The 72,089-nt window shown below is 30.8% G+C and overlaps 5 protein-coding genes and 1 pseudogene across 6 annotated transcripts in view; 2 read left to right on the top strand and 4 right to left on the bottom strand.

The window, feature by feature from the left end:
* Nucleotides 1–7,239: 7,239 nt before the first annotated feature.
* Nucleotides 7,240–10,381, top strand: LOC137835557 (probable WRKY transcription factor 31). Of its 2 annotated transcripts, none has more exons than XM_068644116.1 (5): nt 7,240–7,817; nt 7,962–8,060; nt 8,176–8,727; nt 8,993–9,106; nt 9,354–10,381. In XM_068644116.1, exons 1-5 carry the CDS (start codon nt 7,392–7,394, stop codon nt 10,014–10,016), a joined length of 1,854 nt encoding a protein of 617 aa, XP_068500217.1. In that variant the 5' UTR covers nt 7,240–7,391; the 3' UTR covers nt 10,017–10,381. The 2 variants fall into 2 exon arrangements, with proteins under 2 accessions (XP_068500217.1, XP_068500218.1); XM_068644117.1 differs by having other exon boundaries at nt 7,243–7,707.
* Nucleotides 10,382–28,523: 18,142 nt separating this feature from the next.
* LOC137835555 (mitogen-activated protein kinase kinase kinase 18-like) lies at nt 28,524–29,798 on the top strand. The gene has a single exon (XM_068644114.1). The coding sequence runs from the start codon at nt 28,568–28,570 to the stop codon at nt 29,765–29,767; it is 1,200 nt and encodes a 399-aa protein (XP_068500215.1). The 5' UTR covers nt 28,524–28,567; the 3' UTR covers nt 29,768–29,798.
* Nucleotides 29,799–31,911: 2,113 nt separating this feature from the next.
* On the bottom strand, nt 31,912–34,192 carry LOC137835556 (uncharacterized). Its single transcript, XM_068644115.1, has 2 exons — nt 33,610–34,192; nt 31,912–32,598 (listed from the first exon to the last, which is right to left on the bottom strand). The coding sequence occupies exons 1-2, from the start codon at nt 33,890–33,892 to the stop codon at nt 32,216–32,218; spliced, it is 666 nt and encodes a 221-aa protein (XP_068500216.1). The 5' UTR covers nt 33,893–34,192; the 3' UTR covers nt 31,912–32,215.
* A 1,447-nt stretch (nt 34,193–35,639) lies between these two features.
* LOC137835554 (DNA repair protein RAD16) lies at nt 35,640–42,801 on the bottom strand. The gene is made up of 16 exons (XM_068644113.1): nt 42,185–42,801; nt 41,735–41,878; nt 40,243–41,393; nt 39,840–39,962; nt 39,678–39,751; nt 39,300–39,360; nt 39,013–39,159; nt 38,848–38,933; nt 38,442–38,511; nt 37,908–38,036; nt 37,535–37,765; nt 36,900–37,004; nt 36,674–36,826; nt 36,349–36,437; nt 36,156–36,236; nt 35,640–36,075 (listed from the first exon to the last, which is right to left on the bottom strand). The coding sequence occupies exons 1-16, from the start codon at nt 42,249–42,251 to the stop codon at nt 36,003–36,005; spliced, it is 2,784 nt and encodes a 927-aa protein (XP_068500214.1). The 5' UTR covers nt 42,252–42,801; the 3' UTR covers nt 35,640–36,002.
* A 19,420-nt stretch (nt 42,802–62,221) lies between these two features.
* Nucleotides 62,222–65,033, bottom strand: LOC137835553 (uncharacterized; annotated as a pseudogene).
* A 4,945-nt stretch (nt 65,034–69,978) lies between these two features.
* LOC137835552 (arogenate dehydratase/prephenate dehydratase 1, chloroplastic-like) overlaps nt 69,979–72,089 on the bottom strand; it is a 6,142-nt gene continuing 4,031 nt past the window's right edge. The window contains exons 7-11 of the mRNA XM_068644112.1: nt 72,037–72,089; nt 71,865–71,954; nt 71,710–71,777; nt 71,327–71,408; nt 69,979–70,378 (exon numbers count right to left, since the gene is read on the bottom strand). The exon at nt 72,037–72,089 is cut by the window's right edge and continues 25 nt beyond it. Coding sequence (XP_068500213.1) covers nt 70,319–70,378; nt 71,327–71,408; nt 71,710–71,777; nt 71,865–71,954; nt 72,037–72,089 — 353 coding nt within the window. The 3' untranslated portion in view covers nt 69,979–70,318. The remainder of the gene's footprint in view (nt 70,379–71,326; nt 71,409–71,709; nt 71,778–71,864; nt 71,955–72,036) is intronic.

Raw genomic sequence — 72,089 nt, 5'->3', positions numbered from 1 at the left:
TTTAATTATGGAGTTGTTAAAGTATCATTTTTTTTTTCCAAAAGAAAATCACTGGAAAGCAGAGTGAGCAAAAAACAAAGCAGCAGAGAGCAGTTAAGCCCTATGTCTAAATGAGAGAAACACTAATTTGTTCTTGGATAAGGTTGTTGGAGTTGAAAGTAATAACGTTGCAAGGAATCTGTTGGTGTTCACATTGGAGCATGAGTTTGAAAATCATAGGAAGATTCTAATCTCAGCCAAATTTGACCATGTGAAAGGATGGTAGAGTCTGGAATTGGCATTTTTAGTAGGTACATGATGGCTACATTTGTTCATGGGCAAGAGTGAACACACTGCCACAGTGTGAACTCTAATAACAAGAAAAGAATCATGTGACCAATTTGGAAAATGAAAATGTTGCTGCTACACTCTCACCAATCTCTTCAACCATTTCTTTTTCCATACCAACCTACCATAAATTCAATAATTGGACCAGACATTTCCATAGTTTTACCTGTTTAAGATTCACATCTCTCACGTTGCATTGTTTCAAATTTCTTCATCTCCATCACAAATATCACTCTGCATGCATTCAACTCCTTTCATCTTTTCCATGATCAGCATATATATATATATATATATATATATATATATATATATATAATAAATAATGGGAAATAATATATTATATTTAACTGTTTGGAGCAACTGTTAAGCCACTCATTGACTATGATTAATATATGTGTTAAATAAGGAAGTGGTACTCATAAAAAGAGAAGGTATAAACGACAAAAAGTGAGGACCCTGGGGTCTTGTATTGACTAGAAAGATAAAAGAACAATTGAATCACATTTTTCTTCTAAAACCTAAAACTTTCCATGCAAAAATCATATTCACATGGAACATCATCCATCACCTACTACTCCTTTTTCTTTGCCAAATATTGTTCTCAATGTGTAGACGCAACTTAATTCATTTCTAAATCATCATCATTTTCCAATATTACTTTAATTCACGTATAAGTCTTGCATGTGTTTTTTAAGCTTCTAAAATCTAAATATTCGTTTCAATTTTTGCCACAAAATAGTTTAGTGTTAATTTGCAGTACTTTTACTATTCTTGTAAAAATTTACCTCTTAATCGTTAAAATAAATAAAATTTTAAAAATTATTAAAATGACTAAGTCATCAAGATGATACAATGTAACATAACTTTAATATATTTAAAATGAATAGTCAAATTTTAATTAAAATCATGTGAATGTGACATGACTTATCTATATTAATAATTTTTTTAAATTATTTATTTTAGTAGTTAAAAATAAAATTTTATCGAATATATAATTTCTGTTTGTGCAATGAAAGGATTAATTTACATAATTTGATATGTTTTTTTTTTCTGAAAGAAACGGGACCCCAGACTAAAGGACATTTCTTTTTATTATTTTAGAGTGTCCTTTTGAAATAGACGAATGATTAGTGCATGTTTAAACCAGTTTATCCTAAAAACCATCATTCCTTTTGAAGTTTTATAAACTTTTAAAAATCGTTTGTTTCTTAAAATAAATACGTTAAAATGCTGAGAATCTTAATCTTAAATTCAATTTAATGATATTACTTCAACAAGAAAACGAAATGTGTACATATTAATATTTAATAAAATTTCTTCCCTTATATATATAAAAGTATTATTTTTACACTTTTTATCTTCATTTTCTCTCTCTTTCATTTTATTTATACTTATTTGTGTAAAATAAATATTGAAAATTGAATTTGATTACAATAACGTTATAAAATACATGTTTTTCGAAATCATTACTTGATTAAGAATTATTAAGTTTTGTAATAACTATTTTTGAAAATTATATTTATTGTTATTTTTAATTGATTGCTAATATATAAATATTACACGAATAACTCATCAAAATAAATTCGTCTAATGTAACCAACTAAATTTGATTTTCTCTTTTAAATAATGAAAAAAATAGTCTATTTTTAAAAAAATATATCCAGTTACTTCTATAATTAGAATTGTATGGACAAAGTAGTACTTGGAACTTATTGTACAATTGCTTATGTGTCGGTAGTCTATTTTCTTCTTCTTTCAAGTCTGCTCACTAGTGCAAAAAAAAACTTTTTATGATGGTTTTACAGAACTTTTTGTGACGGTTTTTTGTGGCGACATAGAATCAGGAGTTATAAAAATTATGCACCTTCTATGTTGGTTAAAAAACTGACATAGTAAGTTGACTTACTATGACTGTTGTCTATGAACTGTCATAAATGTACAAAATACTAGTCATAATATGTTCAGACAACTTTTTATGACTGATATTTCTACAACCGTCATAGAAAATACGACTTACTATGATGATTTTCATCAGAACCATCATGGTAAGTGATTTTCTATGACAAATATTCATACACCTATCATACTAAATAAGACTTTTTATGTCATCTATTGCAATAACCATCATAGTAAGTTTGTTGTTTTTAGAAAAACAATTGTTTTATCAATTTTTCAGCATTCATTAATAACAATCATCTGCATATAAATTTTAGACAAACTCATTCATTGATCGATTTTCCCGCCATTCATTAATAATACACCTGTATATCAATATTATCCAGAAAATTGCATACAATTTCTAGACAACCTCATCCATTGATCAATTTTCTTTCACTCATTAACAACAATCACCTACATATCAATGTTATCTATATAATTGCATACAATTTATAGAAAAACCCAATCCTTTATTACATTTTCCTCATTCATTAATAATAATCACTTGCATATCTATCTTATCCAGACATATCCTTCAGTGTCAAATTCAATGGCAAACTCAACGGACTCTTCCTCAGCAAGGCTTCGAAAATCTTCAAATTTGATCTGTGATTGATGAACGAAAAGATCCTCAGAACTGTCGTTGGGGGTTATGAACCCAAACCCCTTCTAATCGTTAAACCATTTCACCTTCCCAATCACTCTTCCACTCATTTTTTTTCCTTTGCAAACCCTCAACACACAAAGCCCTAAGAGAATGAAACGTAAGATATTTAGGGTTTATTTTAATCTATAAAATTTTTTACTATATTGGTTTTAAATTGAACACACATAATAAGTAACTTCTATGACACTTAAAATATGACCTATCATGATAATTAGTTATTATGACGATACAATCTACAACTCACATGATAAGTCATTTCAAAATTACAAGTATGCCATTATGACATTTATTATGATGAACAACCGTCATAAAAAGCTGTCATATATTCCTTATTTTGTATTAGTGTCTCCTTTTGTTATTGGTGCTTGGTCAGAACGAACATGAAAAAAAAGTAGTTCGACATTCAAGTAAATACTCTGTGTAAAAAGTGTATATTGTAAAACTGATTAAAACATACCTTACACCTCTGCAGAGAGTTTTATTTATAGTGTTGGTATGGGTCTTTGCCATGATGAGCCAAATATCAGTTATTAATTGATATGTTGATTAATAGGGAGATATATTATAATATATTGAGAATATTTGTAATATCTTTTAGTTAATCAGTATTTAGTTGATTTATTATTTATTGCTTGACTTGAGGTATTCTTTGACTCGTCGGTCGATCACCAGACTCAAAATTGACTCATCCAGTAATGACTAGTACAAGAACACTGTAACACTTAGTCAAACATGACCGTATTGCATAATATTATCTCTGTGTTGTGGGTATGCATTTTTTTCCACTGTATATTAGTTTAGATATGGTTTTAAAAGAAATTATAAAATATCATCATATACTATATTATATGATTACTGATAGGCAAAAAAAATCGTTTCTAATATTTATTATTATTATTATTAAATGAATAAGTTATTCTTCTATACATTGCTGCATGTAATCATTCATCGTTAAATTAAGTACCCATTTTAATTATATTCATTTATTTGAATAATTAATTTAATTTTACCATAAAATACTAGTTATATAAAAAATGAGCTCATTGGCATTCAATGTTTAACAAATTTAAAAATTATTTGTAATTTTAAAAAAAATCCTAAAAATTATATATTTATAATAATAATCGAATAAAACTTTCATAACTTACAATTTTTTTTATATAAATAATCACAAAGACAAAATGTAAAAGAAATATCGATTAAATTAAACCCAATAGGTACTACCATTAGTGGGGACGTGAAATTCTAAAATTGTTTTGAAAAAATTAAATTGAATTAGTTTAATTTAAACAAAATGATCAATTAATATATTTCAAATTAATATATTCTTTCAAAATATTTTAAATAAGTTGGACTCAAGTAGTTGAAGTCATTTAAAATTATTCAGTTGACTTATTTTGATAAAGATGTAGGTTGTTGTTTAAACTAATTGACAGTTAAATCATCAATAACTAATTAGATTTTAATTTAAAAATTATTTTATAATTTTTATTAATAATAAAAATTATTTTAAATATTAATAATTTTTTAGTTTATAAAATAATATTTAATTTAATTAATATAATAATTAATAATTATTTTTTAAAATTTATTTTTATTTAATGATTTTTTTAGTAAAATTTAAAAAATTAAGATTAAGATTTGTTTACTGAAACATTAAATATATATATATATATATATATATAAAGTGAGTTATTAAGCTTTTAAATATGGTCATTAACTTTAATAATTTTATCCTAATACCCTTAAAGTCGAAACATTAATGTACGTCTTTATAGATAAAAAATAAAATTTATATAACATATACCTTTTATTCATCCATTGATAAGTTGTTTAGATATGCAAATTTAAAGTAAAAATATTGATGTTAAAATTATAATATAGCATGTATTTTTAAGTTCTTAATATTTAAAATAATATAAAAATTAAAATAAAATAAATTATCATACTCGAAATTTTAAAAAAAATCATTAATATTTATTAATAATATAATAACTTTACATGTAAAATAAAAGAAATGAAAAATATTAAAAAAAAAGTCAACGGAGAAATAAATACAATCTACTATTCCATGTGAGAGTACATGGAACAGTTTCACCAACTAATCATACCTTTTAAAATACAGTCTAATAAATTTTATTTTTAATTACTAACAAATATCAAAATTTTCATAATTTGAATGATCACATCTTAAGCCTAACAATCACAATTACACAAAGTTGTCAAACTCAAGAGTCTAAGTAGATTCGTGAAAGTTCCATAAACTCAACTCGTAAGATCGATTCGTAGACTTATAAAAGTCTATTTTCAACTTGCAACTTGTGACCACCACAACCACCTGCAACCCGTGAACACTCCGCTCGATCGACCGCCTCACTCCACAAAAGAAGACGCAGTCCACAGAAGACACAAACTCAAAATAAAAGGCGAAACCCTAATTTCCCCATTCAGAACAACATCGTTTTGGGATTAAGAAAAAACTCAGTTGGACTCGCCAACTCAGACCAGAATCGCGAGTCCACTCCGATTTTTACAAGTCTATTACCGAATTAACTCGATAAGATCAAGTGGACACATAAACTCGGACGAGTCAACTGAGTTTGATAACCATACAAGTACATATTTTTAATTTTATAATATGCTCTTAAAAGATATTAAAAAAATATATTTAAATATTATTATTTATAGAAATGAGGTCTAATGGGTCATTAAGAAAATAAGTAGGATGAGTTTACTATTTCAACTCAGTGACCTATTTATTATCCCGTATAATTGGTGGACGATCTCTTAAATGAAATGAACAAATAAAATCAACTTGTATTTTTTATATGGACAAGAATAACTTGATCTACATTTTATAATGTCTTTTTTAATTATATATAAATAATTTTATCAAAGTTTAAATTTGTGTTAATAAATACGTCAATGATTTTATCCTCGTCACAACCTATGAGTTGAGTGTGACTAATAGTTTGAAGCTGGCTACGGTGAGATACTGGAAACTTTTCCTGATTAGTTATACTCTGTGTTTATATATCCTATCTCTCTAACAAAAAAAAATAAAAAAATATAACTAATATTCAAAGTTTATTCTATAAAATATCATGAAGTATTTAGTGGTTAAAAATGAATTAGTTTGTTGGAAAATTAAAAAAAAAATGGAAGAATAAAAGGGAAAAATATGTAACAAAATAAGAAAGAGATCCACTTGAGGAGGGTCGACTGAGTCAACTCATTCCTTTTCATCTGATTTTAACATTGCACCAACCAATTAGTTCCAACAACTCAGTCAAATGCGTTGACTCATTGCACTTTTTCACCACCATTATAACACTTTTTTGGGATCATAATATTTTTATTTCTTTCTGTAATTTTTTTTCTCAAATTATTTTCTTAATCATCACACATTGAATATAACAATTGCATAGAAATTCACACACTATTCCCCAGCAACTCCAATGAAATCAAAATAGATTGTTATTATTATTTGTTAACGCAAGATTTGATTAAATTCATAAATTTATTGCATAAAAAAAATAAGTTTTGAGTGACGCAGCACGCGCTTTCTGAGCGGCGCACGAAAGACTTCCCCGTTTGACATGTTAAACAAAACAATAGAATTTACCTTAACCATGTCTGCAGACCTAAGTTCATAAGTTTATGAAGTGAATATAAATAGAAATCTATAAATCGATTCTGCAAAAAGCACTTTACACAAGTTTCTTAAATGACAGAACAAAACAAAAATCTAATTTTGTTTTTGGGCATTTGATTTATCGTATAATGTTTGATTTCACTAACAGTAAGTAGTGGTGCTATATTTGTGGAATGTTTTCCACGAAATAACAGCTGCATTCTCTTGTTTGGTAACAAAAGTATAACACACAAAAAAGAATTTGACAAACACCAAGGACTTATTCAGTCCTAGTCATTATCTCAGAAACTGTTTCATGAGAATAGGTATTTACTTTTCTTTTTAGAGTCCTATTCTTATTTTTTCACCATTTTACTAAAAAATGCAATAATTAAGAACGTGCATACTGCAACCCCGGCACGAGTCAGAACCCAACAAAGACCAAACTCACTCTCATTAATAATAGCATCTCCATTTTCAAAGCCATGAAGTGTATAAAATGAAGAAAGAAAGATATAGTATTTATTATGATGATTCATAATTAATATGATAGCATAACAGGTGGTGAGATTGTATAGTATTTATCTATGTTTCTGCATTAAAAAAAAATGGAAATCCAATGGAATGCTGCAATATTCAAAGCAAATATAAAGGACACTTGTATTTCACTTTTGGTCTTGTTATGAAGGCTCAACTCCCCTCTTTTATTGCCGAGTCCAATTGCATCATTTACTATGACTTCTATCTCTCTCTTTCTCTTCTCTTCTCTCTCTCTCACTCCCTAGTCTCCATCTCTTTCTCTCTCTCTCATTTCCATTGAAATTTATGGCAAGAGGGGGTGGACTCTCCATTGATTCAGATCCAATTGGGAGCTTCTTCCCCCACAAACCAGTAGTTCTCAACTCTTTCCCTGAAGACAGCAATACCATCAACAACAGCAGTAGCCAACACAAGTGGAAACTTGGTCCCAACATGGATGTCACAGTTACCAGAAACAGGTCTCCATCATCTTCTCCAAACACAAACACCAACACCACCTCCACCATCCCCTTCCAAGTCAACCATACCTCTGATAACAAAAGGCCCCACATCGATGAGATGGACTTCTTCCCTAACAAAACCGATGATGATCATAACAAAGGTATAAACAACTTTGCCTCTGCCTCCACCTCCGCACCTCCCTCACTTGACCACCTTGTTCACACACATGATCATTCATCCACTCCTGCTATCTTGGAATTGAAAGTAAACGTGAGTAGTCACCCTTTATCCTACAACACATGTCTGGTCTCTTATGTTCCATCACCATTCCTTCTTTGTTCTGTATCTAAGTATGTATGTGTCATGATGATCTTGATCATGTGCTAATTAATGAATCTGATATTCTCTTAATAGACTGGTTTGAATCTTCTCACCACCAACACTGGTAGTGATCATTCCATGGTGGACGATGAGGCATCCACTAATTCAGAAGAAAAAAGAGCCAAGAGTGAGGTAAATAAATCTAACCCCAACAGAATTTTTATTTTCTTATTCTTTTGTTTTCTCGGTATAATTGGGGGGTGAATTCAAAAGTTATGTGTTTGATATGCCACATCTAATTTTTCAGATGGTTGTTCTTCAAGCTGAGCTTGAGAAAATGAAGGTGGAGAATCATAGGCTGAGGAACATGCTTGATCAGGTTAACACCAGCTACAATGCCTTGCAGATGCATTTGGTGAGTTTGATGCAAGAACAAAAGGAGGAGGAGGGTGAGCAAAAAGTGTTTGATGGAAAATTAGATGAGGAAAAACAAAGTGGGAATGGAGCCTTGGTGCCAAGACAATTTATGGATCTTGGGTTGGCTAGTAATGCTGATAATAATGAACCTTCCCATTCTTCCTCGGTGGGAAGAAGTCAGGATCTGTCAAAGTCGCCAATAAATAATGAGGTAGCATCCAAAGAATTTGACACCAAGAAGAATGGGAGTGTTAGTGATGAAGGACTTGATCAAGACAAGAAGGAATTTGTAAGGGGAATTGAAAGAGAAGACAGTCCTTCAGAAGGGATTGCCGCTAATAGCAATGTTCCAAAGTTTAGTCCTCCAAGGAACGTTGATCAAGCTGAAGCTACCATGAGAAAGGCAAGAGTTTCTGTTAGAGCTCGATCAGAGGCACCAATGGTCAGTTTCCTATGATACAATTTACATACAACTATTATTTAAGCTATTCTTCAATAAGGATTGAAATTCATTTTGGTAATCTGCATAATCCTTTCATTATATAGATTACTGAAATTCTGCCTCTAATGGAAGAGTATCACAGTCAACACTTAAGGAACTGTATATATGTTTTGTCTTTTTTCAATTTGCAAAGACGTATTTTATGTATCTTTATTTTTATTTTTATTTTCACTTTCAACTGATACAAAATTGTTTATTGTTTCAGATCACTGATGGGTGTCAATGGCGAAAGTATGGGCAGAAGATGGCCAAAGGAAACCCATGTCCTCGAGCATATTATAGATGTACCATGGCAGCAGGTTGCCCAGTGAGAAAACAGGTAGGTCATGTCCATCTCAATCTTAATTTATTGCAAATTAAGTAGCAAATCTCATATACTTCAACTAGAAACGAAGATGAGTTTGACATTAGTTTAGCAATTTATCTAAATAGTATGCAATAAATTTGAACTATGGCTCTTGGATCATTCTTCAACACTTCAACAGTAGGATAGAGTTAGCAGCTAGTAGTTTGTATTGTATGAAATTTGAAACTAAGGATCTGTTTCATTATTTATGTGTAAACAGGTGCAAAGGTGTGCTGAAGACCGAACGATACTGATCACAACATATGAAGGGAATCACAACCACCCTTTGCCTCCAGCAGCCATGGCAATGGCACAAACCACTTCCTCAGCAGCTAGAATGCTGCTTTCAGGATCCATGTCAAGTGCTGATGGCCTAATGAATGCAAACTTCCTCACAAGGACACTCCTCCCTTGCTCTTCTAGCATGGCCACTATCTCAGCATCAGCTCCATTCCCAACTGTTACATTGGATTTGACTCAGTCTCCAAATCCACTACAGTTCCCAAAGCCCCCAAACCAATTCCAAATCCCCTTTCCTGGTGTCCCTCAGAACTTTGCCAATTCCTCAGCCTCATTGCTGCCTCAGATATTCGGCCAGGCACTGTATAACCAGTCCAAGTTTTCTGGCCTCCAAATGTCTCAAGATGCAGACCCTTCCCCACTGAGTAATCAATCTCAACGGCCACCACCACACCTTGCTGACACGGTTAGTGCTGCCACTGCTGCCATTGCAGCTGACCCCAACTTCACAGCAGCTTTGGCAGCAGCAATCACTTCTATTATTGGGGGTGCACAGCCAAACAACAGTACCAGTACCAATAATAATGGCACCACATCCAACAACACCAACAATGCCAATGTTACATCAAACAACAACAAATAAAATCAACAATTCCAGTTTCCCAAGGAATTGAACAGTTGAACTAGTTATAGTTTTATAGTTCACAAATTACTCTCTTCAAAAATTTTGTTAGGTTAATTTGATTTTTTTCCCCTGTCAATTGGGCTCAAATTAACTTATGTTGAGCCAAATACTTTTTTTTTATCTTACATTTGTTTACTCAGGATATGTTGTTATAAGAAGGATAGTTGATATTCTTTTCTTTTTTGATATGTCTCAGTAATATGGTCAAAATTGTATGACATAAAGTAGGAAATAATGTGACATTTATATAGAAAAGAAAGCAGATCAGTTCCCCATTTTTGTATGGATATGGAGATGAATGGAAAAGGTTGGTTTTTGTAGCATCTTTCTGTTTGATGATGATATGGAAGAGATGTTTGGTGAACCAAATGGCAGTGGCTATAAGGAAGGGAAAAAGGGGTCAAGAAAACCGTCTGAGAGTGGTTGAAAGAGATGTGATTACTAGAACACGTGAAGAAGAAATTAAGATTGTATGAAAAAAAGATAAGAGACAAAGGGACATCTTCAAGTTCTCTTTTCCCATTCTTAGCCCACCTGGCACGTACCTTATCAGACCAAATGGATCATTTTTTCATTTCCATTTTACTTCTTTTGTTCATATGTCTCATACTTTCATCTCATTTCTCCTTTTCATTTTCCTTCTCTTTATAAAATCATCTCTTCATCCTTCATATTCTTTTCATTTTCATCCATTTTAATCTTCATATTTAGGCTAAATATATATTTCATTTTTATATTGCCAACTATAACAAATGAATCTTAAGAAAACACATTTGAAATTCCTTTATATAAAAAGGATAAAAATTTATAAATTCTAAAATTTAAAGTAAAGATAAAAACAATTTTACATAACATGAAAATCAAGTAAAAATACATACACGGAAAATTTATTTAAATATTTACCATATAATGATTATTTCCTGTTATTCATTCTTTCTATCTTTATTTTCATTTTTAAATTAAATTAGTTTTAATCTTTTTATAAAATATTAAATACCTTATCAGAATTTTTAGTATAATATTATTTAAAACATGATTCATGAAAATACAAAATTATACTTGTAAATTAGGCATTCTCTCTATCTGTGTATATTATTATTATTTCTTTATGTAAGTGTAAAAAAGTTAGACTTTGTTCGTAACTAATTTTTATTGGAAATATTATGGTTTGACTCTTTTATTAAATAAATATTACTTAACAAGTTTATTTTAATAATACAAAAATATATATTAGTAATTTAATTTAAAAAAATAGAAAATATAACTAAAATATCAATGTAATGTATTGTAAAATTGTTGTTTCTTTATTATAGATTGTTAATAATCCTCTTTTATTAAGCCATCCAGTGTGACTTTCAACCAATTTTAAAAAAATATTAGGTGTTAAGTTCAATTTTTTTGGATTTTTAAAATACGATTAAACAAAATAGAAAAATATATTTTCACTACAAGAAAATTACGAAATATAAACTAATTTTAGAGACAAAAAATAATTAATTGTTATAGTGACTAAATTAAAGACTTTATAGAGACTAAAATTTTTATTTTTTTTTAAATTAATTTCTATTATTTTTAAATAGTTTCTAAATTGGTATCTAATTAGCTACCAATTATTTAGATTCTAAATTTGGTAGAAAAATCTTGGTAACTAATTAGATAACAATTTAGAAACCATCAAACAATAATATAAACTCATTTAGAAATCAAAAATTTTATTTAGTTTCTAAAATGGTCTCTAATTTAGTTATTATAGTAACTAATTATTTTTTGAACTAAATATTTTTTGTCATTAAAATTTCTATTTAATGAATTTCTAGTGTTTATTTCAACTTCTCATTTTTATTTTTATTTCAACTTCTCATTTTTATTTTTAGAGAAAGATATAAAATTAAACTTTTGTTTATAATTTTACACAACAAATGGCAGATATATTAAAATTATTTTCTTACATTTCACTTCTTTTTACTTCATTTTATTTATTATTTCTAAAAAATAATCATAATATTGCCTATTTAGTTTGAGTACGCATTATTTATTTCCATTTCTCACTTTTACAAATTGTTGCATATATGTGCATTATTTTCTCTTTTAAAAAATTGTAAAAAAGCTATAAAAAAAATCATTTTACTATTTTATCAACTAATTTCTTAAAATATAAAACAGAACAAAAATAACATTTTGTCTAATTATTTTGTATTTTTTAAAAGTCAAATTTATTGCTATTTTCTAATATTCTGTTTAAATTGAGGAAAGAAAATAATATATAAAAGGACCACAGATTTAAGGTTTATATTTTTGAATTACAAAAGAAATGGAATATAATAAAAGCTCATTAAGTCCTTGGACTAACTCAAAACTGGAATTGGTCCAGTTACCAAATTTCTCTACTAAAATCTTATAAATTGATTTTTATTTATAAAAAGTTGAAAAAATGGGTATTTTAAATAATAGTGACACTTTCACATTATTAAAAGAAAAAAAACATTTACTTGTTGATTGTTAAATGGGTATAATTTTTTAGGATTGTCAAAGTATTTTTATTATATTTTAAATGTGTTTTAGTGCTATTTATTACTTTATGAAATTTGAAAAGTCAAATATTAACATAATAATAATTTCAGTTTTTGTGGCTGCTTGAATTAGCAAATTCAGATTCATCACTCTTAGGACACTTTTCTTATCCCCTCCAAAAGAACAGATTCATCATTCAGATTCATATCATTGTTCTAAATCATGTTTATCTTTTGAATTGTTACTTATACAAAAAAAAAATACAATTTAACCGAAAAAATAATGGAAATAATGAAGAAATTTAAATATGTATTACACACAAACAATATCATTTAATTTTAACAAATAATATGAAATCTAAAAATATATAATTTTTTATTATTAGATAATATATCTCTAAAAATTTAAATTATATACGTGAAATTTAATAAATATGATCATTAACATAGTATATCAAACTTCAATAAATAATGAAAAAAAAAATTGTTTTCATTTTTCATTTTTCATATATTAAGTGTGTCATATTTTGACTGATAAATAAGAAAAAAATAGTAAATTTAATTTTATAAAGAAAATACTACAAATTATCCCACATATTTACACCTTTTTATAGTAAAAATGTTGGTGTAAAAATAATTTAAAAAATTAATTAATTAAAGTTGCAAAAAATATAGTTTATTCTAAATTTTTTTGAAAATTTAAATATTGTATAAAAACGAAATATGTGATTTTTTTATGTTTGTGAAAGTACATATTAACATAGATAGGGTAAACCCTAATATGACAGTGATGTTAAATTACACAACATACTGACAAAGAGTGTCCAGTTGAATTATAAACTATGTGTAAATAAAGTTAAGATTATGTTGAGTTTGTTTCTAATTTTATATTTAAATTTTGGACGTCAAATTTAGATGTTTTTAATGTTATTTTAAATAATTTAATAGTAAAATTTCAATTATTAAAAAATATTTATTAAAATAAGATATCTTGTTTAAATATACTAATTGGTCAACATTTAGAATGAGATATTATTAGTTGATGTACTAACAAATGAATGAATTGCAAGTTGATTTTCATCTCAAAATATAAAGTCTTTTTCTATAGTTAAATAAATGTGGATTTTCTTGTATTCTTGGAATGTAGTGTATCTTAAAAAGGAGTTCAATTTATCAATTTAAATAAAACTTTAAAGAATTCAATGGGTAAAGAAAATTTTCACCAAACAAACAATAAAGGTAAAATTGAAAAATAAAACTGAATTAAGATGAGAAAATAAAAGTAATACACTTCCTTATTCTCACAAAAATTAAAAAAGAGAGTTGGTTCACACCTAAAATTCTCACCAATTCTAGTATTTAATTTTTACTTATGGAAAATACATGAGGGAAACTGTTTATTTATAAATAAATAAAATTTTAAAATTTATTTAAAGATTAAACTATGATAAAAAAAACAAAGTTATAGTAGATTTATATATAATTTTATTAAAAAAGTAATTCGATACATTAGACCTTTAATCTCCTTAATGAAAAGGTAATTTTGGTGCATGAACTTGGTTAAATTGTTTAATGATTAATAAGTAAACGAGTCCACCTATAAATCTACTTAACCTTCTAGAAATACTAAAATATTTTATAAATTTATATTAAGTTTACAAAAATATTTATTTTTTAATTTTTTTTCAAACTCTTTAAACTTTCGTAAGTTTTTTCAATTCTTCTGTATTTTCTTTTGTTTAATCTTCATATCTTGTTTTTTATTTAATATTTCCTAATGTTATTATAATATCGTCATGATCATAATCATCCTTATATATTTTTTAATGTTATTACACATATAATAAGAAAAGTCAATTACATCCATATAAGTAATTTTTAATATTTTATTTATTTAACAAATTTAGGTAATTTTTTATCAAAAAAATAATTTCTTTTATTTTGGAAAAACATATGAATAAGAGATAAACGTCTAAAAGAAAAGTATCCAAGAGTGTTTGCTAATTTAAGGGATTAAGATAGAGGAAGGAATTGTTTGAGTGAGAAAAATCAATGATGAAAGAAATGTTATAATTTGATTAAGGACCTTAATATTCAAACAAATAAATTGGGATGTGGAGGAGATGTATATTAGAAGTATTAGAAGGATATCCTGTGAAATATGCATATAAGATAATGCAATTAATTTATTTGTTAGAGGAGGAGTTATATATTAAATTGTGGAATATTAAAGACTTGTCTTTAGCAGTTTTCTTTGTTTGGAGGTTGTTTAAAAATAAAATAGCTACATTTGATAACTTAGTATATAGGAGATCTAAGTTGATATTCTTACATGTGTCACTAAAAAAATAGCTACATCTGATAACTTAGTATATAGGGGATCTAAGTTGATAGTTTTACATGTGTCACTACAAGAAAATCATTATCTTTGAAGATTGAATATGTTCAGGGCTATTAGATCAGTGTTGTCAAGATCGCGATCTAGATCGTTGATCTTATGATATTTTGAGAAGAAAACAAGTCGGATCGTGGGGTGGATCAGAGCGATCTGGTGATTTATGGGTCAGATCAGAGATCTCTAGACCTCCATGACTCGATCCATTAAAAAAAACCTGAAAACTCAATCCAAATAAAACCAGAAACTCTAACTTGAAAACCCTAATTTCAAAACTCTATTTCCAGAACCCTTCTGTTCTCGTCACTGTTCATGCCTTCGTTCGTGTCGTCGCTCGCACTGTCGCTCCACTGCTCGTGTTGTCACTCGCGCCTCCTTTCGTGCGTTGCCGCTCGCACCACTGCTCGTTATCCTATCGCGCCACTACTCAACTGCTCGCTATCCTATGATTAATATTTTTTACTGATAAAAAAAAGCATAAATAAAACTTAAAATTATTATAGTATAGGATAGATTAGGAGTATTTGTTAACTCATGCTATGAAATGCTATGAAATATACTTAGTTAGACTCTATAATAAAAAGAAATTGTAATTATCTTATTTCTTGATTTACTTCTAATTGTTTTCCTTGTAATGATGAGTATATAGTGTGTTTAATTTAGAGGAAATAAATAGAGACTATAAACAGAAAAAAAAATATGTTGAAAAAAGATTAAAAAAATAAAATTAAATATTTAGTTGTTTGTTAATGTAAAAATATTTTTTTAATTCATATTGTTTGATAGAAAACAAGGAGAGGTAGATATGTAGAAACATTACTTACAATTTTTAATCCTAACTCTCTCCTAGACTGAACAATAATTTTTAAACATGAGTAATATGATCTTTCTTTTTCTTAAGAATTGAACACATATCAATAAGAGAATACAAACCAACAATTCTAATGGCATATATAAAACTTAAAAGAAAAATAAAAGGTTTGGAGGTAATTATGGCATTCCATATCATTTCTTAACTCACTATTTATTGTGAAAGAGTTTATACCATTTCACTCATTTTAATAACCTCAATTATAGAATCAATTCACATTCAAAAATGTCAAGCCAGAATAAGAATAAAGTATGAAACATTTTTATATTTTAATTCATTAATACATGAACTATTAGTTATAAGATGTGAAGAAGTAATCAAAGACACAGAAGAACAAAATCATTTTCTTCTTTTAAAAAAAACATAATTTACTCAGACAAAATAAAAACTCTGATAATATGTTAATCTTTAATTCATCATTACTAAGCTTAACTCTTGCATTCAAACCTTGTGTGTGTCAATGCATGAGAGAGAGTCATTCTGCAAAATCAGTGCAACTATAATCAATATATCAGTAGTTATCTTTAAAATTTAAAGAACTGTTTTCTGCCTAACTAAAACTTTATTAAGTTTATGTCTATTTTCTCAGCTATGATGAAATGTGTTATCAGTTATTATATCTTAGGGAAAAAGCCTAAGAGAATGAACTCCACCTCCTGAGTAAAGTAGAGAAGTGAATTTGGATAAACTTTTTGAGTTGAGGTGGTAAAGTGATATGTTAGGACTTGTTGTGTGAGAAAGATGTGATGAATTTGACAGTAGCTTGTGGGTTTCATCATTTATTTTTTGCATGCTTTCACTGTCAATTTGAAAGGTGAAGTAAGTAATAGGTTATGATTCATGAACATTCACTCCCTCACCTTAATTCACTGTTCCACTGCTTCTGACTCATATGTTACCCAACACCTAAAGTTGGAATAATATCTCTCTACTAAATTTTGTGCAATCATCACCAAAGATTATAATTCTCTGCTGCACAAACTCTTCATCATCGTTCAATAAAAGGTTCGTTTTTCACGCTAACTGCATCAAATACTGATTTTTGCCAGGAATTGAATTCATTGGGTGCTTCATCTTCCAATTTAATTATTTGGGTTATATTACCCTCTAATCATATTTGACTCTGCAAATGCAATAAGAAAAAACATGTCAGGTAATAAATGTTAGTTAAGAAATTAAAAATCATAACATCTAATATTTGTATGTTGAATTTTTTTTTTAAGTGACATGTGGATTACTTTATAATTCATCATTTACTGTATTATTATTGCATCCCTCAGGTAACATTTTATAAAGATTTCTTCCTTTGATATTTTTATGCAGGGTCATCAGCTGAAATCCATTATGGAACTGGGAAAATTTCAGGTTTCTTTAGCCAGGACAAAGTGAAGGTTGGAGACTTGAATGTTTATGGCCAGGTAAATATTTCTAAATGGACACTTGTGTACTATTCTTCAATTTAGTACTGTTTCATGAGTCTTCTTTATTCAATCTACTTGGCTTTAGAATTTTATTGACGCAAAAAGAGAGCCTAGCCCCACAATTTTGGCAGCCAAATTTGATTGCATTTTGGGGTTAGGATTTCAAGAGAAATCTGCTGGGAATGCTACTCCAATCTACTAAGTTGATGAATGTTACTCCTATTTTAGGTTGTTGTTCCTGCTAGAGAGATGAGACCTAGAGAACTGTTGAAGGCTTCATCTTCCTCTTCCTTCGGGCAGGTTGTTAGGGCTTTGTTGTGATACTCTGGTCGTCACGCTACTCCTTCAACTCTCAGTCTCGAGTGAATGCCAAATGGGAGAGGTACCTGCAAAAGGCATTCCGACGCTCAAATCGGTAAAGAGGGTGTTCGACACTCGGGTGTGTACAATGATAGTGACGTACCTTTCTTCTTGGAATGTGTACTATTTATATTATTTTAATGGGCTTACCTTATTCGGCCTGATTAGTGGGATGGATCACACTTATGATTGTATTACCTAATTCTTCATAGTAATTTAGCCTCACTGACCTTGATTTGAGCGTTAATGGTTAAATGTGTCAGTCGGACCGGCCGTCTGTGGAGTATCGGTCAGCTCGGTCAGGAAGACCGAGTCTCGGGCATCTGGGTCTCATCCCATACCAGTACAATTGTCATTGCTCAAATCAACCATGCAATTGGAGCAGATGGTCCTGTGAGCCAAGATTGCAAGACAATGGTTGCTTAATATGGAAAAACCATATTGGATAAGCTGATAAATAAGTTATTGTTATTAATTTTCATTTCTTGAGCCTTACAAATACTGCATTCATGCGTTCCACCCATATATTTTCCTTCCACTTTTTAACTAACTTCCAAATTATCTATTTCATAGGCCTATTCACAACACATCTGCTCTCAAATTGGTTTGTGTACTTTTGATGGTACTCAGGATGTAAGGTATGATACGATCAAACTATAGTGTTTTGATGAATGTACTTGGATGATCAATTGTGTTGCATTAAAGGAAAATAGTCACAAATTCTCCTATAACTTTTATTAAGGGCATTCAGAGTGTGGTTGATAAAAACATAGAAAAGACACCTTATGGTTGGAATGATCAAATGCTATGGATAAAAATTCGTTTACCATTAAATAGACAGAAGATCAAATCTTAGACTATGCCAATTCGGTAAATCATTCTGCACAATCAAGTTTGTAGAAAACACAATTAGTGTCCTTTTTAAGAATTTCATGTTGTAATCTCTGTTGCATTTATAGCTCTATGATATGCTTCCCAGTCCAAATGCAGAATCAGCTGTTGAATGCAATACTTTACCACAGATATGCCTAATGTTTCATTCACCATAGGGGTTAAAGTGTTTTGAGTTTTCCCCAGAACAAGTATAATCACTTCCGAAGTATAGCATGCTGCATCTATATTAGAAATTTTCTTTTCTGGTTCCCCCAAGTGTCTCAATTAGTTTATCAAGATACCAGTAGCTTGCTAAATATGCATGTTGTATTCAATTAGTCCCTCTCCCTGCCCTCCAAAAATCACATCCTCAAAATTCAAGTCTACTCTGCCACCTCCTATCTTAACTTCCTACTACTACTAGGCCTTATTTATTTAGCACAATTTTTTTAATGAAGACTTGTTACATAAATGAGTATACTCTTAAAGTGGGAAAAAGAGACACATAATCATCTTTATACCTGCTATAGTCTCACAAAACATTCATCTCATTCATTGAAGAAACACAAAAAATTTGTATTAATCATGTGGGAAATGAAGTTCTTGTGGGATGTACCAATGTTCCTTAAAAATTTAGAAACATTAGGCCTATATTCACTTTTTTTTTTCACCACATGAATGTTGCTTCTGAAATACAGGATTTTGGGAGACATTTTCATGGGTGGCTATCACACAGTGTTCAATTATGGCAATATGAAAGTTGGATTTGGTGAATCAGCATAAAACTGTTATATATATTTTAGATTATTTGCTTGCTTGGGAAGAAACTACTAGCCTTATATAAACCAGTTGAAAATTTAATTTTGTCAAACAGTAAAGGGTAAACAAATTAATTTTTAACAACAGCACTTGGCTCATACATACCATAACGGAACGTGAAAGCAAGCATGAAATGAAATGAACCTTCATTCCTTTTTGTATTTTATTCTTTTTTCTATTATATTTTTATCTCTTGCCTCAACCATTTCCATCATTCCACCACACCTCTTTCCCCCTTCTTTTTCCACTTTTTTCAGTCTCACAAACAAAGCAACAATGCTCAAACTTCAAATAAAAAACAATCTCACTATCTACATTTTCCTTTACAACTGAAAAGGAGTTTAGTTTTTTTTTCTATTAAAAAGTCCAGTTATATACATATATAAAATTCTTACTAATAAAAAACCAACTTCGATATTTTTTTAATTTAACATGTGTTTTGACTTTTACATGATATTTGGTACATGTAGTATTTTAACATTTTTAAAAAATAAATAAAGTCAGTTATTTTTTTCACTCTATGTTTCTTAGAATATTTTCCTTTTACATCCTTAGACTTATTCATGACATATTTTGCTGAGCTGAAAGAAGAATTTTTCATCCTAAAGAAAGTCAAACTATTGCGCCCTTTAGTAAATAATTCAACATTTTTTTATGACTTTAGTTGATTTTGAAAAGCTTATGAACCTTGATAATTGTAACAAAACAAAAATTTGTAAATAAAAAAAATCTATAAACACTTACCAAAATATAAAATTTATTCATCTTGTAAATTTTACAAAATACTAGAGTTAAGATCGTTTTCTTTTATTAAGTGTCAAGAAGTTAATTCTTTAAGTATACTTTTTATATGAAATATGAATGATTCTTTTTCCATAAAAAAATTATTTTAAATTAATTTTCTCAATTCAAATTAAAATCAAATATGTTATATTTTGAGAGCATATAACATAAAATGATATATATATATATATAATACTATTAGTTTTATATATCTCATTTAGAGAGAAAAGAGAAACGGGAGAAAAAGAAAATGATATATTTTATTAATAAGTTACTCCTTTACATTATTGAATAGTATATTTATATAGCACATAAAAAGAAAAGATAAAAGATACTAAAAGAGCAAAATTTACCGATAAAGAAATTATAACTAACTAATAAAACAGTTACAACTGAAAGAGTAGTTACAATTGAAAATCTAAAATATTATATGAGATCATATTTATTATATAATAAGCATGTATATCTCTCATGTTCTGGTTGGATAAGTTATCACAAAATAATCGAGGATGCAGATGTTTGATCAACATATCAACCACTTGATTAAAGGAAGAAACTGGAATATTAAATGAATGAGACCTTCTTAAAGTTTAGACCAAACGAAATGACAATCAATTTCAATGTGTTTCGTCCTCTCATGAAACGTTAGATTCCTTGCTATGCAAATCATGGCACAATATTGTAATAACTGAAGTTCACAAAGCTAATGCTCTATAATTTGGATTCTTTGTTATGCAAATCATGACTCAAATAGTGTAACCACTGAAGTTCACAAAGTTATTTCTCTATATTTTGCCTTTAAAGAAGATTTGGACATTATAGACTATTTTTTAGACTTCCATGAAATTAAAGAGTTTTCCGTAAACATACAATAACTAATAACTAGTGATAGACCTTCTAGAATCAATGCATATTCCCCAATCCGAATCAGAACAAGCTTTGATAACAATTTGATTATTACTAGAAAAGAATAGACCAAGATTATATCGTAATGCATGAAAAGTGGTTGTCATATGAGGTTCTCGTGGATTTGAAATAAACTGAAAGTTTATGAAGTGGCAACCAACATAATGTCATCAGTGGATTGCTTGAATATCAATATGTGCGAAAGAATGATCAACTAGTTTTGAGTTCCATTGCCTACTTGCCTACTTTAGTCCATATAAAGATTTCTCTAAGTTTACAAACTTTCATACGAGACAAATCCATCAAAGACCAAGTTTCATTAGATTGAGCATCAGTTCACGTTAAGCTCTGATATCATAGACTTTAAGTCTAACTTAACCTTATAAAATCGAGTTTATAAGGTAAGGTTTGCACCCACTTATATACTATGAAATGTCATTATCTCTCGCGAATGTTGGATCTCCAACACACTTCCTCACACCGAGACAGATAGACTCTAAATGACTTTGATATTTATAGAGAACCATTTCATTGATATAATAGGCTTCCATCTAGTCTGTTCTTAGAATTCTTTATGAATAGGTATAGTCTACCTATGTATCGTTTTTGTTAGCATATAGATTTTGGTATAGTCCCCCATATTTTTGTATTTTTTTAATAATATTTTTGTTCATATGATGGCAGATGATTGTTGTTGTTTGAAGTGTCAACCTAGCTGAGATGTCAAGTTGCATAATGATGCCTAACATGAAAGTTTTTATAAAAAAAAATATCAATTTTATATATGTTATTTAGAGAGAATAAAGAAAAAAATTATATATTTTATTAATAAAAAGTTATTACTCTCTTACATCATTGAGTATTATATATATAACACATTAAAAGATAAAAGATAAACATAAATTGATAGAGTAATTGTAGTTATAAATAATAGACATCAAAATAAACTATTAAAATATATTTATATGTTTAAATTTGAAATATTTAATACATTTTTAACTAGTTTCAAAATAAATTATAAGCAATAAATATTTAGAAACTAGACAAAAAGTAAATATTTAGTATCACCTTCAAATTTAAATACTATTAAGAAAGTAATGATTATCAAATTAAACGCAATTATTATACTCAATTAATTTAATAATGATAAAATCTCATGATTAGTTGATCACCAAATAATTAGCTTATAATTTAGAGAAAGTCTTCATACACTTGTATATATTTCTTATACATAAAGTGATGTAAACACACAAGAAAGATTAAAGAATTGCAATTTTTCTTATTTTGTATATAGTATCAGAGCACCGATTTTGGGGTCCTCATAAAACCCCAACTCATTTTAGAAAATGTTTTTTTTCTCACTATAGTCAATAACTATACTAGATTTACTTGCTATTTCTTATGAATCACAAATCGAAAACACAACATCTCTTAGAATCATTCATTACATTTGCACAAAATCAATTTCAGGCATCTATTAAAACCATCCATGTTAACAACGAATTGGAATTTATTTTAATGCGTAATTTTTTTCTCAAAAAAGTATTGAATTCAACGCACTTACGTCTACACTCCTTAAACAAATGGAATAGTAGAACACAAACATAGATACATTTTAAACACAGCACGAACCCTCCTATTTTAGTTCCATTTACCATTAGAATTTTGGGGAAATGTATTTTAACCACCACATATATCATTAATCATTTGTCATCACCTTTACTAAAAATAAATCACATTTTGAGCTGTTATATAATCAACCACATTCACTTTTTCAGCTAAAAAATTTTGGTTGCCTTTGTTACGCAACTTGTTTCACCTAATCAAAAATTTGATCCGCGCGCTCGACAATGCATCTTCATTGGTTATCCTCAGAATAAAAAAAGGTACAAATTATTTGATATAGATGCAAACACTTCTTTTACAAGTCGGGATGTTACCTTCCATGAAAGTGTTTTCTCATTCTGCCAACAGTCTCGGACATAATCCTCACCTCCATTACAAGATATTTTGTTCGCTATTGACATTGACTTACCCACTCTTTTCCAACATTCACTCGATTCACCATCTTCTACTCGTCATAATACATCTGAACCTCCAGCAGACCAACCTTCTTCTCCCATGTCAGGAAGTCTAGCACCCGTTACCGAATCTTTTCCAACCGACCTTCCTGTTTGACGATCCAGTCACACATCAACCCCACCTTCCTGACTTCAAGACTACGTAACGAGATCCCAAGTCAATCATTCGACCACTACCAAGACCGACTGAATGGAACCAGATATCCTATGCATCATTTTCTTTCTAATTCACGATTTTCTTGTACACATAGTGCATATCTTGCTCACATCACAGGCACCAAAGAACCTCACACTTATGCTCAAGCTATCCTTGATCCAAATTGTCAAAAAGCAATGGAAATCAAACGTGGACCTTGACATCGTTACCCGCCTAGCATAAACCCATCAGATGCAAATGGATCTATAAAATAAAGTACAAATTGCAGCAACCAGAAATTGGTTTGTTCACCAGCTGGATGTGCAAAATGCCTTCTTACATAAGACTGTCAACTCATGCGTGAGACTATATATTATGGGTGGTCCAATAGCGACCTGATAGCGGGTGGCACGATAGGCCCAACACAAACACTCATTAGGATAGGCTCGAAATGGCTCTGATACCATATTACAAAGTGGATTTTAAGCCTAACTCAACCTTATAAAACCAGCTCATAAGATTGAGGTTTGCACCCACTTATATACAATGAAATGTCCTCATCTCTAGTCGATGTGGGATCTCCAACAATTTTCTCATGTGATTAAATCTATAGGATTTCGGTAGTCCAAGGTGGACTACTCTCTATTCACAAAACAAAATAACTAATCTTTTACTACCCTTTTGATTTATGTGAACAATATTCTTTTGACAGGAAATGATCTGACATAAATGCAGCGTCTTAAAGGTTGTCTATTACGACGATTTCGCATTAAAGATCTTGGAGACTTAAAACATTTTCTAGGGATTGAATTTTCCCGTTCCAAAGCTGGTGTTTACATGTCACAAAGAAAATATGTGCTTGATATTTTACAGGATATGAGTCATCACAGTTGCTCGTCCAGAAAATATATACAGACTCCACGACCTTATTGGGATGCCACAATTCGAGTTCTAAAGTACATCAAATGATCACCGGGACAAGGATTGTTATTGCCATCCGAGAATAATTTGACATTAACAACTTATTGCGATGGGGAGGTTGTCAGACAACTCGAAGATCAGTATCTGGGTATTGCACTTTTCTTGGTTTTTCTATTATCTCAGTCAAAAAAACAAACAAATGTATAAAGATCATCTGCAGAAGCAGAATACCGCGCGATGATCAATACTTGTTTGGAGATACTTTGGTTACGATATCTGTTGCAGGACTTGAAGATACTTACTTTGGTTACGATATCTGTTGCAGGACTTAAAGGTGTCATGTAAATTGCCAGCTCAACTTTTATGTGACAATCAAGTGGTCTTGCATATAGCAACAAACCTAGTATTTCATGAACATTTCATGAACACACTAAACACATTGAGATAGACTGCCACATTGTGCGAGAAAAATTATAAGTCGGGATAATCAGTCATTTGTATGTACTGATATAGTACCAACTCAAATATTTGTACGAAGCATTGGATAAGGAACATTTTGTGTGACGCTGCGATGCAAGTTGAGGTTCGTGATCTTCACCTTGAGGGAGTATTAAGAAAATAATGATCATCAAATTATACGCAATTATATGCAATTATACGCAATTAAGTGAAGAAAATTATTTTGCAGATAAATTTGTTAATCTTAACATTAACTTAGCATTAACTTAACATTAACGATAAGTTAAATTTTAAGTGAAACAATATTATATGATCTATTAGTAGTCTAATTTTTTTCCACTAAGATTTTAATTCCCTATTTTTGTTTGGTATAGTTTTGTTGAAAGTTTGTTTTGTATTTATTATACATGGGTTTGGTTTCTTGTTTTCTTATTTCAATGATATAGTTTATGTAATGATAGATAGTTGTTGAATTTTGGGAATATTAACCTATCTAAGATGCGAAGGTTCATAGTGATGTGTGAGTTTTGTGAAAAAGTTAACGGCTTGTTTCCGTAATAAAAGAAGAAATATTTTTTAAATTATTGTCAGTATATAATATTTAAAAAGGTATTTATATTGTTTTCACATATATTTATTTGAGTCATGGAAAAAAGTACAGTGCGTTGTTGCACCAAACACATGGGAACGTTGGTGTATCCAAATATAAAACGTGGTGTTTTAAACTCACACGTGTTCTCTACGTGTCCGTAACGGGCCCACTTTTGTTGTGTATCCCGTAACGTAATTACTAACAAAATCCCTTTTCACCCAAACAAACCAAAAATAAATAAAAAAACCGAGAAAAGAGGACCACGTGACTTGCGTGTGCTCCAATCCAACCATCTTTCCACCCTCACTCTCACCACCACCATCCAACTCACCTCATTAATTCATTCATTCTATCTTTTTTTTTTATTTCAACAAATCCCATAAATATAATATTTAATTGTAATGATGGAATAAAAAGAATAAATAATACATTTTTATAAAAAATATAACTTATTTTTTAAAAAATTAATCTATTCACTAACAATTTTTTCCATATATAAATTGAATTTTAGAAGGTACAGTGGTCCAAGTAATTGATGTTATTTGAAAGAAATATAGTATTTGGAAGTTAGTTATTGGGTAACTGTAGAGGATTTAATTGGCTTTATGCTTTTGCTTGCTGCCTAAATAAGTAACACATAAATCCACACTTAACCCCTCTTCCAACCTCCTACTCCCACCTTCTCACTCTCTCTCATTTCCTATTTCAACCTCTTAAGCACTTTTTAAGTACTTTCTTCTATCTCACACCACCCAAACAACTTACCAAACCAAACCCCCCCTAACTTTAATAATACCATCATGCTTAATTCAATCTCCATATTAATGTGTCAATGCATTTTACATCACTTCTTATGCATTCTATCAAATTAAAAGATGGTTAATCAATGTAATGTCAATGCCACACCCACCTTGCAATGATTTTTTCTTTTGTTTGTTTATGAAATGACACTTTTTTTCCATAATTGATTAGTAAAGCCAAATCAAATACATTCATCCTATTGTTTCATGCCATATGATAGTTCTAGGTCAAAATTGAAATAAAAAAGTAGGGTATTTTAACTATAGGAAATAGTGTAAAGTATTATGAAGTGTATTTAAAGTGTAACTCAATCCCATAAAATCGATTCTCTCTAGTCGATGTGGGATCTCTAACATACCCCTTACGCTAAGAGTGTCAGCTCGTGTGTGGAATAACATATTATGGGTGATCCGATAACAATCCGATAGCAGGTGGTCTAATAAGCCCAACAAACACTCGTTAAGATAGACTCGAAATGACTTTAATACCATATTAAGAAATGAACTTTAAGTCTAACTCAACCTCATAAAACTGGCTCATGAGATGAGGTTTGCAACCATTTATATACAATGAAATGTCGTAATCTTTAGTCGATGTGAGATCTCAAACAAAAAGAAAGGATGAACAACAATTTATTTATTTTTTCCAATCAAATATCAACTATTAATATATATACATATATATAATTTTTCTTTCTCATTTATTTTGCGAAGTGCGAGTATGAAATTATGATGATTGCTTTGCTTGGGAGATAGTAATAAGTAAAAAGCAGGCATTAGAAGGGTTGTTTCTGGATTAACCAATCCACATCTCTGTCCATCTTCTAGAAGTAAGCGTGGAGTAAAGTAGCAGTTGGCACTTTGGGGTTCGTTTTTCTGGCCACTGCCAATAAAGCTAAGATCATTCAGAAAGTTTTCAACAACTTATTAAAGTACGTTGCACTTTTTCATGAAAAAAATTATAATGCCAAATGATTGAAATGCAAATATAATAAAAGAAATTGGAAATGGTGTTAGTTTCGCAGAGTGTTGCCCAATCCAAACTCTTCTAGTACTACTCAGCTTTCAATGAGTTTCAACCCTTTGGTTTTTTAAAGCTGCAGAAGATTCATTCTCCACACGGAAAATATCATCCCAATCCAACATCAATTCATATGCACTTTTGCAGGACCTTCTTAATTATACATTTCCAAATCAGGAATATAAAAACAAAACATTAAAAGTCTGAGATCAGTTTATTCCCACTGTCAAAAAACCACCTACTGCTAACTCATTTTATAATTATTTTGACTTCTGTTAATGGGAAATCAATCATCAGAGTTTATGTAACTCTAACTCCAACTGGGTCCATGAGAGTTCTATTATTGCTTGTTTAAGGGGAAAAAATAGCAAATTAGGATAAGGTTAACACTAATATTTGACATAGAACACTGCAAAAAACAATGAATTTCTTTCTCTCTCTCTATCTATCTGGAATTTGACTTCTAACAAAAGGCACACGTGTTGTCTAGTATTTGTTTCAGCCTATGTAATTGTAATTTGTCAACCTTGTATGTTCCCATTAACAATAGAAACCAAAAAGAAAAGTTTGTAGATGGAAAAGAAAATACTAAAGTTGAACCATATTGGTGGTTGAACCCACCCCCTAGAACCTCCCATGTTCACTTTTTGAAAGTGTAGCTAAGTATTATACAAAACAATGAATCCTCTCTTATCATCTACCTAACCCAAACTCTTACCTCTTACACCAAAATAAATCCAAACCCATCTATTAATTCAGACCAACACACTCAAACACTTCATTCATTCTTTCTTGTCCTCACCACTACAATACCATAGCCACCCAAATCAAGCCACGTCTATACACTCCCGTTCAAGGAACACTCACCTTTATAGGAGAAAGAAAAAAGCATTAACCTTAACCAATTAAGCTAACCAACTAATCTAATAATTATGGGTTAAGTATATTTTTTTTTACTATCATTTTATATTTGGAATTAGTTCGTTCGAAACACATTAGAAATACCTTGAATATCAGTTTACAATAAAAAATAACAAAGAATTAAAAAAAATTAATAATTATTTTACATTTATAAAAGAACCAATTCCAATCATTTTCATAATATATATGAATGGTTTAAAATTTAAATTAAAAAAATAATTTTATATTATAATATAGAGAAAAAAAACATATTTAAGTCAAAAATTATATAAGACACATTTATAGATAAAATTAAAAAAAAAAGTTAAGTCTTATCTCGTTATAAAACTATGGATTTTACAATAAGTGTTTTAAATGTGAAATAAAATAAATATTACAATAAAAGTTGTGTATTGTCAACTGTGTCTCTTAACTTATTAGGTAAAAGATTAGCAGAAAGCAAGTGTTATTTATTGGCAGAATTTCCTTAGGAGATATAGATGAAATATAGGTTTTGTTTTCAACTTTTATACCAACACTAAATAAAGTAGTAAAATAAACCCTTTAACTGAAACCAAAAGTGTGTCCTTATTTATTATATAAATGCCGCAATTGCAAACCCAAGACTCTGCACTCTCTAAGACAGAGCCTAATACACAGTATGGAGTGGACCAGAGGCTTCATCATAGGACGTGGCTCATCAGCCACCGTCTACACCGCCACCTCCGCCCACTCCTCCACTGTTTCCGCCGTCAAGACTGCAGAGTTATCACCATCAAACTCAGAAAAGCTGCAGAGAGAACAGAGGATTCTGTCTTCTCTGTTTTCTCCCCACATAGTTACCTACAAAGGTTGTAACACCACAGAGGAAAGCAACACCCTATGGTTCAACCTCTACATGGAGTACATGCCCTTTGGAACTCTCTCGCAGGAAATTCATCGGCAAGGTGGCCGGCTCAGCGCGCCGACCATCGTGCACTACGTTCGACAAGTCCTGCAGGGGCTGGAGTACTTGCATAATAAGGGTGTTGTGCATTGTGATATTAAAGGTAGCAACATTTTGATTGGAGAAGATGGAGCAAAGATTGGGGATTTTGGATGTGCAAAGTTGTTGAACGAGTCTCCGGTGGCGGCGATCGGAGGCACGCCAATGTTCATGGCTCCAGAGGTGGCGCGTGGGGAGGAGCAGGGGTACCCTGCTGATATATGGGCGCTTGGGTGCACTGTGGTTGAAATGGCTACTGGGTTTGCGCCGTGGCCTAATTTAGAAGACCCTGTCACTGTGCTGTACCGTGTTGCATATTCCAATGAGGTTCCTGAGATTCCAAGCTTTCTGTCTGAAGAGGCAAAGGATTTCTTGGGGAAGTGTTTTAGGAGGAATCCTAAAGAGAGATGGAGTTGTAGTGAGCTTCTGAAGCATCCGTTTCTCGGGGAATTCAGTTCCAATGATAAGGAAATTCAGCAATCTAATTCATGTTCTCCAACAAGTATTCTTGAGCAGGGCTTTTGGAATTCTGTGGAAGAGGCAGAGTCAGAGGCAGGGTGTGCCTCTGAGCCTGGCAATGTGGTTCAGATTAGAAGTTCGGATGAGTCTCCCAAGGGTAGGATCAGAAGGCTAGCTTTGTGTTCAGAGGATCCAATTTGGGAGTTGGGTGATGAAAATTGGATCACAACTAGGGGTAGTGAAGCAGCAGGGGCTTCAACTTGTGAAGGGTTGGATTTTGATGTTAATATTAGAATTAGTGATTATTTTTGTGATGATTATTATAAATGTAGTGATGTTAGCGTTGTAGTTGATAGTTTCAATTTTGAGGGAGGCATAGGTGAGATGGTTCTCCCTTCAACATTTGAGTTTTTATAAATGAACAATTGGAGAACTTTTTTCATTTTCCCATCAGTGTGGAGAACATTAGATGTCAGTGGTGCAGTTAATATCCAATGACCTTTCTCGGCCACGGGCCTAACGCGATTAATGTTTTGTGGGCACGTTTCACATTTGGCTTAATTCCCAAAGCCAATGCAAAAAGCGAAGTTCTTTTATTGGGTGAAATAGTAGAATTAAAAAAAATGAATGGATAAAGGGCAGAGAAACAGAGGATGCAAGCAGAGGAGAGGAGGCCCCAGGTGGTGGTTCTGTGTTTAAACTCCCAACCTCTCAGATCTTAATTTGTGTTGGTTGAATGAGTGTAATGGAAAGGAAGAGTGATTGTCCTCTTATGGTGTTGGTGGGCATGGCATCTGTTTTGCCAACTATTAATCTGTGAATGGTATTTGGTAGGTCTAGAAATAAAAATCCAATTAGTTAGAAGGTTAAACTAGTGATCAAACTCCTCTACCATACCCAACCTATATAATAAAACAGGTCGTAGTTTTAATAGCAAAGCGAATATGCAACAAATATACGTTAGGTGGGTGAGGGTTGATGTCAAAGTTGGTACATCATGATAAATACCAATTCATGAAATGCAAATAGCACGCATAACTAGTTGAAATAGTTGCATTCACGAAATTTGGTCAATGCCCTATAGGTTGATTTATGTTTATACGAGCGAATATGCAGACCACAGAGCCTACTCACCAAAATACAAACAAAAGTTTTAATCTTTTATGGCTAGAGAATAGGTACCTCCCTAAATTAGTAGCAGAGTAAATTTGGTCAATCTAGGGAGTGGCTTGGTTCAAAATTCCAATTCATTAGTTTATTACCAAAAAGTTGCACTGCTGTCAAACCCCCATCCAAAAAGGAACAACTCTAATCACATTATTGAGATGCCCTTCTTCTGAAGCATCTATACTACTTAGGCCTCAAGAGTTTAGAATCATGAATTGTCTTTGCCGTTTGCTCTTTTAAGCCCATCCGCACAAATCATCTCCAGCTTAATTGTTTTCTGCATTCGCTTTTAGCATTGGTTCTCAGATACTCCAATCTGGTTTATTTGATATGCATATGGGAATTGTAGGTCTAGGTGCCTGCTATGGGTAGGTTCTTCAAAGGTTACGCAACAGAAAAAGTACAAAGAAAAGAGGCACAATTTGAACCGTTAGTAGAAAGGGATGGGCGTGGACATGTAGAAAATGATTTAAGTATTGTCGAACAATGTAGGTTTCTATCCATAAAAAATACTTACCCTGCATATCAGTAAACAGTTATTAAAGAAAAAAAAAGTCTCTGTTGAAATCTCGTTTGTTATATAGTTTACATTAAGAAAATCTTATAATATGGTGGTAATTCTATTTGGGTTGGCTTTTGAAAGGTTAGGTGATATGTTTAAACGTAAAGAACACGCCATTATGAGCTCTAACTGTGCTTCCAATAAGGCCCAGTTAGAGATGACAGAATGTAGAATATTTTTTATCCAAATGTTCAACCTCGTTCAAATACATTGAACAATGGACCAAAAAAAATCTTCAATCCGAAGGATAGTGTTGGAAAAAGTGACAAGTATTGAGAGTAGAGACACCGTGACAGAGCAACCGTAACACATCATCATTATTTAAGTTTAATACTTGCTCTGAAAGTTGGAACTTCATACACTATCTACGTCGTTGGTTGCTGTCAGAAGCTTACTCAAACAAGAAGAATGACATGAAGTAATCAGTTGATGAAATTGTCTTATTCATAAGACTTTCACCATTATTTAATGATGATAACCCTTTTGATCTTCACTCAATTCCATCTGCTAATTCGATTGCGTATCTAGCATGAACGTTAACCCTCTAAGTTACCTGATTAAGGAGTACAACTATGAGAGCAATATCAATTCCATCAAGCTATAGAACCCATTCTTTGATTGTGGTGTTACTTTGTGTAACTCCCGTTAATCTTGTCCATGGCACAATGCCCCACCACCGCCCCAAAACATAAAACAAAAGAACACCAAAAAGAATTTAAGCTGAAAAATACTTTACCAGATTTCTATGTTTTCCTCACACTAGCAGTAAAAGAACCAAGAGAAAACAAACCATTGGAGGTTTATTTTTCACTTAAGTTTTTACGCAGAAGGATAACTTCAGAAAAATTATATTTGTATACACAATAAGCCTGTATGTTAATAACACCAAATATTTCATAGTATAGTTTTTACACTATTAACCATCCTATTTTCTTATCCTCATCATATACTGCAGACATGGCCTAATAGCGTTCGTATATATCTATATAAGGTGTTTTAAGTATAATCAACTCACTCAATAGGCATAACACCTCTCTCCTCTTTCTATTGTGACCTATTTATCTAATGCAAACACGCACCACTCAGGCAGAAACAACTGAATCAAAGAAGAAAATTGTTTTAGCATATTTGAAACTTCAGGTGCTCTTTTTGTTAACAGCATGGGAAGGACTGAGGTCAATAGCCTGCAACTGACTCCGAAGATTCTGATTGTCTTCCAAGAGCCGATCATATTCCATTAGAAACCCCTCGGATTGCTTTCTAAGAGCCTCCACCTCAGCCTCCAAGGTCTTAGCCTTGCTTGCTTTTACTTCACACTCAGATTCCAGTTTCTCAACTTCGGCCTTAAATCCGGAAATTTCTTCCACCAAAGCCTTGTGCTCAGCTGCACTGACACTTTTACCATCCTCAAAACTTCGACTCTGTTTCTTAGCAGCTTCCATGGTCTTCCTCAGTAACCGAAGCTCTCTGATGTAATGGTGCAATCTGTCTATCATCAGAGACAGGAACAGCACAAACCCTGCCCACATCAGCATATATGTCAAATATCAATTTCCACTGCTATTACACAACACGGAATGGTTTTAGAAATGAAACTGAAATTATAGGAAAAATAGAAACCCATCATATCAAATAACTTGGTACACCAGGCAAATATTAGTTCTAGATAAAAACAATTCCTCAAAATGAACGACTTTATTAAAATACACTTCTTGTGTGACAGTGCAAATTATCATTCAGTAAAAAAATTATGACAATGAAAGTTGACTTTTATAAACTTCTATAACAAAATAAAGTAAACTATTTTACTCTATCATGTACTGTTTACTGATTTTATAATAACTGCTTTAGAAGTCATATTTAGATAATATAAAATATTTTTCTTATAATAATTATCTTGAAACTTAATTCAAAAATAACTACACATACATGATAATTAAACTAAAAAAATGAGTATAAACTTCAATCACAATATTTGTAACCATACTATTAGTATAGATTTGCCATCACCGAAAACAAAGAAAGATATGGCTTGAAACCTCGAGAGCATAATTTCCTATCAACAAAGTTTATTCCATACTCGAGTTAGACTGTCAGGATTAAAGTCCTTACCAGTTTATTAGAAACATGATCTTAATGGCAGTTTGATTAGAAAAATATATTATCTGAATGAATCTAAATCATATTTGTTTGACTTTTATACTACAAAGTCAATAAACTTACTATAAATAACAGTTTAGTTTGTTATTGGATGCGAGTGAAGAAAACATACACACATACATTTATTTATGTTTACTAATAATAGAAGGGAAAAAACGACCATTTCCTAAAACATACACTTACATTACATTACAGTTTAACCGAATTTTTATATTCTTTTTTTATTTTACTGAGAAACAAGGTAAGAATCATAATTTGTAATATCACAAAGGTAAATCAGAGTCACCATGAATTAATTTTCCAGATATATAATTCCAAAGCACAGCACGCATAAGAGAAACGAAATTGCATATAAACGAAAGTAGATTACCCATAAGAGAAGCTTCGAGCGTGTGCTTAGAGACGAGGACTTGGTCGGTGGGGTTAACAACGGAAGCGTCGAGGCTCCGACGCTGGATCTTGGCGATGCTGTAGAGCGAGGAAGCGAGCACCACGAGCAGCGTGGCGGCGACGGTCTTAACGACGACGGGGCCGCGGCCGCGCTTGAGGCGATCCAATGTGAGAATGACTAGCTTCCTGGCCGGAGTTTTGAAGAGGAAGGAAACGATGACGAACATTTGGGCGAAAATGACGGCGTAGAGAAGCTGCAACATGTTGCTCCCTTTGTCGATTGGTGTGGTGGATCGCTTAGGATGGAAAGGGAATGTGAACCCTAGAATTGAGTGAGGGGTATTAAGGGGCGAGAATTGAGCGCGTGGGGTGAGTGTGGAAGAGCGTGTAGAGCACACAACTCGGAGGAGTCGACATAATGGCGGTAGAGGTGGGTATGGGAAGGGGAATGGGAAAGGGTAATCTCGTCATTTCAGTATTTCCCTCCCTTTTTCCTCTTTATTGCCTAACGGTCCACGCACATCTTCTCACCTTCCTCTTTTCTTTCTTTCTCATTCTTAATCAATCACGTAAGTCGTTTTCTTAAAATATATATTTTTTTAAATATTATTTTATTACATCATTGTGTTTTTAAAATAAAATAATGACAGTACTCTCAACTTCAAAACAAACAGCATCTCAAAATTATCTCAATAAACTTGAAATCAAAATCGACATGCATTTTTTAAGAATAATTAAATTAAAAAAAAATGTATTTGTGAAGTGATGTGTGGAATGTATTTCACCCAATAAAATTTTGTTAATACACTTAAAAGCTTTTACATTTGTAGTTATGAAAAAATATTTACTAAAAAGTATTAGTCATGTTTTACTACAAATATTAGTTTTGAGAAAAAGTGATAAACGTTTCATACTAATGATTTCTTTACCTAAAATTGAATAAAATGTATTATTAAATATCATAGAATTATAAAATAATATCTTCTGACCACCTTAAATAATTTAAAATAATATTAGATACTTGAAAATAGGCTTTCTTTGATTTATAATACACTTTTGCATTAATTTTTTAATCATTGTCCCTGTAAAAACAACACCTTATATAAAATTGATAAACCAAATTGAACAGCGTTAATTTTAGATTTTTTTTTTTTGCAATATTTAGAAATTGAAGACATGTCGGCAAGCTTATAATCGCGACATCCTGTTCAATCAACTGAGTTAAGTATCCTTAATTATTTTTTCTGATCTAATATATTCATGTAATATGGTATATTCTATATAAAAATTTAATTTTAATTTGTTTTTCTTCTAGTTAAACCATTGAAAAAAGTTTAATTGTTTTATTTAAGAGGATAATTTACTCTCAAGAACAAAACATTGTACAAGAGAAACTAGATTTTTTTTTAAAAATAAAAGGAAGCAAAATAAATTTGAACTTTAAAAAATAACAAAAAAAGTTCAAAAATATTTAAATTTATTTTCAACTATTTAGGACAAATTTCAATATAAAATAAAATCAACGTTTTCGATGAGCATCTGGAAAAGTCAAATTATTGATACTCAGTTATAAAACAATCTCAATTACACGACTAGTATTCAAAGAAACAATTAGAAATAAAAAAATAAAATATAAATTAAAAGAAATAGAAAAAATAAAACCGCAAATATTAACAAAATACACGGACATCCTAATATTAGAAAAGAAGGAAAAGAGGAATGAAGGAGCTCATTTCAATAAAAAGGGGAATGAAGTTAAAATATAGGGTGGAATATCATGCAATAATTAAGTTGTTGAATTATTCACTTCCCAATAATTAGTATCACTATGAAATTGCGTGAAATAATATTATGCAATAGTTAAGTTGCTGATTTATTATTTATATTAGTACCACTTGAAGTAGTTGAAGGTTATTACAGTGAATAACGTCTAAAATGGAATTAGGACAACACCTTGCTACTTCTCAACGGTGGCATCACTTGAGGCAGCATGAACCGTAAAACGAAAAAGCAAAAAACAAAGCAATTAGTAATATAATTAACAAAGGGTCATTGGTACAAAGTTTTCTTGAAAATCTCTACAAAATAATATTTAACATTTCCACTATCGAAATAGAAAACCTTAGATTCAAAATCCCACTATTCAACAAGTAAAGTCAGCTTTTTCTTAATAGCCTATGTGCCTATTTACGCAGTTACTTTTGGTCACAACATAGATCAAGGAATGTCGCAAAATCAAAATGCATGGCATCCTTGTACGGCGCAAGCGCCTCTAAGTATTTTTCTATATAAATAAAAAATTTAGTTCTGCAAAATGAATGATCAGAAGCATCCACAATTTTTTTTCTTGTCGACATAACAAAACAAGCCTGCTTAGGTGACAAACAAAAATCTCAAGTCTGCCTCTGTTAATTTCCCCAGAGCATCAGAAGACCCACCTATAGTCCTGTTAAGAAAGAGGATAAAAAAAGTCAGCATAGAAAGATGTCCAGCATCTTTCAACCCCTAAGCATTCATCACACTTACCCTTCAAACACGAGTTCTTTCTTCTCTTGGAGTTTCAGAATTCTCTCCTCGATTGTGTTCTCGATGACAAACCTCACAATTCTGTGGATGAAAAAAAGTCAGTTCATAAAGAAAGGAACAACCTGCATGTTTTTACGCAACTTTTTCCAATTATTACTGTCTAATTGGATAGAACTAGAGCAAGAAATAGAACCTTATAGGTTTATATTGCCCTATTCGGTGAATTCTGTCTTGAGCCTGGCGCTCTACGGCCGGGTTCCACCAAGGGTCCATAAGGAAGACCTGCCATGCCCAAGAAACAAGGCCACAATTAGCCGACTTAAACTGAACCATGACAAAAGAGACGAGAAAAAAAATGTTTGCCACGAAAACATTAAGTAGTAAAAGCAGCTCCAACGAACATTGGATGAGAATAGAAATTCAAACAAATGTGAAAAACGTGAATTTATTGACAATTTCAAATTCCAAAAAGAATACAAAAAGGATTGACACACAATGTCAAAATAACGATTGCTTACATGTGAAGCTACCGTCAAATTGAGTGCAACACCCCCAGCCTTCAAGCTCATGAGAAAAATTTTGCAATCTGGATCTTCAGTGAATCTCCGAATGGCAGCATCCCTAGCAGTCAATGACATGCTTCCATTCAACTGAACACAAGATACTCCAGACTGCAACTAGCACATAACATTATCATCCCAAAGCAATTCAGGTGTATTAATCAAGAGCTGACGATTAAATTACCTTGTGTAAAGAGTAGTTTATAAGATCCAAGAATGATGTGAATTGGCTAAAAACAATCCCTTTGGCAGAACCATCCCTTTCGACCATGAATCTTATTTCTTCTCTCTGCAACCATCCATTCAGGTAAAAGTCAAAAACAAGATAGTAAAAAATTAGCACAGAACACAAGATATTGAAGAAAAGAACTGATAATAGCACTATTTTCTTCACAACAATGTTATACGCAATCTTTCAGCTTATTATTTAATATTTAGCCAAATATTAGTTTCTCAAATCTTCCCTTTGCCACTCAGAAAACAAAAAAATTCTCAATGATACTAGGTACAAGAATAATTAAGAAGTTAATAATCCTATCTACTAACTATTATTTTCCTACCAAGCAGCTTCATTTGAATTTCCAAGAATGTCCTACATTTCAGCCTCTACAGATAGTCAATCTCCATTTATCAGCAATTTTTAATATATGCAATCAATCAATTTGGTATGCCAGTATAATCCTCAACCATTCTAAAACTCAAGCTTTACTAAAGAAAAAACATTTGACTAAAGAAACCAAGAGCTATCTAAATCAAACTTTTAGACCTATGGATAAACCAAAAATAATTTGTCAAGTAACTACACTTAATGATACATACCAAAGCCTCTGTTTTAGTGCTCGTCTGAAAGTTCTCAAGGTGAATTCTATTCAAAATGCTTGAGGATCTGAAACCCTTAATTGTTGTTTTAGCCTGATCTCCGACATCCTTGTTGGGTGTTAAATCAACTGTAAGTAATTTAGAGCACGCAGGGCATGATACTTGGCCCAAGGAAGTAGAGTAGTAGTCTATCAAGCATGCCCGGCAAAATGAATGCTCACAGGAGGTAACCTGAAACAATAATGACTAAATACTTTAACACACTACAATTAACTAAAGAAGGTTTGGAAAGGCATAACTAGCAAAGGGAGAAAATTAAATTAAATGAAATAATACAATCACAAAACTTGTTTTAATAAAAGCAAAAACTTACAACAAGGTCTTCTATAGGCTCATGGCAAATACCACAAATTTGCTCAACAGTAGTAGCGTTATTGGCCATAACTGCACTTCTTGAACTAGAACTTTGAGAATATACCACCAGGTATGGATGATCAACAGCCTGTACATTTAAGCAAGAGTAAAATACAAATCTGGAATGTTTTAGCAAACAGGGAAACTTCCCAGCTCTTGCGTCAAAGACAAAGGCTGGACTACACATTATTATTAAATACAATTAAAATCTGGTACAATGCTTCAAAAAAGTTATTTGGTTTTAAAAGGAAATTATTTCACAATACCATGCTGATTTTCTAGCCTGCCATTACGATGAGCACAAAGTTTACTGACAGTGGTTATTTTAAAGTAAAATGTTATCTGAGATTATTAGAGACAAGGCCACTATTTTCAACATGTCCATGATCATTAAGCATAACTTCAACATTTATCCAAACCTGAAAGGAAAAATGGAACGCAGAAGCAAAGGGCAGAAAAGTATATTTTCTTTTCCATAGAAAAAATAACCCACCTGACGCAGCCGTGTGAGGAGGTCAAATATATGAGCATAATTATGCATCAGAGTATTTGCTTCAATGTATCTGTAATAAGAAAGAATGCCAATGAAACCAGACCAGAATTAATGTATCCATTCAAAAGCAAAATTTTGGCCAATAACTATTGGTGTTGTGCAAAAGGGAAAATCAGAATAGATGGACCAATATCTTTGTAAATTTTCAAATGGAACACTGACTCGTCAGACTGTCTATGTTAAGAAAAAAGCATGCCTACAATTAATTTTACTTTCATGATTGTTTCATGAATAACCTGATCTGAAATTCATACCTACCAATAGCTTCTTTCCTTTGAAGAAAAATCTGCTTTACAATGATTTCATTGTATGGAAAAGAAAAAGAAAGAAAAAGAATGTGACATACGTATTAAATTGTGCCTGACTTTCATTGTATAACGATTCATAATAGTCTTGCTCTTTAATATCCAGGCAATCCTTTCTCAAAGAAACCTGCAGGAAATGCATAATAAATAAGCATGTACTCTTTCAATATTTGAAAACAAACACAACCACATTGAATACAACTTACAATTCTAGGTGGAAGTGCAAGATCAGCAGCCCTGCCTATTTTTGTGCGCCTTAGTACGATGTTCTTCAAAACTTTATGTTTAAGCAATATCATAGCTCTTTTCCCAGAATCACCATTTCCAAAAGATTGAATTGGTGTGGCAACGTACTAATTCAAGATTAAAAATGAATAGTTAAAAGCACGTAAACATTTCACCACAAAGTTGCAGTTTGCAGATTTGGTTTCTCTTTTGTATCTGCCTCAAACATGGTGAACACAAAAAAGGATTAACAGACTGCATAACTTACTTTATTCCACCAACAGAAATGTCGCACAGAACTGTGAGTGCAGACTGAACATTCTTTAGAGCTGCACAAAGGAATCAGAGCATATTAACACGTGATTAGCAATTCAAGAAGAAAACAATCATTCTAAAAATCTCTGACGACATGTACATGTATGTTATTTCCCTGATCACTCCTACACTAACATGATAGATGTTGCTAGCCAGTAGTTGCCTCATTCATATATAGAATCTTCATTTATTAAATTATCAAGAAAAAACAAAAAGAAATAGGCATAACAAAAAGTACAGCATATTTTCCTATAACATATCAGCATGATTATAAAATATTTGAAAAACAGAGTAATGTTATGGAAACCACAGAACAGCTTTGATATAATACCTGTGATCAAGAATCCTGCAGTCACAGTCCTTGCACAAGTAATAAGAATAAGGAGTTATCTGCAGGAATCTTATCTGCACATACAGAATTGAAATTAAAATTAAAAAGATAACTTGATACATTACAGATTTACATCAGAAAAAAAAAACTCTGCAAACATACCAGAGAATACAGCTCCCCAACTCGGTTCTGAAGGGGAGTCCCACTCAACGCCCATTTGTAGGTAGAATCTAAAGCAAGAACTGCTTTAGCAGTGTTACAGTGTCTAGATTTGATATAGTGTGCCTGGCATGATATAAACAAATTTAAGATCTTTACTCCATAACTCAATACCTTAAAATAATAAACAATATCAATTAAAGTCAAAAGACCTAGTTTGAGCAATAAGTCATTCGTATCTTTTTTCCCCTCACTGAATAAGAACTAACCATAGTGAAACAAAAGAAAACTTGTGTTCTATAGAAATAAAGAAAGTGGCACTAATAAAAACAATGAAGAGATATAAAATGTCTCTTTCTATTTTCTGTTTTAAAAATTAAATTCATAATCGATTATTACAACTGACCTCATCCAATATGATCCTTTGCCATTTCACAGCATGGAGAAATGACTTATCGCTACGCACAGGTACAGCATCAGAATCTTCCATATCTATGCCCATTTTGTCTCCCTTTTCCTTGATAGAACCCTTCAAAATCTTTCTACTGTCGCATTCCTTGGTCTTCCCTTTAGTAACTTCTCTTTTCTTCTTAGCTTGCTTTGATTGTTTTTCTGTTCTAACAGCATCAGGTCCACAAAAATAGTTTTGATGATACATCAACTTACTCGGCAAAAATAATTTTCCACAATATGGGCATCTCTCTTTAGGAGGCATCATATGCTTCCTGTACTCATTCTCAACAACAGAGTATGTAGTTATCACAAAATCATAATCTGCAAACCGATCCCCACTCCTCCCTCTATTAGCCCCATGATAAACCAGCACCTTGGTGCTTCCTTTTAAAGTAAAGCGATCAATCTCACTGACCCACTGAGTAACAGCAACCACAGGACATATGACAAGTGTTCCTTTAATTGCAGACAGGCTAGATGAACATGGTATGGATTGATCTGGTTCACAAATGTCTTGGAATTCACGTTTGGCAAGGACAAGAGCAATTGCTTGAATAGTCTTCCCCATTCCCATTTCATCTGCAAGTATTCCACCTCTACTCAAAGAATGTTCTTGTTTCAAAGCCCAAGCTAACCATTCCCTCTGGTATCTTAGTAAAGGCATAGTCAGATCAGAGGGCGCCTCAGCAGTTTCATTCATTACTTCACTCTGATTATCTAAGTCAACATCTTCTAATATATGCTGATCAATCCATTTCTCTTGCTCTTCTTCCCATGCATTCCACAACAACACTGGACGAGAATCTCCTTTAGTTCCTTTTCTTGTATATTTCCTCTTCTTAGTTCCCTTAAAAGAAGATGGAACCAATACTGGTGGAATCATTGAATACTCATGATCCTCCACCTTAACCACATCACTCGGTTCCCCTTTTGCTGTGTTGATACTCTTTCTTCTCTCTCTGGACACCGTCACCTTTTTGGATGAAGCTTTGTCACCATCAGATGAATCAGAATCAGAATCTTCTCCACCAGAAACACTGCCGCTTGAAAGTGGATATACATATGCATTCAAGTCCGGCAGGTAGCTCCCATCCAATTCTTCATCTGAGAGGAATTTTGTTTAATTTTCAGACATGCAACCAGGCCAAAAAATCACAGCTAAAATTAGGTTTATACGTTATTCCAAAGATGAAAGGAAAGAAGATTTCTAGATAACTTCACTCAACTTTCTTCTTACCGCTGGTCCAATAACAAAACTCAAACTAAAATTATGCATAGCTACACACACTAGCTCTTAACATTTCCTCAATTTAGTCTCCAAACATCTCAGGAATATCCTTGAGTCAAAAATACACGACACAGAGAAGCATAAACCCAAAATATTGCAGCCAAACCAAATACAAAGTCATAAAATGAAAACATACACCGAGATTAAAACAATTTACCTTCATAATCGGAACCGGAATCAGAACCAGAAACCATATCCGAATCAGAATACATAACAGATACACCTTTGTCTTTATTGTTGCTGCACTGGCCCTTAGTTTCATCTTCCTCAACAGCATCATCCTTAGGTTGCTGCTCATTCCCTGTTTTTCCCATTCACAGATCACAATGTTAATAATGCCTTGTTCGGTTTAAAAAAAGAAACGTGATCAATAAACCACCAAACTATGTTGCTTGAACAACACTATCGACCGTTAGCATCCGGCGCCACTCTTCTTTTCAAAACTCCCACTCAAACTATCAACTCACATTTCGAGCATACAACAAAAATAGCGCAAAAAAAAAAGAATCAAGAATCGAACAGGAAAAGGACATCAAAAGGTCTACATCTAAACTGTACAGTGGATAAATGAAAAAATAAAGTTGTGAAAGGAGGAAAAGAAAATAACCTGACGAATTGAGAGTAGCAGAAACTGCTGTGGTATTGGAAAGGCGTCGACGAGAACGAAGCTCCATTAACGGACGTAGATGAAAGTTAGGGTTTTCAATCGAGAAACGGTTCGAAAGAATCAAGTGAGAAAGATGATTGTACAGTGAGAAACAGTGTTCGTTTTCCCTATAACCCTTATCTCTCTGTGGAGAATGAATGAATTGTGCCTACGGTTCGGTTGTGACTGAAACGGCGGGAAGTGAGTCCCCTTTTGTACACAGTAACGAAACGCCACGCGCACGAAGTTCAACGTCAGGGGCTCCAATCCTCTGCAGCACTGATCACTCTGGACCACTATGGACGGGAGAATGAAGTCATGAACCGACTATTGAATGCTCTCATGCTGTGATGACACCTGTCTGCACAATCAACCGTTGAATGATTTAAATATATTAACTGTTCGTGATGTTCGCTTATATCAACGGTGGGCATGCTTTTGAAACTTTTCTCCAGTAACGTTTCCTTTTGATACAGTAGAGTTTGTTTTTTCTTTCTTTCACACCAACTTTTTCCTTATTGAAAATTTGAATATTGGCATTCACATGCTGTGACTGTCCTGCATTCACAGCATTCCTCTATCCACAGAATTAAATCCCTTATATTTAAATAAATAAATAACTTTCACTTTTTAAATTATCCACCAAAGTCTACTTTTTTAAATTAATTTCACCTAAATATAGCCAAACTTGAAAGCTCACCATTATAATAGTGAACAAAATTAAATAAGGAAATTTCAGCAGATAAATAATTATATTCTTAAAATTGTAGTGAACTTGGATATTTTTCCTTTTTCTTTAAAAAATTGTTTTTGTTGTTAATGACCTAAGATAACCTTAGGAAATTTCGGCAGATAAATAATTATATTCTTAAAATTGTAGTGAACTTGGATATTTTTCCTTTTTCTTTTAAATTTTTGTCGTTGTTAATGACATAGACTTAATTTATTTACACTTTCATTTTTTCATCTTGTTTTAATTTCCCTATCTAATATTTCTTTATTTTTATTTTTCTATCTAATACCATTTCAAAAATAAATAAAAAATAATAAATTAAAAAAAATAATACATTAAAAAATTAAATATTTTTAATGTTTAAAATAGTTAGAAATATAATTAATGAATAAAGAAATATTTTTTTATAAAATAAAAATAAAAAAGTAATAAATTAAAAATGTTAAGTTTAAATTTTTTTTAAAAATGAAAAAAATAAAAAATTAAACCCTACAACAACATAAAAGTTGAATCTATAAACAAAAATTAGTATTTATTTATTATTATTGATGATGTAATCATGTTAATTTCAAGTAAAAAATACAGGACATGATTATAAAAAAACCAAAGTCCATTAGTATTAAGTAGCAGTAGACACACATATAATATTGAATTGTCTATCCTAAATGCAAAATTAAAAAAAAAAAAACTAATGTAAATGTTATACTTAATGCTTAAAAATGAGTAGACACTTTAATATTATCCGTGTGTCTACTACTAATTAATATTAATTGATATGGTTTTTTATAATTATGTTTTATATTTTTTACTTGAAATTAACATGATTACATCATCAATAATAATAATAAATATTAATTTATGTTTATAGATGCAAACTTTTATGTTGTTGTAAGGTTTAATTTTTTATTTTCTTCATTAAAAAAAATAAACTAAACATTTTTATTTTGTAAAAACTCATTTCTTTATTCATTAATAACTATTTTAAACATTAAAAATATTTATTTTTTTAATGCATTCAAAATTATTATTTTTTAATTTATTATTTTTTTACTTTTGAAATGGTATTAAATAGAGAAATAAAAATAAAAGGGTGCTAGATAAAAAGATAAAAACAAAATGATGTTAGATGAAGAAATAAAAGTATAAATAGTGCTATATATGAAGAATTGAATCTCTAAGATAACTTTAGGAAATTTCAGTAGATAAATAATTATATTATTAAAATTGCAGTGAACTTTGATATTTTTCCTTTTTCTTTAAATTTTTTTTTTGTTGTTAATGACCTAAGATAACCTTAGGAAATTTCAGCAGATAAATAATTATATTCTTAAAATTGTAGTGAACTTTTGTATTTTTTCTTTTTCTTTAAAAAAATGTTTTTGTTGTTAATGACCTAAGATAACCTTCTCTAGCATAACAATTAAGGAAACAAAAGAGTAAAAAGGGTCAATGAATTGAATAGACTCGGTTTGAATATAGAAGTTAAAAAAAACTCAAAACTCTGAAAAATCATTAAAATATATATAAATAGAGTTATAATTTTGACTGAGAAAGTGTTTCATTTATGGCATTTATTATCATTGTTATTAAAAAGATTGTGAACTTAAGGGTGGAAAGAAATACATTATGCAGACCAGTTTTCACCAATGCATGACTATGGTATATTGAATAAAAAGGATTTTCAACCAAGATGTTTTCACACAAGAAACCACAACCTTCATAAGCTTGTTAATGGAGAAAAAGTAACAAAAGACAAAATAGTTGAAGAAGAAAAAAAATCAACTATCATGCATAGTAGAAGGTAAGAGAAAAAAAGTTACTTTAGGGATTCAATATCCTTTTGTATTTTTTTCAAAATAAAATAAATAATAATTGTTCTTACAACAAGGACCAAGAACACTAGAATAAGGTTGATAAGATCAACTCCTTTACAAATCTTCCGAACTTGGGCTGGACTCTCTCGGCTTCTCCTCGAGTTGAGCTCTCGGCTTCTTCTCGGGTTGGGCTCTCGCGGCTTCTTCTCGAGTCGGGCTTTCGGCATCTTCTCGGGTTGGGCTCTCGCGACTTCTACTCGAGTTTGGCTCTCGGCTTCTTCTCGGGTTGGGCTCTCGGCTTCTTCTCCTCACATGTGGGTGTGTGTACCTGCAAGGCGCTCCGATGCCAAAGTCAGATATAGTTTTATGTTCATCAGATCAATTGAATCTTACTTACCTCTTGAGTTGAACCTCTATTTATAAGGGGCAATTTCTCCCTCCACCATATCAATTTCAGCATGCACCCAATCAGCTCTAGAAAATAACAAAAATACCCCTCATAAATGACGAAAATAACCTTACACAAAAATGGAAAAAATTATTTTTGAAACTTTTATCTGAAATATTTTGGATTTCAATTTTCGGAACATATTTTTGAATTCTGAATTTTTTTATCCAGAATATATTTTTAGTTTTGTGTTCAGAATTTTTTTTCCAGCATGTATTTTTTTATTTTTCAATTATAATTATTATTTTGGATTTTTTAATTTGGAATGAAGGTAGTTTTGAAAATTTAAAAAATTGATATGGTGGAGGTTAAAATTGATATGGTGCAGGAGGGTAGTTTTGGAAATTTAAAAAATTGATATGGTGGAGGTTAAAATTGATATGGTGGAGGAAGAATTTGCCTTTATAAGGCTCTCTTATTGGGCTTAAGAGTTACTTGGGTCTTTTCTTTTTGCACCTAACATTTTGAAAACACACACCTGTATATTTGGGTCCATCTTATGGGCTTTGCTATAATCACTAATTTAATTTTACTTATTTACTTTTTATATTTAACCTTTCGGTTGAGACTTTCGGTACAACCTTTCGGTCGAGACTTTTGGTACAACCTTTCGGTTGACCTTTCGGCCTAGACAGTACAATAATTGTTAAATAAAAATTAAGGATGGTTTGTAAAGTGGTGTATTACTGTAAAAATAAATTTAATGTATTTTATTTAATATGTATAGAGTTTCTTCTTTTAGTTTTAAAATATAATTATAGATAAAATAAAATATAAAATGTATACATTGAATAGAGAATACCATTACAAATTATTATATATATATATATATCTACAATTATATAAAGAGGATGCACTATTTAATTTTTATTTTTATTGTCATCTTTTAATTGGATAATTTTCATTTTTGATAAATAAAAATTTATTTATTTAATAAAATAAACAATCTAATAAGTTCTTTTTATTCCAAAATAACTAAATATTTTTTTCTTTTTTTACAACTACATAATTTTTAATACTATTTTTATAAGATTATTTTTTTAAAAAAATTGTATTTCCTTTATTATAAATATTACATTATAAATTTATAATAACTATAATTTTATTAAATTAATATACGAAATAAATTTACAAAAATCCCTATAAATTTTAATATATATTTTATAATACATGTTTAAGAAAAAGAAAACATTAATTTATATTTTCATGGTTTTATAAAATTAGTGTTCAGATATATATGAATAATTTATAAGAAACTAAAATTTTATTAATAAATTTATTTATTAAATTATAACAATAATTAAGTAAATTTATGTTAGAATTATATATTGTAGCAATTTTAGCATTAAATAATTTTATGTTATTATACAATTTTATATATAATTGATATGATATAAAAATTTCAATTTAAGTTTTAAATTATTTTAATTAAAAAATATTGAATAGTAAAAATTTGATAAAAATGGTAATTTAATCCCTTTCTACATGAATGTCTTATCTATCCTCTCTCTATATATATATATATATATATTATAATAGTTAATGGTACTGATACTAATAATAATAATATTATTAGTTGTAGTATTTGATAATACTCAGTCTTATGAGATGAATTACCAGTGAAGGAAAAATTGCAAAGGATGAAGTAGTTATAAGTCAACTTAAATTATAGAAGTCATAAATAAAATAAACTGAGAACTTTAAAACTCATTAAAATATACTTCATTACAGACATTATTTCGAGATAAATACACCAATAGTTCCAAATGTTTATTGCTCTTATTATTAGAAAAAAATGGTTGAATTTACTGTAGGAGTATATTTTGAGTACCTTTACGTATATCCAATATAGAAAATAAATAAAAAATTGCTTTTCTTTAAAAAAAATGAAAAAACTTTATTAAAAAAATATGACTAATTTGTAATTATAAATATTTTCAATTATGAGAGGTACAAATAGATAACCACTCATTTAATATAATATTTAAGACATATAAATCAGACAATAACTGTTCATTTAATATTATATTTAAAATATATAAATCGGTTATAAGTTATTAACGGTTATATAAATTACTATAATAAAATCTATTTATATCTCATAATAACCATTCAATGCTTTTCTTGATGGTCTGCATCCAACAATACCTATAAATAGGTGATGACTCTCTCAATAAGGACATAAAGTCTATTATATACTTTTACTCTTAGCTCTTCATTAAGAATTTATCATTATATGTGTCTCTCAGTGCAGTAAAATAATCTATCTAATACCAGGAAGATGATGTGGGTGGGGACAATTTTTCGGATTAAAGTTTTCTTTCTCTATGCAAAACTTGAATTGATGCGGTTTGAATAATTTTTTAATATCCCAAAAAATATATCATTTCCGTACAACAATGTCATCTGATGGTAGAAGTGGTGGTGTTTCAATATCATTTTTGTGAGTTCCACCATCTAAATCTTGTGAAGGAGGACGACACAACAAATATCTTTAATTTATTTTTTATTTAATAGAGAAGAATATCAATTTAAAACGTATCAATCTCTCTACTATGTGCTAATGCGGTCCACATCTAGCAACAAATATTAACAAATATCTTTAATTTTTAATTTTTTTATTTAATAGAGAAGAAGAGCAATTTAAAACAAAAAAAAATAACATACTATCTCTCCTCTCTTTGACCAGCAACAAATAAAATAAAATATTATTTAAAAATTAAAAAATTACTTTATTAACTTCTAAAATTATAAAATATCAAAATAATCAAAATAAATTAATAAAATAAAATATTAAGTAAGAATAAAATAGGAAAATAATTTTAAAGTAAGAAATCCATTTATATATAGGTATAGAAAGATATAAATATAGATTAAAGAACGTCAAAGACATATGAATAAAATATTACTTTTTCTTCTTATTTGTTTGTGTCATTTAAAATTGTATTTAAAAAATAATAAATGCAAATTTTTTTTTGACTTTAATAGTATATAAATATAAGATTTTCTATTTTACTATTTTCTTTCTATATTATCCCAGAAACAAAAAACTAAGTTTAAGAAAAATAAATCTTAATTTAAAAATGGATGTGAACTTTGAAAAAATTTAAATTAGATGAAGTATTTACTTTGAATCATAAAAGAAAACATAAAAAACTTATTTAATTTTAAAGAAATTTTCATTTACTGATAACTTATATAATTGACTTTGTATTTTTAGTTATTATGATTAAATGAATCCACTAAATTAGTTTGAGGAATAAGATAAAATATAATAGTTATCGGTAATTTTATGCTGTTATTTTTTATATTGTCATTTTTAGAATACTTCTTATTTCAAAGGAGAGTTGTGTTATGATTAAGAGGATGGGATAATTGTTCTCTTATTCCTCTTTATATGTAATATTTTAAAATAAATTTAAATTATAGTAATTAAAATATAAAATATTTGTTTATTATTCAAATATATATATATATATAAAGAAAAATAGTCATAGTCATATCATAATAGTGATTTTACAAAATTTATAGAATCTATTTATAATTTTAAGAAAAAGTAAATACATGAATAAAATAAAATGTGATGTAACTTTGTTAATACCAATCTATATGATAACATATATAATGTTTTTATTTATTTAACATATTAACTTACATGTATTTATATTTATAATTATTGTGATACATATACAATTAGATTATATTATTTAATATAATTAAATTAAATCTTAAATATTTTTTAAGATATTAGTTTTATTTTAAAATCTGATATAAATTTTTATAATATAAAAATAATTATATAAATAAAATGAAATTTCGTATAACTTAGTTCTTTAATTTTCATAATATATACAATATTAAATTAAAATTATTTTTTAAAAAAATTATACGTAATTTTAATAAAAAATGTCATTGAAACATAATTTATGTTATTCTAACATGATTTAGTTTGTTATTTTGTTTACACTAAACACAAGATATAATTTTTACATTGTCTTATTATTATCTTTTCATGTTCTTGTTTTATTATCATGTCAACCAAAACGAATCCTCAAATTAAAAAAAAAATCTCCAAAAATATTAGAATAAAAAAAATTACAGCATGCTAAAACTTATGCACATGAACATTTAGTAAAAAGGAACAAAAACACTTGGGCAAATTCTTAAAAGAGAAATGAAAAAAAGACGCAAATATAAATTTCAAGATCATTTTTTCAAAATAATTTTTTAACTAATGATATTTAAGTTTTTTCTTTTTGTGAAGGGATCAAGAAATATGTTTTGCACATATATAGAGCTATTATTGAGGGTTTGATATATTCTAAACATTCAATAAAAATAGTTTAAGATAATATATATTTATATTTGATATGATTAATCCATTAAGATAAAATAGAATTCATATTAAGATGAGAATAGCATTTTAATAAATTAGTTCAAATTTTTAGTCTACTAAAATTATTTAAAAAATGTATTCAAGTAATTTTAATCTATTAAAAAAGAGACTTTGCAAAAGTTTAAACAACTTTAAATGAAATTGATAGTTTACTACTTATTTTTATCATTTGAACAAATTTTACTCTTTTTTTCTAGCAACATAAAAGATATTTAATTAAATAAATTTGTTTTTAATTCATTAAAACCTGTTTAATCTTATTTAACCTTTCACAAAGAAACCAAATTAATACTTCTAAATAATGTTACTATGATTATAAGCAATAGAATAACTCTTGCAAAGATAAACATAAATATTACAACATTTTCAAGATCAAATTTCAGTCTTTGACAATTGGGTTTAAATCTTCCGACTTCGACTCAAATCACACAACTCAATAAATGTACAAGTAACTTAATACGAGGTTAGTGAAAAAGAAGAGTAAAATAATAATTAATTTAATTTTGTATTAAATTTCGAGAATGTAAATTAAACATAAAAAACTTTTTAAAATTAAACGTGCAAAAGAAACCGTATGTAAAATCATTTTAGACATTAATATGAAGGTTACAATAAATGATGAATAATCACTTCGGGCTTCACAAGAGATTCTTCACCACTCTAGTATCTACTACTGGTGTAGTGTTTCTCTAATCTCTCAAAATATAGATTAGTGTATTTTATTAGATTCCCATTCTCACCCTTCGTATTAAAATGTCATTTGTTCTTCTTGAGATAGTAAATTTTTTTTATTAAAAAATATTAAATAAAAATTATTTTTAAAGACAAAAAATAATACTGATTAAATTAGATACTAGTTTATAAACTAAACTATTAATAATATGTAAAGTAGTTTTTATTATTAATAAAAATTTATAAATTAGTTTTTAAATTGGTATTTAATTAGCTATCAAGATTTTAGTTATCAAATTTAAAATTTAAAGTAATTGATAACTAAAATCTTTGTAGCTAATTAGTTAGGTATTAATTTAGAAATTAATTTATGATTTATTTATTAATAATAGAAACTACTTTAAATATCAATAATTTTTTAGTTTATAAAATAATATTTAATTTAATTAATATAGTAACTAATTTTTTTTTCTAAAATTAATTTTATTTAATATTGTTTTAGTATTTCCAATAACATACCAATCCTAGTGGACTTATTGAACATGGGTTTAACATTTTACATTAATTAGTAATGTAATTAGAAGATTTTATTGTTGTAGACTGTCAATTTTATGTTATAAGATGATTTTATAGAGTTAAGTTAAAATTTTGATGTTTTCTATTTTTTTTACTGTTGGGTTGGGCCCTTTCTCACGAAACTGTTGGTTGAGCCCTCTTTTCCTCCTTTCTTCTCAATGTGACTCAGTGCATGCAATTCAAATAATGAAAATCGTGAAGTATTACACTAATAGTAAGATTAAAATATTTTAGTTTCTTTCTCATAGTTATTGTTCATCTTCTCTTCCCTTGTCTCTGCACTTCATCACTTACTGTGTCAATGTAAAACTTCAAAATGGTATCAGAGCGGGTCTAATCCGCTCTACTCTCCGCTGCAACTGGTTGTCTCTTAACCCTGCTTTCTTTTCTTGCTCTCTTCTTTCTTCGTTTTCTTTTGTTTCTTGCTTTGTTTTTTTGAAAATGGTCGCCAGTGTGCAAGACTCACTCAAGAATGATCAACAAAATCCCGCTAGTCCATATTATCTCCATCCTGGAGAAAACCCAAACATGGTGCTGGTCACACCTCATCTTGATGGAACAAACTATCATTCATGGAGCAGAGCAATGAAACGTGCGTTACTTTCAAAAACAAATACAAATTCGTCAATGGTGAGATTCTTGAACCCTCATGTAATGACGCCAAATACAAAGCATGGGAGAGATGCAACGTTACGATTTTTTCCTGGATTACACGAAGTCTTAAGACACAGGTTGCACAAAACATTGTGTACATAGATAATGCAAGAGATCTATGGAAAGATCTTGAAGAAAGATTCTCAAAAGGGAGTCATTTTCGCATTTCTGACCTTCTGCAAGAAATCAATTCCATCAAACAAGGCGAAAGAAGCATCAATGGGTACTACACTGATTCTAAAACTCTATGGGAAGAGCTGGATTCTTTGCATCCTCTACCCGCTTGCACCTGCAAATCAAAGTGTACGTGCAATGTGATAAAAACCATGACAGGATACATGGAATTAGAGAGAATTATGTGTTTTTTTAAAGGGATTGGGAGAGAGCTACAACAATGTAAAAACGCAAGTTCTATTAATGGATCCTCTGCCAGGGGTCAATCGTGTCTTCTCTTTGGTTCTGCAACAAGAGATACATCTAACCGAAAGTGCAGTAATGGATACAAAAATCCTCATCAACAATGCCAATCAATATGGTCAAAAGATGAACGAAATGAATTATGGAAAGCAATGTTCTTTTTGCAATAAAATGAATCACATGGCCGATGAGGGCTACTCAAAGCATGGGTTTCCTACTTGGATCAAACAGAGAATGGGTCATGCTGCGAATGCTATGGAAAGTGAGGTAAGCAGTGAAACAGAGAAAGAAAAGAACGCACACAATGATGCTTACAATGATCAAGTTATGAAGAATCTTGACTTTGAGCAATTACAACAGCTTGTGGATATGATTTAGGGTTGCAAAGGAAAACAAAAAGTGCTAAATAACAACATTGGAGATTTTTCAAAAGCAAACAACCCAGGTAAGGAAGGTAATTTTTTTTGGATACTTGATACTGGGGCCACGAATCATGTAACATGTTCTATTTCTTCTTTTGTAAAATATTATAAGATAAAGCTCGTGAATGTTAAACTGCCTAATAATCATGATGTTATTGCTACTCATGCTGGAACTATCATTTTGACTCATAATATTACTCTTCATAATGTATTATATATACTCGTTTTTACTTTAAATATTCTCTCGGTGCAAAGGTTGATAACTTTTTTGAAGTGTAAGCTTATTTTCACTGACAATGTTTGCCAGATACAAGAGAGATCTACTTCAAAGATGATTGGTCAAGCTAACATTGTGAATGGGTATCGTCTGCACACAGATGAGAAAGAAAACCTTATCTGCTTCTTGCGGGAGCAAAGAAGTTTTGAAGCTGCTAAAGGTCTCAATATATGGCATTGTAGAATGGGTCATCCATCAAAAAGGGTATTAGAAAAACTTACTAAGCAATACACTGATATACACTCAGCTAATATAGATGTATGCACTCCTTGTCATCTTGCTAAACAACATAAGCTTCCCTTCCCCTTAAGCAAAACCAGTAGCGAACACGTTTTTGATTTGATTCACATGGATATATGGGGGCCTTTAAATGTTCATTATCTGCATGGTCACAAATATTTTTTAACCATTGTAGACGATCATAGTAGATATACATGGATCTATCTTATGAAAAGTAAGAGTGAAACTAGAGATTACACGCAACATTTCATTTCTCACATCAAGAGCCAATTTAATAAAGATATAAAAGCTATTAGAACTGATAATAAGAGTTTTGTTGGAAAGATTTCTATGATAAACATGGCATAATTCACCAAACATCTTGTAACGAAACACCTAAACAGAATTCTACTGTTGAAAGAAAACACTAACACATTCTTAATATTGCTTGCTGCATTTTGTATCAGTCAAACTTGCCAAATCTTTTATGGTCTTACGTTATTCTACATTCTGTGCATCTTATAAATCACTTACCTTCCCCTGTTATTCAAAACGAATGCCCATATAAATTGATGTATCGAAGCATACCTGATCTTTCCAACGTTAAGGTGTTTGGGTGTCTATTCTTTGCTTCTACTCTTGAGCAAAGTAGACACAAGCTGGATCCCAGGGCACGCAAATGCATCTTTCTTGGTTTCAAACATGGTACCAAAGGTTATGTGGTAATGGATGTTCACTCTAGAGAGATCTTTATATCAAGAAATGTGATATTTTATGAAACTTATTTTTGTAACCCAAAAAACGAAAAATAGTGATGATATTACATTCAAAGACATTGATTTCGCTATATATGATGCTGCTTCTCCTAAGCCTATTGTGACCAAAGAGAACACTGAACAAGAAGAACCCAGACGATCCATAAGAATCAAGAAACCACCAACTTATCTGGAGGATTATCATCACAACATAATGGCATCACCATGCAGCAGCGTGACACAGAAAAGCAAGATACTGTATCCCCTTAGCTCTGTCATTTCTTACAAAGGCTTAGCAAAAAGTCATTTAAAATATGCTTTGTCAATTCCATGCCAAAATGAACCTCAAAACTATGAGGAAGCCAAGCAATATCCTGAATGGAGGGAAGCCATGAAAGCAGAAATAAAAGCTCTTGAAGAAAACAAAACTTGGAAGATAGTGGAGCTCCCACCAAACAAAACAGCCATAGGATGCAAGTGAGTTTTTCAAAATTAAGCGAAAAGCTAATGGAGACATAGAGAGATACAAGGCAAGTCTTGTGGCAAAGGGCTACACACAACGTGAAGGTATTGATTACATGGAGACATACTCACCTGTGGCAAGACTCACAACGATTCACACAATTCTTGCAGTGGCATCCACCATGAATTGGCACCTTGAACAACTCGATGTTAACAATGCTTTTTTGCACAATGACTTAGAAGAAGAAGTCTATATGGAATTGCCACTAGGTATTGTCTCCAAGAAGACACATCAGGTATGTCGTTTGATGAAATCCCTCTATGGTCTAAAGCAAGCAAGCAAACACTGGTATGATAAGCTTACCTCCTTCCTTCATTCCATTAATTTTATTCACTCCAAAGCTGACAACTCTCTTTTTGTGATAAATATTAAGGGTTCCTTTATTGCTCTTCTTGTATACGTAGACGATATTCACATTGCTGGAAACAATTCAAATGAAATCAATACAGTAAAAGATTCCTTAAATACAACTTTTAAAATAAATGACTTAGGTCCTTTAAAGTTCTTTTTAGGTCTAGAAATTGCTAGGACTGTGAAAGGAATTCATGTTTGTCAACGCAAGTATGCTCTTGAGATTTTGGCAGATGTAGGGATGCTGAGTGCAAAACCAACAACCACACCTATGGTGCAAAAGAACGAAACATTGTTCGACAAAGATGCAGCGATGCATGATGTCTCCATGTACAGAAGAATTATTGGAAAACTGCTTTACTTGGTAAATACAAGGCCCGACATTAGTTTTTTTGTGCAATTCCTTAGTCAGTTTGTTAAGGTACCTAAAAAAGCACACCATCAAGCAGCACAAAGAATTCTCCGCTACATAAAAGCTTCTCCAGCTCAATGACTGTTTTATCCCAGAGACACAAGCCTGCAAATCAAAACATTCAACGACTCAGATTGGGCATCTTGCATTACAACACGATGCTCTACCATGGGTTTATGTATTTTCCTTGGTGAATCTTTGATATCATGGAGAACCAAGAAGCATAGCACCATATCTCATTCTTCATCTGAAGCAGAGTACTGAGCTCTTGCAGCTACTAGCTGTGAGATTCAATGGCTAAGTTTCTTGCTTGAAGATCTACGCGTTACTTCTAATGGAGTTGCTAGCCTATTTTGTGACAGTCAATCAACAAGGCATGTTGATTAATTCTCGGCAAATGTACCGAATCAACTGTAATATAGTACTCCTTAAAGTACGAATGTCGAACCCACAGGGAACAATTCTAATTAAGATGTTCTGTTTTAAAACTCATTAAGTATAGAAAATAATTTTGTGACTTTGTTCATAACCAAATTAAAGATTTCACAAACAACTCGGAGAGTTAGGGTTTGATTCAGGACGTAACAAAACTAACTTATCAAATATAGAGAAAGATACTTAGGATTGAATTGCGTTTATCTCAATCATCTGTATTTTGAATAATACAATATATAATACTCAAAACTACTTATTCTTGATGCTTAATTTAAAGTCATTCATCTTGATTCCTCACAGATGAAATTCATAAGATAATTTCTCAAACACTGATTCCTCAGATATTTAACAAATCATCCAGCTTTAGGAACAAAATTATCATGCAATCAATAACCTGGAATCTATTCCTAGCATTACAAGTTATCAAGTATTTTCGTTTATTTCAGATCCTTAAAGGTACTTTCCAGTTAAATTTAAGGATCAAAATCAAGACTCTATTGATCAGACAGAATCAAGCAATAAGCATAAAACGAAAATACCAAGAACAAGTAGAAAAGAGAATTTTATATATATATATATCACCAAGAATACATTTGATCAAGATAAATTACATTCAATCCCAAGTTAGAAAGAACTTAGCCACTCATGACAGCTCCTCCAATCTTCATTCTTGATCTGGATTGCATAAGAAGGGCTGATCTGAGCAAGTTCTTCTCCTAAGAACAGAGGTTTCTTCTCTTTCTCTCACTAGTCTCTCTCTAAAAAACCTAATCTGTTTTCCACCGCTGGTTTTGAGTTATGTTTCTGAATTTATATAATCAACTTTAGCTTGAGCTAGCGATTCTAGCCTGAGCTAGATCAGTACTGCACCTTTAATCAACTCTGGACAGTTTTAGCTTGAGCTAGCAATTCTAGCTTGGCTAGAATTGTACTGCACCTTTAATCAATTCTGGACAGTTTTAGCTTGAGCTAAATCCTCTAGCTTGAGCTAAATCTTCTTGTGATCCAATTAAGTTTTTACTTTTTTTTTTCTCTTTCAATGCCAGCTTGAATACATTCTTTCAATGCTTCATATTCATCTGCAATTTACACAAAAATTGAGATTAAATTTCTTCATTTGTTTCTTGGTTCAAAAAATATATAATCAGATTCAATAATTCTCAGATTAGGGTAATTTTCTTACATTAAGCAACAATTAAGTTCCAAAGTGTTCAATTTTCTCAATCATAAAAACTACACATTGACACTTATCAGCATATAACACAAAATAACAGCTTTCATGAACAAACGAAGCATATAGAAATAGACTGCCATGTAGTGAGGGAGAAGCTTCGTCAAGGTCTTTTCCACTTACTACCTATCCACACAGAAAACCAACCTGTTGATCTTCTTACCAAATCTCTTAACAAAGAGATTTTTTACAAACTTCTTTCCAAGCTAGGTGTGTTAAACATTCACCCACCAGCTTGAGGGGGCATTTTGATGTTCTTTGTTTTTGTTACTGTTGGGTTGGGCCCTTTCTCACGAAACTGTTGGGCTCAACCCTCTTTCCCTCCTTTCTTCTCATGTATATATGTGACTCAATGCATGCAATTCAAATAATGAAAAACGTGAAGTATTACACTAATAGTAAGATTAGAATATTTTAGTTTCTCTCTCATAGTTACTTTTAATCTTCTCTTCCCTTGTCTCTGTACTTCATCACTTACTGTGCCAATGCAAAACTTCAAAATAAAATTAAAAACTTATTTATCAAGAAAATACCAAAATTTAGAGGAGAAATGTATTAGACATGTCACGTTTTTAAAGATACAATGAAATTCAAGATAATATTTATAAAATAAATTAATTTTATAAATGGAATAACGTACTCACAGTTATATTTTTACTTTAAATATCTTCATATTTATGAGATCTCTAAAAAACATCAACATAACTATTAACTTTTTTTTTTAAATTAAATAGAAATTTTCAACTTGTGAGATTGATGGAGAGAGATTATGAGAAAAGAGAAATATTATGAGTATATATAATACCATGTAGCGCATATGTATACATAAATAATGTAACATCCTCCCGTAAATTGATTGGATTGTGTATAATCATTAGTTTATCCTTTAATAACTGAAAATAATGGTTTTGATAGAATATTTGTAACCTGTAGATGACCATGAATGTGCGTAAGTTGTAGTTGTTTCTGCTTAAGAGAGTCACGAACAAAATATAAATCTAAATCAAAGTGTTTTTTTTGGAATGCATTATCGGGTTAACAACAATGAGAATCGCGCCTAAGTTATTTGAATAAATTTTTGGTGTTGAAAGAGGAAATTGAAGCTCATGAAGAAGATTATGCATCCATTTGATTTCAGTTAGTGCGACACCAATACTGATACTCGACATCTGTTAAACTCGTAGAGACAACTTTATGTTTGTTTGATGTCCAAGTGACTAGATTTGTGCCAAGGAATACAGTGTATTCAGTTGTAGACTTCCTATCATCCGGATCAAAGCCACAGTCTATATCAGCAAAGACAATGATGTTTAGTGAAGAACATCTTCAAAGAAGACTATGGGACTGACTGCCAACAAGGTAATGTAGAATGCGCTTAACAACTTTCAAGTGATGTTGTTGCGGAATATGAATAAACTGACACACTTTGTTAACCCTGTAAGACAATTATGGTATTGTGATAAGAAGGTATTGAAGAGAACCTACAATAGAGCGATATAGAGATTGATCACCAACAACAATGGTGTCATCCCTAAAGAAACCAGTGTTGGTTGTGGTTTTGAAGTGAGCAAATTGGATTTCAGCAAAATATCTTTTAGAGTCATGATATATTGACACCCTGTGACAGAAACACACATTTGACGCATTAGACGTGGCAATGACGTAGCGGAGTGAAATTGTGCGTGAATGAGTAGCGCGAGCTATATTACATCGATTCTTTATAACAACCGGTGTAATATATATATATATATATATATATTTTTTTTTTACATCTATTCTTAGTAATAATCGATGTAATATATGACCCAAATTCAGAGTTTTGCCTTCGATCCCGTGGCAAAGGGCCTTTCGATAGCCGAATCATCAAATGGCAGCGTTCTAAGAGTCGTGTGGATCTGTTTCGACGCCGACCAGTTCCGTGTCATCGTCCACGACAGCGACCGCACGCGGTCCTTGCTGTTAGCGGCGGAGTTGTTTCCGTGCGCCGTCACGTCGAGCGCAACAATGACGATCTCGCTTGGCGATCTTGGAGGGGTCACGACCCATGAGAACAACAACTTTCAACTCGGCCTCGCAGCAGAGGAACTCGTCGAGGAGGCGACCGAGCCAGGATATGAAGATGAGCCGGAGGAGTCCTCGGTGGTGGTGGACAAGAGTTCAGAGAAGCAATCTCGGACAAGTGCTTATGAAATCATTATTGATACAAAATTGCCCTTGCCACGTCATCATTTTTTGCCACATTGATAGCGTCAAATATGTGTCATGGTGCCGAAGGTGTTAACAAAACGTTTTTATATCTTTTTATATACTTTGTTTGAGATAAATGAAGATCACCATCATCAGTACATGAAAGCTTCTATTCCAAGCAAATAATGAAGTCTTCCAAGGTATTTTAAACCAAAATGTTGACAAAGAATGAGAGATTAAGTAACAAGTGGAGAACTTCCTTTGATAATGATATCTTCAACGTTGATAAGAATAAACAAAACCATATTATTCTCAAATTTTACAAATAAGGATAAATAAATTTTAGTATATGAGAAATCAAAAGAAGATATCGTGGTACTTAGCTTTTGAAACCATGACTTTTTGATGATGGAATCCTTTGGCGAAGTACCATCAACATTATATTTATTTTTGAAAACCTATTTACTGCCAATGGGTTTAATATCATAGGGGAGAGTTGTAAGAGTCCAAGTGTGATTTGCTCGTAGAGCATTGAATTTGTCTTGCAGGGCATCTAGCCAATAAGGATTACCCAAAGCCTATTTAGTTGTAGTAGGAATAATAGAAGTATCAGTAGAGGCTGTTATGGTGAGCAGTTTGAAAATGCCAACTTTTCCTCGAGTGATCGTTGGATGTTCGTTATGGACAGGAGTAGGTGAAACTGATTTTGTAGAAGAAATTAGAGAAGAAGCAGTAGAGGAATGGTATATAACTTGATTAGCAGGAGAGAGAATATGGTTAATGTCAGGATCAAATTGAGTTGGTTGTATAAGAGTTAATGTATTAGAAGATGAGACAAGTAGAATGTATGTGTTGGAGTCAGAAACAAAAAGGTTGGAAAGTAAAGAGAATGGAAACACAGATTCATTGAAAATAACAAGGCGAGATATATATCGCTTACCAGTGGGTTGGACTGTAACTAAGAAACAAGAAGCCAATTTTTTTTTGTTATGGTCTTAACAACATATAACATATGCACACCCAAACGTTTTATAAAATGTGTAATATGGTTGTTTATGAAAAATCATATTGTCAACAGGAGAAGAAGGTAAGACATTAATAATAGCATCAACAATAGTGAAAGCTTCTCCCCCAAATATCTAGGGAGAGACGCACTTGCAAGAAGAGAGAGTCATATATATCTACGATATGTCTGTGTTTATGTTCTATGGACCCATTTGTTCATTCATAATTAAGAGGGCATGTTAAGTGGTGCTGAATTCCATTTTCAATAAGATTTGAGACACACAAAAAACTCTCGGAGGTTTTCAGTTTGAATGCTCTAAAGAGAAAACCAATTTGTTTTTTAGCATATGTTTTAGAAGACTTGAAAACAATAGAGGCTTGAGATTTATTATGTATAAGATAAAACAAAACATATTTAGAGTAAGCATCAAGAAACACAATGTAGTAATAAGAACCATTAAACACAAATATCTATAAAAATAAGCTGCAAAGGTTCAAAATATTCAGTAGTAGATAATCTTTGAAAGGCAACTGATGTGTTTTACCTATAACACAGGATTCATAGAAACTAGATTTAGCTTTGTATGGCACATTACATTGGTGGATTATTATTTGATGAATTAGATCAACATTTGCATGTCCAAAATGAGAGTGTCATAGTTTATATGAAGTTACCATTGGTGCAAGAGATGAATTGTTAGCAGAGAAACCAGAAATCGGAACAAGTTTTTGAAAAACATATAAGTCATCCCTAAGATTTTCTTGTAGAATGATCTCCTTTGTTGCCTGCTTTTTTACATAACATTTGTCAGGATCAAATACATGATTGTCCTTACAAATTTAGAGACACTTAATAAATTTTTTTAGTAATACTACACACATGCAAGAATTGATTAAAAAAAGATCAGAAGAATGTGAATCTGTGAAAGTAGTAGAACCTACATTTGTGATATGTATTGATTCAAAAAAAAGATTAGAAGAGTGTGGATGAAAGTAGTAGAACCTACATTTGTGATATGTAAACCAGAATCATTACCTAGTTTTACCGCTTCTGAACCTGTGTAAGAAGCTTTAGAAGACATATTGGATTCATCATGTGTAAGGTGATGCGAGGTACCACTATTTAGATACCATAGTGGATCATAGAAGATGTACGAAGAATAGAGGGCTCACCAACTGATGAAATAAATTGAGATGAATTGGCATTGATAATAGATTGAGAACGATCATACCTGTGCCAACAATATGTGGAAGAATGATTCATGCCGACAAACTTGACATTGAAGCTTTTGATATGAACGAGGATTAGAAGGAGAGGAAGAAAATGAAATATTTTTATTAGTAGACCTGGAACCAAAACACCGATGTGTTGTTTGGGAAAGGGTGGACATGGTTAGCCACAATCAAATTTGTTGGAGTTGGGAAAAGTACTTTGAACACGAAAAAGATGAAACAGAAGAAAGAAGAAGATGATGGAACAATAATTGTATTCCCTTGAAGAAGATGATCAATAGAAGCCCCGACCTTGTCAATTCTTTCTTCTTAGAACCAACAAGAGCGTCTCCATCTCTTAGACAGTATATGGGTCAAGACGTGATGTTATGGAAAGTAACGAATGGATCATACTTCTCAGATAAGCCATCAAGAACGACTTCAATGTGTGATCTAGTGATATGAGGACAACCAATAGTAGCTAACTAGTCAACGCTCTTCTTGATGTCAAGAAGAAAAATGGTGACTGTATATATGAAGTTGGAGCTTGAGCTTTTTAACACGAACACGAGTGTGAGAGCCGTAATATATCTGAAGAGTTGACTATTTGATGAGAAGAGGAGAGACCTACCATTTTAGTGAATATTGGAGGAGACATGGAAGCAAACCATGCAAGCAAGACACCATGCAACAATGCAGAAGTAAATCTTGGAGGAGTAGACTATCCATCCAAGAAGTGTATGAAAGTTGAGACTCTGGAGAATGACATGGAACTACCGTTTTCAGATTAGGTAATTATCATCATCCACTTTGAAGTTAATTCGACGGGTGAAGATGTAAGGAGTGAAGAACGCGAAAGCAGAAAAATATTCAGTGTTTGTTGAAGTAGATGAAGCCATGGTAGCTCTTGTACCATGTGAGATGAGTGGGGTGATAGGAAAGAAGAGAAACAGAAGATACTGAGAGAGATTCTCAGGAAAGAAAAATATTATTTACTTAAAACTACCCCCATAAACAGTGAGCAATATTGCAGTAGCACATGCATACGTAAATAACACACTAAGTAACATCAACACCTTTGTTGTGGTGTGCGTGAAAGAGAAACCGAAAGCAATTTAGTAAACATTGAATAGCAGAAAGTTCAGGCAACAAAGGAGAGATAAAAAGATGACGAGAAGTGAACAAGACAGAAATCACATGACTTACATTATATTAAAACTCAAGCAACAAATTCAACATAGTCAAACTTTCTCCCAATATCTTAAAATATAATCTTTCAATTACAAGCACGTAATCTTTAATTTATTACATTCATCTGCAGAGCTAAAACTCTTCAGTACTATTACATTATTGATGGAATGCAAAAAGAGACATAAACTATGGCTAAGTTAACTGACAAGAAAATGATTGAAGTAGTGTCAAATTTTGAAGTTGCCAAGGGGAACTCTCTTCAGTGGTACAAGAACTCAGGACCTCACTGAAACACATTTATGTGAAGAATAAACAAGTCACTTGATGGTTTGAAATCCTTGTCCCTGACAAAGAGGGTGCATCTGATCATGACCATCACCTTTGATGAGCTTTAATAAAAGCCATCAATGAGGTATGTGCTGTCAAAGTAACATATCTCTGAAAGTAAAAGTTTTGTGTATCAGGGATGCTCCCATTTTCTGGGTGTTCAGCTCCTTATTCGTTTCATCTGTGCCCTTCCCTGCCATGAGCAAACTAACCATCAGCTTCACAACTTTAGCATAAGATACTGCCACAGCCTAAGTATAGAGCAAAAGTTAGGTTGTCCACAAAAGATGAATCACCAGAAAACTAAAATCTCATAAATTATATTTGGCTTAAGTACATGTTTGCGGTCCTATAGTATACTTGTTTTATAGTTTAGTCCTTATTTTTATTTTGGTTTCGGTATATATAGAATTATAATTTAAGGTTTTTGTCCTTAATCAGTGTAGGCCCTATGAAGTAAGTTTTTTATACAAGTCATTCTTACATAGAAAGATATTTATATTAGTCTTTATTACTCAAGAAATATCGACAATAACTGTAAAAAATTTGAAGGGAACAAAAACACATATTTATGCCATACACGTCACACCAACCAGTTATTTACCTGGAAGAAGCAAAGGGAAGACGCATAAGAAACGAAGCACTGGTTTGCACTATATGCAGATGCATAGTTTTTACAATGAGGAACATGCATCTTCAACTGCAGCTTAGTTTGTCCTTTGTGAGTGGCGGGGTCCTCTTAATTGAGATACTTGGTGTTTTGTGGATCTTTAAATTGACTGAAATGTCTAGAACATGGACAACATTGAATCAATCAAACATTTTTTCTTTCGAGTGAACAAACTACAGAAGAACACATTCGTGGCTGGTAGGAGATGCCACTGCCAATAGTCTCTCTTTGTATACTAATTTGTTCCATTTTACTATGCTACCAACGTGTTTGAAGTAAATCTCATGTCAAGATTAGAGATAAGATCAATAATATAGAAGTGTCTATAGATTTTCATAAAAAGTATGTTGTGTAAAGTTGAGTTAAATTTAAAGTAGATTTTGTAAGAATCCATTTATCTATCTTTTCATATTTGTAAAATCTACTTTATTAAAGAAGCTCAGAACGTTTGTAGCACTGTCTAAATAGCTTAATATTTTCAGTATCATGAACAATCTATGAAGGGGGTACCTGAGTTTGGGCCCAAGGCCCATCATGATGGCATCTGAGTTTCCTAATGAGTTACATCTTCATTCCACTGCAAAAATGACAAACCCACATGCATCAGCGCTGTTTCTCTATGTTTTTTTAAGCACTGATAAATTATGTGAAGGCAACCATTTTCTGCTTTAAGAAACAACACATACCCCTTTCATAGTTGAAAACATTCCATATGATAAACTATTTTATTATTGTCACCAGTTAGGTACATGTTTATTCACTAGATTATATATATAAAGAACTATAATTGGAGGTAACGTGTCACTGCCAATAACATATAATTATTAGTATACACTTGGCACCAAGTAATTGGAGAGGAGGGATTTCAGGTTCCATCTAGTAATAACCTGTTATATTCAACTATGCATGTTCTACTCAGTTTACATTGGCTAATTCTATGATAATAAATCAGTCTTAAGAGACTTCAAACCTGGTAAACATTAGTCAATAGCGTTTCCGTACACAAAATCTACAACCCACCAATAACATACGCATCTTCACCTCATACGTTTCATTGTTGATATATCTGTTAATTAAATACCCTTTATATGGGACCATCTCTTGGTTTATTTACAGCTTTATTTCATTAGTTCTCATATAGATTATCTTGTGTAATTCGCCACAGATCATACCAAATAAAGTGATGAACAAAATGAAAACGTTTTTCATTGGTACAAACACACAGATTCAATTAATATAACACACAACCCAATTGCGTGGATTTAGCATATGAAGAAGAATATTCACAGAATCACAGAAAAAGTAGAATATAAAAGTTACCTGAAAGCAATGGATTTTAGGTTATCTTGTTTGTAATGGCTTGAGATCAAAACTTCGAACCTATAATGGACCAAGAGAACCTACCTAACAAGCGTACAAATAGATCAATCAAGAACTCTTCCATCAAAACACCTCCTAAGAACAGTACTTAACCAAACCACACCCACCAGAACCAGCAAATAAAAGTTTGTAACTTTAGTACGTCTAAAGTGTTGTGATGAAGTAAAAGATCTGCATCTATGAAGAGAAAGCAGAAAACTGCTTAAAAAAAGTGTTTCAGCTAATCCAAAACTTAATTAACTACCTTGCGGTGTCAAATGATAATAAGAATAATAACCAAAAAAGAAAGCGAGTTCCTTGAAGTTTAAAGATGAAGCACATGAATCATAGATTTTAAAACCATGAACAAGAAGAGAGAAGCATACCAATGAACTTGAATTTAGAAAGAGGAAGAGGGTGAAAGCCACATCCAAGTTTATGAGCACAGAAATAAAAGGGTAGTTGGCACTTGTCCCATGGGGATCTCTATTAATGCATTGTTTTCGTCACTTGTAAAAGAGACTTATGTCTTAAATAATCATAATGTCGGAAAATGAAAAATGAAAAAGTAAAAAAAAAAATAGAAAAAGGTGTTAGTGTGCAATGTTCATTGAACCTGGACAGAGATAATATGGTAGAACACAACATTAGAAAGCAGTAAAAAAGTTTGGTACAGACACGCCGCATCTGTAGGAAAAGAACAAAGCAAAAAGTATAGAGCATCACTATCATTCACCATCCATGCATCTTTCTTCACTCATGATTCTTTTTTTTTTTTAATTTTCATTACCATTGATGATGCATCATAGTAATGCATGCCATTTTTTTCTTCCCTCATTCTTAATCTTTGGTTGACACCAAGGGTTCAAGTCATAAAGTATAAGTATATATATATATATATGTGTGTGTGTGTAGGAATATTTATAAAATATGGAGAGAATATTTTAAGGGTGACACGATTGATTGTTTTATTAATTTTAGAAGCATGTTTATGTATTTACATTTATTACTCAAAACTAAATTTTCGTATAAAATAAAACTTTTTTTTGTAAATTATAAAATAAAATCTGCTCCATAATTAGATTTGTCAATAAATGTTATGAATTATTCCTTTGTATTGTATATCACTAAGCTTAAACTCGCAGCCTATAACCAAATCCTTTAAATAGACTCAAAATATTCTCTCCTAAATTCTTTTAAAAGCTATAACAAAAAAGAAAAAAAATTAAAAAAATTGATTTGAATAATAATAAGCCAAATCTGTATCAACTTATTCAAAAACTTACAAGTTGATCATATCAATTCGACAATATGATTGAATGGGTGCACTTTTTTATTAATTATAAACTTATATGAGTTAATTCGGTCTAGAATTGTTTAGTAAAAACTCTCTCTATGATCACCCCATACATATTTTAAAATAAATAACTAAAGAAAAACTGTACATTAATTTTATTTTCTGATTTTTATTTTACAAGTTTTATTAACTTGACTCTTCTGGATTCCTTCAACCAAGACATATAACTAATAATAGATTATCAAAATCACCTAATATTTAAAGTCTCCAATAATGCTAATAATTAAGATATATTTGCTCTAAAAGATTCAACTTATAAACAATAACGATGAAAGTGTCAGCTGTAGCTAAGAATCTATTTTAAATCTTCTGAAGATATTATGAATTTAACCTCTATTGTATATATGAAATAATGCACGATTTTCATAGTGTTATAAACGTTTAAATTTATAGTGAGTGGATATTCCCTTATATTCGCCATTAAAGATGTCACTCTTGACATTTTGTGTGAAGCAAGCGACAGAATATTCTTCTTTTACCTACTTATTTTTCCCTTATAAAATTATGTACTTTAGGACAAAATAATAGATAAATAAGAGGAATGGTGAGAAGACAGTGATGAATGTTGAATGTTGATGCATCTAGACATGTCTATGGTGCTTATACATTAGTTGTTGTTGTTTTTTAATTTTTTTCATATAGAGAGGCATGCCACCAATTTTGCAGTTAGTTTACAGAAAACAAGGTGGGTGGAGGTTGGGGTAAATGTGATAAACCACTCAAGCAAATAAATGTACAACTATGTCTGCTTCTGACTCACCTTCCTCTTAGGTGAAAAATAACAAAAATCAAATGAGTCTTAATCTTAAAACAGTTTTTTATTTTCAAACTCAAGTTAATTTAATATATATATATATATATATATGAAAATTGATAGATTTACATGACAGATAACATAGGTTTAACAAATATGTAAAAAATAGAGATTAATATCATATTAAAATATGAATTTTAAGTTTATTTTAACATATAACAAATTTGTAAAAATCTAGATTGATATCATGTTAAAATCATGTTAACAAAATTGTCTAATGTATTTTGTCCTTATCTCTATAAAAAAAAATATATAATAGAAAACAATGTCACCCTTTACTCTTATTTTTTTTTTATCTACCATGAAACTATCAAACTGTAAGGTGGAAAAATGGTGAGAAGAATGATGTACTTTTTGAATAAAATTAAAATTTGTATTTAATAAGTGAGAAATTATTGGATATGTAATGAATATATTTACAAATAGGGATGACAATGTGGATCGGTCCGCCTGCAGGTTTTTGGGTCAGTCCACATAAGAATTTCTTTTTAAATTAATGAAAAATAAATTTTTAGATATAAATTTTGAATAAATTTACTTTTTGTTTATTAAGTTAATTTTTTATTTAGATGAATTAGGTAAATTGTTTCACAATTTCAATTAAATTTGAATTTTAATCGTACTAATAAATTGACTAATAAAATATTTTATCAAATATATACACTTTTTTAAGGTAATACACGCATACACATGATTATTATTTTAATTTAAAAATTAGTATAAAATAATAAATATATATATATATATATATAATACTATATTTAAATTTTATTATAAAAATATTAAGGTCTAACTACTGGATTTAACATTTGATGAATATTGAAATCTAAACAATTTATGCATTTAAGAAAGATGATCATTATCGAATTTCTTGAAGGTGTTATGAATTAAGGATTGAGTGGGTTTTCTTTTTGCACCTCCATATCTTTCTTCTTGCATCCCATACTTAAAAAAAATACTCAAATTACCCTTTTACATTTTTCAATAATGTTTTTTCTTTAATTTTGAAAAATGTGGAATTTACAGACTGTCCAGGTTATAGAATATGAAAGTTAAATTTTTTGTATCGAATTGTACAATATTTCAGATTGCACAACTCAGAATACAAATTTGTATTCCAGATTTTAGAATTTGAAATGGATAATTTTAGAATTTGAAAAGGATAATTTTAGAATTTTCTGAAAACATGAGGGTACAAGAAGAAATTATGGGGGTGTAAAAAAAAATTTCTAGATTTTTAGGATATGTGGATTATGCGGGTCAACCCGTCTTGCAATTGATCTGCTCGGACTGTAGGTTATGGGGACGGGTTTAAGCATGTTAGCGGGTTGAAATAAGGAGTGTGCTCACTTTTTTTCTCAAAGACCAAGGGTCAACCCACATGACTAATCCTGCTTTATCATCCCTATTCACAATCTCAATTAATTTGTGTATAACATATATTTAAATTATTTACTTTTAAAATAATACTTAGTTACATATCATGTAAAAAGTCAATTTAAATAAAGTAGTTACTCAATAACTTTAGTAGTAAAAAATGGAGGAAGACATCAATAACTATGTTTGAAATTTATTAGGAATTATGTTAGTTTAATTATTTAGAGTGTGTTTGGATTAGAGAGAATGAAAAAGGAAGAAAATGAAGGAAAATAAACTTATAATAAGATTTTTTTAATTAAGTCAATGAAAGTGAGAAGTGAAAAAGAAAAAATGTGAGTGATTTGACTAATGTAATAAATTTAAGAAAATATAAAATATTTATAAAATAACCAAATTACCCTTATTATTATAAATTAATTTAAAAAAATTAATTTAATTTTACTATTATTTTTTATTATTAATTTTATTATTATATAAATTTATTTTACTATATATTTTACTATTTTTTGATTTAAAATTTTTATTTTTATTGTTTTGTTAATAATATATTATTATACATTTATTTTGTTATTATTATTGTTTATTATTTAATATTTTTATTTTATTTTATTATATAAATTTATTTTATCATATTATAATATAATTAATTATTATATTATATAATGTAATTATTATATTGTTATCAAGGTTAAAATTGTAAAATATTATCTTCCAACAATTTTTTTTTTCGCTCACAAGTGGTTCAAATGCATCCCTTCTACGTCTCAGTTATTGCATTTCTGCTTAAATCACATAAAATAAACCATTTTATCTGTAGCAGTTGCGCAAATTTCAAATCAAGTATTTGTATTGGGTTATTTTTAAGTAAATTGAGAAAAACATCTTAATAACCCAAGTTAATAAAATAAACTAAGAAAAACATGGATTATGTCATAAGCTATTCAAAATATCAAAATATCAAAATAAAGTTTAACATGTTAGTTTTAACAATAAGGAAGCTGTTTTGGATTAGACTTGAGGTACAATTTGTTAGGGAAGTCACTTCAACCTAAATGTTGAATAAAATTAAGTTAATACTTACAAGTAAAATTTCACCATTAAATTTTCAACAAAGAATCCATTGATACAAAATTAAAGTTACCTTGTCATTAGAATAAGATAAAAAATATTTTTTTAAAAAAATATTTAGTTCCATACCAATTTTGTTAGATTTTTTTATAAAATTTGTATAAAACTTTGCAAGAAAATGATTTTGGCTCTCATATATTATGATAAATTGTAAATTTTTTAAAGATATTGTCACCATTTTTTTTTCTTAAAATAGTTTCAATGGATTAAGGAAAGATATTTATAAACTACCATTAATATTATATATATATATTAATGATAAGTGAAAAAACATGTATTTTCTTTTATTCAGGTCTATGCAGTATGCAATGATGAAATGTCACGACATGGTATTATGTTGTACTCATTTGGTGGAGCACATGAACAGAACACAAAGTAACATTTTTTTTGTACTGATACACTTTTCTGTCACAGTCACAACCCCTTCTTTTGATCTTGACAAAATTCGGGATTAGCATAAATTTAATCTCGGTGTGCCAATCGAATATAGCAAGAACACGTGCCAAGTTGGTGGCAGGAACATGTTTCAACAAGAATTGAAGACATGACATTACATGAAAAGAGATGAGAACCAATTATGTTCTCATTGGTTATGGTGACAACTGAGTTCACAGTGCCACAATGCATCAGCAGGTTTTTTTTTTGTTTCTTCTGTTGGGTTTGACTTGTAATGGAATGAAAGCTACACATTTGGCTAGAGGCACTTTCAACAAGAATATTTAGAATATATGCAGAGAATATAACCACGACACAAACTTGGTGGGTGGAAGATGTTAACAGAAAAAAAAAATTTCTGATGTGAACCAAACATGTTCTTATTGATTGCGATGACATCACTGACAGAAAGCATTAACGGATTCTTTCCCCTTTTGTTGCTCCTTATTTTTTAAGGTTTGACAATGTAATAGAGAGAAAAATATTTGGCTAAAACCTAATTTATCTAATTATCCTTTGTGAAGATCTCTTCAATGAGTAGATGAAGTAATGGCACTGTCTAAGGTCATAAGAATGAACTATTGGTATCATATATTACATTTTTTACCATCTGACAGCTCTTATTCACTTGGACATCAAAGTATCTCCAAATCATCATCCAAGTTTCAATGAAAACTCACCAATAAAAGAGATAGCTATAATGTGGTTGTATCTATGGGATAGCAGCCCAACACCCGAAGAAATGTGGCAAATTCCTGTAGGAACAAAACGGTTTTGATGTAGTTAGATACTCATGACATGAAAATGGAAAAAATACTATGCAGAAAAAGTTTTTAGGAGTCCAAACATGAATGTAAGTGTTACATTGACTAGAAATAAACAAATTAAACACCATACAAAGAAGAAGACCATAAAATAATTGTACTGGTTCAGGTCTCATACTTCAGTTACTGCATATTTTAGATTACTTTCTCCACCTTCATATTTCTAAAATATCCATTTTGGTCTTTGTAATTAATATCTCTTGCCAATTTTAAGCTTATTTTAGCTGGCAATCTTGTGAATTGTAGGTAGATGTAATAATGGTAGATGCAACAAATGGTTAATGTCATTTGATTTTTTTATCCTTATCCCACAGAAAGAAAAATTGTTACTATTAATTCCAGAATACAACAATCCTTACAGAGTGAGAAAATAAAATTTTGGATTCAACAATGGGAAGTGAAAAAAAGGTCAACTAATTTAAAATTATGGATTATGTAATCTGTTATGTATTTTTGGATTTCATTGTATAATCTATAAGCAAAAAATTAATTTTGAATTATATAATATGAAATATATTTTTGGATTGCACAATTTTAATTACAAATTGTACCATCTTCAAAGGGAAAAGTCTAAAAAGGTAGCAAATCCCATATTAACTACTGCTGTGAATGAACTAATCCCAAATTATAAGATGAAACCAGAATTGATCTCAGTGGTGGTTGTTATTGTGCTTAGACACTCATTTTTGGACTGTCATCAGTGTCCAATCTTGCAAACAGCAATTTTAGAGGTCTATTTCTCGGCACGAGGAAGTATATTAGAAATCAATATTGATTAGTGATATAGCCAAAGTAGTCTCAAATTCTAAGAAAGAAGAGATAAAAAAAAGAATCAAAAGACATAACTCAAATAATAAAATAATAAGTCTAAGAACATACCTGTAGATGTGCTAAAGCAGTTTGTGCTCGAGGCTCAGTCATAGATGCCTCAAAATCAATATAGAAAAGGTAATCGAAGTACCTAAATAAAAAAAATACAACAGGTTATACTAAAGTTTGCATCAACATCTAAGAAAATACAGTGTTTCAGATATCTAAGATTCATTCTACCCTAAATTATTTAGCACATGAATGGAGGAGAAAAAATAATTGCACATATACAACCGAAAACAAATTAGGAGAAGAGTGGAAATTAGACCACGTTTGAGCACTTCAGCAATTAAAGACAAACTAGCTTGAACCAGATATTGCGTGAAGCAATATGATGAAAAAGAATGGCCAATTTCAGTACTCCAATGTGAAAAGGCAAAACGCTAACTTACTTGGCAGTTCCTGTGTTGGAGTCATCAACAACTCTTAATGGCCGATTTCTTTGTGGGCGGCTTTCAATCTGATTTCAAAATACAGTATTAATTTTCTTGTAATCATCATGCATAGAGACAGACTTACAAGAAGAAAACATTTTCCCATAGATAACCTTGGATAAATTTATGTCCCTCAATGCAAATACTGCCAAAGCCTTAAACAGTACTCCGGGACCTTCTTCCAGCGTAAACACAATACTTGTCTGAAAATATTGAACAATTTGTTCTAGAGAATCTTGTATCATGATTATGAGACAATAGTCATACATCCAAAAGAGCTTTTACCTTAAAGGGCTTATCAGCTTTTGGGATTATTGGATCCCTTGCAAGCACGAGAT

Source organism: Phaseolus vulgaris, chromosome 5, assembly GCF_000499845.2.
Source record: "Phaseolus vulgaris cultivar G19833 chromosome 5, P. vulgaris v2.0, whole genome shotgun sequence".
Lineage (NCBI taxonomy): Eukaryota > Viridiplantae > Streptophyta > Magnoliopsida > Fabales > Fabaceae > Phaseolus > Phaseolus vulgaris.
This window is presented reverse-complemented; position numbering and strand designations above follow the sequence as displayed.

Bases quoted from the DNA above. Each gene is read 5' to 3' on its own strand.
- LOC137835554 (XM_068644113.1), bottom strand. From the start codon at position 42,251: ATGGAGCTTCGTTCTCGTCGACGCCTTTCCAATACCACAGCAGTTTCT. The intron at 39,361-39,677 runs GTATTATATCAA...TCCTTTGTGCAG, and splicing joins TGCAGGATTCTTGATCACAG to CTCTAAAGAATGTTCAGTCT. The intron at 36,827-36,899 runs GTAATTTAATCG...TGCTAGTTGCAG, and splicing joins TAAACTACTCTTTACACAAG to TCTGGAGTATCTTGTGTTCA.
- LOC137835555 (XM_068644114.1), top strand. From the start codon at position 28,568: ATGGAGTGGACCAGAGGCTTCATCATAGGACGTGGCTCATCAGCCACC.
- LOC137835556 (XM_068644115.1), bottom strand. From the start codon at position 33,892: ATGTTGCAGCTTCTCTACGCCGTCATTTTCGCCCAAATGTTCGTCATC. The intron at 32,599-33,609 runs GTAATCTACTTT...TGATGTGGGCAG, and splicing joins GCTCGAAGCTTCTCTTATGG to GGTTTGTGCTGTTCCTGTCT.
- LOC137835557 (XM_068644116.1), top strand. From the start codon at position 7,392: ATGGCAAGAGGGGGTGGACTCTCCATTGATTCAGATCCAATTGGGAGC. The intron at 7,818-7,961 runs GTGAGTAGTCAC...TTCTCTTAATAG, and splicing joins TCTTGGAATTGAAAGTAAAC to ACTGGTTTGAATCTTCTCAC. The intron at 8,728-8,992 runs GTCAGTTTCCTA...TTATTGTTTCAG, and splicing joins CTCGATCAGAGGCACCAATG to ATCACTGATGGGTGTCAATG.